We start from the raw sequence: 71,543 nt of genomic DNA on the forward strand, positions 1-71,543 counted from the left end.
GGCACGGACTCCCAAGGCCCGCCCATGGCGACGGGTCCGAATATACCAACACAGTGTGGAGCAGCTTAAACCTTGGTTGACATGCAGAGACCTCAAAGTGGGCAAAAAGAAAGCCGTTTTCGTAGGAAGGTAAGATTTATTGCTTGTAATCCAGTGCTGGCTCATGTAGTCCACATGTCATATTTCTTACTCTGTTAGCGGTCATTGAACGCAACATTCTCGAGCCACTACACTCTCATAGATACCGACTGGCTGTATTGCTGAACGTTTATTAGTGTGTAGATGCAAACGGTGAGTTAAATCACCCATAATGTCCGTCCAAAGTTTGTTGTGCAGTATAGCATACATGTATGCCCGTGCGTGATGTCACATCAGCCAGTGTTAGTTAGTGGTTTGGGCTACCTTGCTTCACATGAATGTGGATTGTTTAATTTGTGTTTGGTTGTTTAATTTCTGAATGCGGCATGAATTGCTGGAATATATTGAAGTTGGAATGATGTGAATCGGATGAATAATGTGGTAGTAAATGGAAAATGTAGAATATGGGAAATAATCGGGTACGAAATCGGGAATTGTGGGTAAGGTGTGAATTTTGAACCTGAAAAGCTGGAATAGCTCATGGCACCAATTGCTGGAATATATTGAAGCTGGAATGATGTGAATCGGGTGAAAAATGTGGAAGTAAATGTGAAATGTAGAATCTCCCATTAAGAATAATGGGGAAAAATCGGGTATGAAATCGGGAATTGTGGGTAAGGCGTGAATCGTAGGAATAATAAAAATACAAGCATGCGTCGCGTGAATTTTTGGAATAGTTTGAAACTGGAATGGAGTGAATCGGGTGTAAAATGTGGAAGTAGATGCGGGACAAAAAAGTGGGAGGAATAAGTTTAAGTAAAAATAATAATAAAAGGTTGAATGACATATGTGTGAAGGCCTCCAGCCTTCACACAACAAGAGGCAATAATTTCCTGTTGAGGAGTTTCAAAACTTGAGAAACTTTCGTATGAAGGGACGTTCGTAAGTAGAGGTACCACTGTATCGTCAAAAATATCGTCACCGCAAATTTCTTTGAAATATCGTGATATAAATTTAAAGCCATATCGCCCACCCCTACTGGACATGCAGCTGAAACAGGGAGCCTTCAAGACAATGTTTGATTTTAAGATTACATAGCATATCCTATGAATTAAGAGCTGCTGCTTTTACACCAACAAGTCCAGTTTCTTTGAGTTCTGGGTAAAGGGACTTCTTGGTTTAAAAGTTCAGCAGGGAATTTAGAATTGTGTTTCCGCAGCGTCTGTAACGCGTGGAGGCTGATTTGCCATGGACGGCGCAGCGGGCCAGCAAAACAAAAAGGGAGAGCAACTTCAGTCCACAAAGTCAACATTTATTCTAAACAAACAACATAAAGAGAGAGTGGGCTCGACACCACCGCGCATAAAAAAAAACAAAACTATTGCTCGCCAAAAGGGAAAAAAACCTAGTTCTCCACAAAAACAAAGAAGATGCCAGGTGGCGCGGTGCCACACTGCCTGGTGAGAAAAAGGCTGACCACAGCCGTAAACAGCTTAAGAAGCAACTGACCATACCAAATAGCATCTCTACATAGAACACAATTATGGATGGTACGCACAAAAGGCAAGCACCGTATACAACAAAAATCGACATATAATCAATTGTAAAAATGAAAATGTACAGTGGATTTTTTTATTTTTTTTTAGCCAGGTCGGGGTCAGACCCGGGCGGGAGACCCCGGGGAACAGTGTCCGCCTCACAATCAGAGTCAATGTCCGTTGAACCAAAGGGAAATGGCTCAAGTTCAGCATCAGCATCTCCTAATGGCGCCTGAGGGGCGGAAAAGTCCGTGTCCGAGATCCCAGAGGTCCCACTCTCAGCAGGAGAGGAAACCAATTGTCTCTTGGCAGTGAGAGAATCCCAAGTATGGAACGGCTGCATATTCACAATATGATAAACACCAGCATCAGCACCAGAGTCCACCCAAGCGAGTCTGTAGTTCACATCACTGAGTCGTTCGGACACACACAGTGGTCCCTCAAATAGGGGAGCAAGTTGAGCTGTAAAATTAGAGTGAGCATCTGACCTGGGCTGTGTTTTCACTCGAACAAGGTCACCGACACGGAAGGAGTCATGTCGACGTCTCAAGTCATAATAGCGGTTATCTTTGAAAATGTTCAACTTGGCAAACTGGGCAATAAAAGGGAGAATTTGAGAGGAGGGCAAATACTTTTTCACAACACTGTACACGGCAAGAGATATCCGACATGATTTGAGGTTATTGTCCCAGCCGCTGACACTTGGAACTGGAGCAAAATTGATTAATCTGAATGCCGTGTTTCGACGAGTGGAGGCACATACAACATATTAAGAACATTTTGGGGTTGACTTCCCCTTTAAATTTTGTTGCTGTTAAATTTTGGGTTCTGGGGGGCTCCATGCAAAATATCACCTTGTTGGGTCTCAATGTGCATGAGAAAGTTTCGAGATCAGCGAAGGACTACAACGGGAGGAGTTGATTCATGATGTCCCTCAACAAAATGCAAATTCATTTTGATTTTGTATTTCATGTTTCTTTGCATTTTTTTTTCTAATATTCCTCTTTATCATTTTCAAAATCAGCGTCGATCACCTTTTTCTTCCCTATTTTATTCCAAATCATTGACACTTTTACATCATAGCACAGCCTCACTCCCTTTATTTTTATTTTTAAGCTTTAAAGATCGCTGCTATTGCCACCAGCACACTCGTGTCTCTCAGCAAGCTTTTTACAAGAGAATCTTTGAGCACAAATACTGCAACTGAACGGTTCCTTCCCAGCGTGTCTTCTTGTGTGTCTTGTTAACTCTGACTGTCGAGAAAAGCTTTTGCCACAGTCTGGGCAGGCAAAGGGTTTTTCTCCAGTATGTGTTTTTTTTTTATTTCCCTTGTCGGAGAAGCTTTTGCCACAGTCTGGGCAAGAAAAAGGTTTTTCTCCAGTGTGTGTTCTTGTGTGGCTTGTTAAAATTGACTGCTGAGAGAAACTTTTCCCACAGTCTGGGCAGGCAAAAGGTTTTTCTCCAGTATGTGTTCTTGTGTGTTTTTTTAAATTTCCCTTGTCGGAGAAGCTTTTGCCACAGTCTGGGCAAGAAAAAGGTTTTTCTCCACTGTGTGTTCTTGTGTGGCTTGTTAAATGTGACTGCTGAGAGAAACTTTGGCCACAGTCTGGGCAGGCAAAAGGTTTTTCTCCAGTGTGTGTTCTTGTGTGGCTTGTTAAAATTGACTGCTGAGAGAAACTTTGGCCACAGTCTGGGCAGGCAAAAGGTTTTTCTCCAGTGTGTGTTCTTGTGTGGCTTGTTAAAATTGACTGCCGAGAGAAACTTTTGCCACAGTCTGGGCAGGCAAAAGGTTTTTCTCCAGTATGTGTTCTTGTGTGTTTTTTTAAATTTCCCTTGTCGGAGAAGCTTTTGCCACAGTCTGGGCAAGAAAAAGGTTTTTCTCCACTGTGTGTTCTTGTGTGGCTTGTTAAATGTGACTTCTGAGAGAAACTTTTGCCACAGTCTGAGCAGGAAAAAGGTTTTTCTCCACTGTGTGTTCTTGTGTGACTTGTTAAATTTGACTGCCGAGAAAAACTTTTGCCACAGTCTGGGCAAGCAAAAGCTTTTTCTTCAGTATGTGTTCTTTTGTGTATTTTTAAACTTCCCTGAACAGAGAAGCTTTTGCCACAGTCTGGGCAGGTAAAAGGTTTTTCTCCAGTATGTGTTCTTTTGTGTATTTTTAAACTTCCCTGAACAGAGAAGCTTTTGCCACAGTCTTGGCAGGAAAAAGGTTTTTCTCCAGTATGTGTTCTTTTGTGTATTTTTAAACTTCTCTTATCAGAGAAGCTTTTGCCGCAGTCCGAGCAGTAAAAGGGTTTCTCTCCAGTGTGTGTTCTTTTATGTATTTTTAAATTTCCCTTCTCATAGAAGCTTTTGCCACAGTCTGGGCAGGCAAAAGGTTTTTCTTCAGTATGTGTTCTTTTGTGTATTTTTAAACTTCCCTTCTCATAGAAGCTTTTGCCACAGTCTGGGCAGGCAAAAGGTTTTTCTCCAGTATGTGTTCTTTTGTGTATTTTTAAACTTCCCTTAACATAGAAGCTTTTTCCACAGTCTGGGCAGGCAAAAGGTTTTTCTCCAGTATGTGTTCTTGTGTGTTTTTTTAAATTTCCCTTGTCGGAGAAGCTTTTGCCACATTCTGGGCAGGCAAAAGGTTTCTCTCCAGTGTGTGTTCTTGCGTGGATTGTTAAAACTGACTGCCGAGAGAAACTTTTGCCACAGTCTGGGCAGGCAAAAGGTTTTTCTCCAGTGTGTTTTCTCAAGTGAACTTTCAAACACCCTTTTGAACTAAATGTTTTCCCACACTGAGAACATTTGCAGCGGTTGTTGTCAGCATGGTTACGTTTAGCGTATTCATCGTCGTCGTCAGTGTCAGCAGACTGTGACCTTGTGTCATCACTTTGTGCTTGTGGTGGTCCCCACTGGTCTGCATCATCTCCTGTCTTCATGTGTTGAGTTGAGCTGCTGCTTTGAGGCTCCGCCCCTCTGTCCTCCTCATGCTCACCGTTATCGTCACTCTTTAAAGCAACAAAGGTCAGTGGTGACTTGGTGACATCATCCTCAACCTCCTCTTCTTTGACAAGAAGGGGCTCTTCCTCCTCTTTAATGTAAGCATGCTCTTCCTCCTCCTTTTTAACATGACAAGACTTCAGTTCCTGCTTCTCAGGACCAAGATATTTTTCACCAACATCTGCAAGACACAAGAAGACAAATACACATTTGGTTCAGTTAAGTCAAATCTAAAGCGCGACTTGACGTGTATTGTTTCTACAGTGGCACCTTGACTTGGGCACAGCTGCTGAGGAATGTGTAGCAATTGTGCAGTCTGTTTGTTAGCAGCTAGCAAGCTAAGATAGCTTAAGCAAGACGAGTATATGCCGACACAAACGATTTAATAAATGACAATTTACACCACGAAAGTAGTGATCGACGTACTGTTTCAGCCAAAAACAAAATACCTTAAGCTTCCACTTTCACTTTGCCCTCCATTTTTTTGTAGCTAGCGGCTCCAAACGAGGGGGTAATATTGTTGTGGGGTAATATTGAGCAATAACATTGATATGTACAATATTAAGTTAATTTAAAATGAAGGAAAGGTTGAAATAGAGAAAAAAAGAAATGTGTGCCATCGAGCAGACATGCGACTTTGAGCCAATACTCATTTGGGGTCAATAGGTCACATGATCTAAAAACCATTAAGCAAAAATGCTAATATTTATAGGAAAACAATGTTAAAAATACGTAGAGGCCTAAAATAAAAAAATAAGAAGTGTGTGTTTTCTATCAGACATGCCACGATGATGCAGCACTGATTTGAGGTCAATAGGTCACATGACCCGGAAGATATTGAGCTCAAAAGCTAATATTTACAGAAATAATTAATTAAAAAGAAGTGCAGGCCTAAAATGAAAAAATAAAAGGTGTGCATCTTCTATCAAAAATGCCACTATGATGCAGCATTGATTTGGGGTCAATAGGTCGCTTGCACATCGTAATGCATCATGGGAGTTTTTCCTTCGGGCTCCATATTGGGTGTCCGCCGGTTCACAAGGTACACTCGCGAGTTACACGGTAAGCTTATCAACCTGATGTAATTTTCGCAGTATTTTCACGATTTACCGGAAGATCAAAAACAACGATACAGGCAGAAGGTGTCTCTGTGTGGCGGGATTGATCCTAATTACGTCCTGACCAAGGGTGATTTTTTTTTTTTGACGGAGAAAGCTTGCTGGCCAAATGTGACATCTCTGGACATCTTTCCCTACCTCGTGTTGACAACATGCTCCATAACACGCCAACAAATCCCCGGAGCCTTACAATTATTTTGTAAGCGGGTGGATACAGAGTGTAAACTTTAACATCGCATCAGAAGAAACTGTTGCTGTTGCACGTAAGTAAACCACATGGTGTTGGTAATTCTGCACACAAAAATGTTGATTTGTTCTCAGGCTTCCTGTTATCATTGTGTTTACATGCACAGCTAGGTTTACCTGATGTGGTTTTTCTAACAATTTTATAACAGGCAAATATGGCAGAGCGTATAAGAATAAAAAGTAACTATGCACAGCCTCCCCGTGGCTTAATTAAATTTAATGCTACCCTTTCACTAGTTACATGTTACTTAACTTATTCGAAATGGTTAAGGTTAACCACTCTCAGAGGACGTATTTTTAGTTTCAGTTTCCAGTACAATAAAACGTGTTCATGGTAACTACTGAGCATACTGACAGCTTTTCTTATGATCTCACGGTTAAGGAGGCTGTCACAACACCCAATTTCTGTCTGGTGCCAGATGGCAACAATTCCCATCACTTGTCACGACAACACCAATATTATTACCAGGTATGTATGGCTTTACTTTTTGTAGTTTCTTATTTAATTCTATGTTTCATATTTTCATTACAATGTTTGTAATATTTTCAGATTCAGGCACAGATGAGTTTAACTGGACGGACTTCTGCGACTTTGTGGTGTGGACAAAGTGTGATTGAGCGAGTCCACCCAGATCGCTCGTTTTGGCCAGTTGGAAAAGCCAGAGTTTTTTTTTCCCCAAAATCCCCTCCTTACCTGAACTGCTCGGGAGAGCATTTACTAGATCAGCAGTGGACTTCCAGTGTTCCTGCTCAGCCGCTGTCACCTACCACTTGCTCATGTACTTCAAAGATGCGGAATAAAGTAGTTTTTTGTGCTGCAGCAGATTGTAAAATCAAATGATATCACTTGAAGTGTGCCAATCTAGACTGCCAAAAGGACAGTGGTTTTGTGACAAGTGTGAAACAAGGATTATTGGGAAAACTGTAACACAGTACTGGTACTTGTCTTACATTAAACAAATTTAAAAGAGAGCAACTTTTTCCTCTGTACATAGCATAATGAAAGTCATTGCGTACCCCATCAACATTACATCATACCGTCATCTCAGGATGGTAGGCACCTGTGCTAAAATAAACTACATTAATTAACAGTTCAATTTTATCCCTGAAATTACTACATCCAATCATTATTCACTTCATTTTTTGTGCTTTTAGAAATAATAGAGATTTATGCCATTACTTTAAGAGGGACCATATTGCACATTGAGTCAAATCCTGTCATTTGTATTATGTATAGCTTTGTAAACAAACCCAACAATAGAATTTGTATAAACGCTGCCTTTATTAGCGCCAAACAAACAGTCGCATGTTGTCCTCCTCCAATGCTTTGATGCTCGCCTTCGTTTCCATCATGTCATTGGCAATCAAGTCGGTGTGGCATGAGATCCCTAAAGAAAAAAATAAAGAAAAAAATCACAAAAAAATACGGTACCAGTAATAGGTTTAATATAGTAAAGTAGTATAGTTTTTTTGTCAGTGTAAAAGAAATGTACACATTTTGTTGCATTTTTTAATGTATGAACATTGCTACAGGCAAATACTTATTTCTATAAACACTTCCAAATGTCTCTAAAATATAAGGTGCGTGTACACAAACAAACACATACATTCACTCATGCATACAATATATCATGTAATGAATTCTGAGTGGCATACCAGAGTCAATGATGTCAGCAGTACTTGAGGGTACAGGTTACTGGAGCCATCTGGCTGCATAACTGCAACAATCTCTGCCACTTCGAGTCGTCTTTTCTTTGCTTGTCTCTCCTGTGCACGTTCATATCTTGGCACCGACTGGGCTGAGACATAGATGTTGTAACTTGGGACCCAACTTTAATGTTGGAGCCCAGTCGGGATGATTGGACAGAAAAACGGGCGCAGGGCGACCTGTTAAAATAAACAAATATATAAACAAATAAAAGATGGAAAGACTGGTTATTTTACCGCAGTAGGGTGGCCGTGAATAAGTTCTTTAGCATGATGTGTAGGCTACCGCGGGTCTGTTTTCTTGCATCACCCCCGGGGGTCTGTTTTCTTGCATCAGCCCCTTCTGTCTCTTTTTTTCCCAAGTTTACATTTTGCCACCAAAAAACATGTTATCGGCATTAAAAGCCCAAGACTAATCAATCCAATTTCAGCAGTAAACACTTTGCACTGGCACTACTTGGGTGAAAATGTTCGATGTTAGCTTTCGGCTAACGTCCGCTAGCCAGCTTGTACTACCGAACTTGCTTGCTCATGAATCCAAAACATAAGCAACTTGCCCATATATGGGCGGTCGAAACGTTATTAATCCTCATGCATTAAATAAAGGTAAACAAGCTTACCGCTCACAAAGTGATCGCTGCACACACGAGCCCAAAGTAACGACTTCCCTCCGGAGTCCGCACTCCTCTGTCTCCAGGCCCTGGTTCCTAATTATTTTCGGAATTCGGAAAAAAGACCGACCATTTTCCCCCTTGGCTTTGTTCGAACAGCCAACGATGCAGCAACAATGTACAATTTTAAACGCAGAAAACAAACGTGATAGATACGTGTTAGACCGAATCGCTACGTAAATGGAGGCCACCCAGCATGGCGACTACGAGAAATCCGAGGCGGAAGTGACGACATGTGCAAGCGACCTATAGGTCACATGACCTGGAAGCTATTGAGCTAAACTGATATTTATAGAAAACAGTTAAATATAAGGGGAGGTCTCAACTGAAAAAAATAAAAGGTGTGCATCATCTATCAGACATGCCACTATGATGCAGCACTGATTTGGGGTCAATAGATCACATGACCTGGAAGCTATTGCGCTCAAGCGCTAAATTTTACAGAAAAAAAAAACAATCATTCAAAATGAGTGAAGATTTCAACTGAAAAATTAAGAGGTGTGCATCATCTATATTTAGATCATATTTTGAGTGCATAGTACTTCCTGACCAATTGATAGAATAATTGTTGAATTAAGAATAATTATCTAACAAGTGTGATTTGCAGAAGATGATTTGATTGATTTAACTATATTGTTTTATCATACATTTGCTAAGTTTTCATAATCATTCATATTAAATATAGTGTTTTTAGCAAGAGCAAAACTGCTCTTGAAGATCTGGAAATTATGCATCCGTTGGCAATCGAAAGTGCCCTTGCATGAAACGTGATGTTTATTGAGTTTCTGCAAGGTCATGATCGAACGTCAAAGAAGAACCTGGATGGAGAAGATAATCAGTATCTCTTTCGCTTCCCCTCCCTATTTTCATTTTGTGTGCCAGATGATTCAAATAAAAAGAGAGGGGGCAGAGGGACTGTTTTAGAAGCATAGGTTTGAACTGTATGGCACAGTTCTCCTCTGCTGTCCTTTCTAGCGTGTTAAAAGGTATTACGGTGTCTTTCTCTCCTTTTTGTGTCTGTGTAAAATTATTATATAAGTGTCAGTATTGATGAACCTGACATTTCTTTGGTGCCGAAACCCGGGACCCAATATGCCTGACGTTTCCGGGAGCTGAGTCGACGTCCAGGTAAAGACCTCGGCCGTGGCATTATACCCCTTATTTTGGGAACCCTGGGCTTCGTCTCTGCGCCTGGGAGCCAAGGGTTGACGGGTAACCCAGGGAGAGAAGACATCTTTGGTAAGTACTTCACCCGTACTTCGGTGGAGTATGAGTGAGACGAAGTCAGAGTAGACTTTAAAACTGGTAGTCAGAGTAGACTTTAAAACTGGTGGTCAGAGTAGACTTTAAAACTGGTAGTCAGAGTAGACTTTAAAACTGGTGGTCAGAGTAGACTTTAAAACTGTGAGTCAGAGTAGACTTTAAAACTGGTGGTGGTCAGAGAAGACCCTAAAACCCATAAAAAGAGCAGACTCTAAAACTGAAAGTCAGAGTAGACTTTAAAACTGGGAAGGGCGGCGGTGTCCTGTTGCGCATAGAAGCTCCGCAGTGTGAATGTGTACAGTGTGACTGGAGGTTCGCTACCTCATGTGAACAGGAAATTGAGTGACAAGCTGTCTGAGGAAGCAAAGGCAAGAATTCTCCGCCACTTGTGGTAGAAGCTTGAGAATTACCTCAGACGGGAAGTAATTGTCGCCCTGTTCAAGGTTGAAAAAGTCAACATAGTCACCCTCGGTGAACCGTTGACTCCAAAATGGAGAAATCAAACAGTAAACAGGCAAAGATAAAGGATCCGAAGCAAAAACTAACAAGGCAGGCAGGTGGGAGTTCCAATGACAATAATCGGACTGAGAAAAAAACGATAGTTTGTTGGCAGTGTGGCAACACTGGTCATATCCGGAGAAAATGCCCGAAGGCAAGGGGGAAGGCTACTGCATGACTAGAACATCCCTCTCCTTCTCAAACAAAAATTAGCATGTAAGGATTGGAAATTCGTGGAAAGTCAATGTCCTGTTAAAATAAAATATCTTAATAAATGGATAAACATGTATAATTTTGCTGGCCAGCTTAATATAATAAAAATACTCGAGTTATAAAAAGAAATTAAAAACATGTGAAAATTAAATAAGAAGAAAATGTAAAATGATGGGTATGACGATACCGAATTTTGGATGTTTATGATAGAAAAGTGAAGTGGCGATAAAGCTAGACAAGTGGAGTTGAAGGGAAAGTGGGAGGGCGGAAAGGAAGAGGCAGTTATGTAACTCGTCGTCATCTCCAGAAATTTCTCGCGACCAATATCCTCCCCTTCCTCCGTCTCCCTTTACTGCATCACCCTCCTCATCGGCTGGCGATGGGGAGGAGGGGCCTTCGAGGGCCACCAGGGCGAGAGGCCCATTACCATTTGAATTTTCCAAAACAATGGGAAAAGTTGCAATTATGCAAGGAATCAGTGAGATATCTAGGGCACAATTTGAGCAAAAGGGGATGAACAATTTTCGAAGACAGAAAAGCTGCTGTCCTGCAAGCTCCAAAGCCATTGGAAAAAAAAAAAAAAAAAAAAATTCTGTGACATAAAACAGGCCTTGGTGTTAGTGCTGTTTTAGCACTGCCTGATTATTCAAAATTATTCGTTCAAATGGTAGATTGTAAGAGGTATTATATGACCTCTGTATTGGCAAAATAAAATAAAATAAAAAATATGGAGATAAATTAAGGCCAATAGCCTATTTCTCCTCTAAAATGGACAATGTGGCTTGCGCACTTCCTCATTGCGTCAGAGCAGTTGTGGCTGCAATTGTGCTTTTTCACCCTCTGACACACGCTGTGTCAGCCTTGTTGCTGCAATCTAATATGACTTTCTTATTACCCACAAACACTTATCTTGTATGGCCATCCTGCTTTCGCAACCGCATCTGACGTTGGAAAGATGCACCGTTTTGAATCCAGCCACATTGATGCCACTCCCTTGTGATTGTCCCTTGCATGATTGTCAGGAGCTTGCGGAACAAACTACTAAATGTCGACCGGATTTAAAGGATCAGCCTTTAAAAGGTGGAGCAATTTTTATGTGGACGGCTCGTCAAAGAAAAATGATTTGGGGAAAACACAAACAGGATATGCTGTTGTAACACAAGACACCGTGTTAAAAGCAGAGCCTCTGCCCTCGTATTATTCAGCGCAAGCAGCTGAATTAGTTGCGTTGACAATGGCGTGTAAATTGATGGCTGGAAAAGATGTTACCATTTACACTGACAGCCAGTATGCATTCTCTACATGCCCCATTTTTGCTCAGTATTGGAAAAATAGGGGAATGATAACATCTGCAGGCAAACCGGTGACACACGCGGGGCTTCTGACTGAGTTGCTGAATGCAGTTCAGCTGCCAAGAAGGGTGGCAATATGTAAGTGTGCAGCACACACCACTGGCACAGATAGTGTCACCCTGGGGAATGCATTTGCTGATAAGCTGCTGTGAGGCATTTTTAGGGGTAGCAGACAACACAGTACAAGATGATATTTTGCAAAACAGCGTCTTACTTGAAATGCAACAGCAAAGTCCGGCGCAAGAAAAAAAATGTGGGAAAATAAAGGGGAGACACTGATAAATGGGATTTATATCAGTAATGAAAATAAACCAGTTTTTCACAAAAAAAAATCTTTTTAGATGGGCTGCCACCTTAACGCATGGTAAAGTCCATCTGTCCACGGCCGGGATGACAAAAATGATTGAGAGACATCATGCGGCATATGGGTTTAATTTGTATTCAAAATATTTTTGAAGAGCTCATCTGACTTGTTCAAAACATAATCCATAAGGGAATTCTAGGGCTAAGAGTGGCCAGTTTCCCCAGGCTACGTATCCATTTCAAAAGAATACATATAGATTTTATTGTGCTAAGCAAATGTGAAGGGGAAAAAAATATTGCTTGGTCATAATTGATGCCTTTTTAAAGTGGGTTGAAATTTTTCCAGCATCACACCCTGATGCACTAACGGTAGCCAAGGCATTATGTAAAGATATAATACCGTGATATGGTATTCCTGAAGCTCTTTATAGTGATAATGGAACACATTTTGTGAACACAATTATTGACAAGATTGGCAAAATGTTCCATGTTACTTTAGAAACACCATTGCGCTTACCCACAGAGCGTGGACTCAATGTATAGACCTAGTAAAACTGTATGTTAATATAACTAGCGCGGCAGGTCTAACTCCATTTTAAACTCTTTTTGGGAGACCGTATAAACTGTAAATATTTACTACACAGTGGTAGTTAAGACGATGAGGCTACTTTGGTAGAGTATATGCGATAAAGATTTGGAAATGCCAGGGGGAGTTTTTGCTTCCCCCTCACAGGAAGAGCTGACTACGCCTGGAGATTGGGTCCTGGTGCGAGCCATAAAGAGGAAGCATTGGCATCAAGTGCTGATGACTACACCAACAGCTGTCAAAGATCGCAGAAAGAAAGTCTTGGATACATTTCACACATTGTAAAAAGGTCATCTCATCTGAGAAACTCAGGGGGGACGGTGAGCCAAGTCTGGCATAAAGGTGGGTGCAGATTTTTAGTGTCTGAAAATACCTGAGGGCCAGTGAAGAATTTACAAGACGCCTGAACCATTGTAGGAGTTTCTCAGCTGACAATGACGTGTCGTAAGTGTCTGAAATGTGCCGCTGCGTGTTATGTCATTACAATGGTAACGATTTCTGCAGTGTTGTGTCTGCTTGATATCGGGCTGATTCTTATGTCACAGTTGATGGTTTACATTTCCGAGGGGGGGGGGCCGAATGAAGAAACTAGTACACCACTGCTATGCAGGCATATAGCGGAGCTAGTCGATCTAATAGAGAACTTCCGAAAAAGCTAAGGTTAAAAAATAAATAAATAAATAAATAAAAAATTACCATTACCATAAAAAGGTGACACTCGCTAAACCCGGACCAATGCGGACAGATAAATTGCCCAGTAACAAAAAATTTTTCCTCTTCCTGCATCCTTGATCAATTACGGGCTCCCACCGCGGACTAAAATGTACTGTCTTCCGGCTGTGCTACTATTATTCTTATATTTCTATGGTCTGATATCTTGCTAACCGAGACCAGATCTGTTAGGGTTGAAGAAGAGCATGGGTATAGTGCTTATAGTCATGGCAAGGGGTATGTTTGGTATATATTGGCGAGATTTAAATTGTCAACACTGCTTGCTGAGACCAGTAGAGACCGATCAAGTTATACGACTGATTATTTTGCTAAAACTTTGCACCCTCTTATCAGACTGGTCCATGTGGCTGCGCTTATGTCACTCCTCTTAACCGTGTCTGTTTTTCCAGCTACAGACCGAGACATCCAATTGGCTGTGTCGAATCTGGAGTCTGGCCTTCAACCTGGTGGGGGAGACTTGCTCTTCCAAACCGCTGGAGGGCTGGGGTCACGTTTCCAACGTTCCAGGAGGCGCTTGCTTGCCTGGGAGGACGGGAATCTGACCTACATTGATTCCATTGGCGTGCCACGGGGAGTACCGGATGAGTATAAGTTGGTTGACTAGATTGCAGCAGGGTGGGAGTCCATTCTTAATTGGATAACACCCAACAAGAATGGCGGTCGGATCAACTACATCCACTACAATGTTCAAAAACTGGGAAATTACACTGAGACTGGCTTTATTGCAATTTGAGAACAATTGGCTGCTACCTCACTCATGGCGTTCCAGAACCGCACTGCGGTCGATATGCTCCTTGCTGAAAAAGGTGGTGTCTGTGCTATGTTTGGCAGCCATTGCTGCACTTACGTGCCAAAAATACCGCCACGGAGGGCGCTCTTTCGAAGGCCATAGATGGCCTGCGCACCTTGAACCACAAGATGAAGGAGCACTCAGGTGTGGACACCTCTGCCTGTGCTGAGTGATGGGATAGCATGTTTGGCGAGTACAAAAATCTGGGTTTCACTATTCTGGATTCCATTGCCGCCTCAGTTGCTGTTCTTGCCATTTAGTGGTTGTTGAATGATCCCCTGCATTCGCCTTCTCCTCAACCGCCTTATCTCCGCCGCTATAACCCCTACAAATTCTAAATTCAATGACTTATTCCCTTTGTTGGTGAGACAGGATGAATCTCGGGTTAACACAGGCTTGCTGGATGACCTGGCCAACACTGGTGACGACCCTCTATCCTCTTACTGACCTGTTTCCTGCGCCACTTCTTATTTGCATTAATATTCCTGTCTATATGAATGTGTGTTAGGCAGGTGTTGATTTTCCTCTTTGCTGAAGAATTTATGATTTATTGGGGTAAAGCCATTGGGAGGTCTTTTTAATGATATTCTTTTTGGTAGCAAATGTAGGATAAAAAGGGGGGAATGATAGAATAATTGTTGAATTAAGAATAATTATCTAACAAGTGTGATTTGCAGAAGATGATTTGATTGATTTAACTATATTGTTTTATCATACATTTGCTAAGTTTTCATAATCATTCATATTAAATATAGTGTTTTTAGCGAGAGCAAAACTGCTCTTGAAGATCTGGAAATTATGCATCCGTTGGCAATCGAAAGTGCCCTTGCATGTAACGTGATGTTTATTGAGTTTCTGCAAAGTCATGATCGAACGTCAAAGAAGAACCTGGATGGAGAAGATAATCAGTATCTCTTTCGCTTCCCCTCCCTATTTTCATTTTGTGTGCCAGATGATTCAAATAAAAAGAGAGGGGGCAGAGGGACTGTTTTAGAAGCATAGGTTTGAACTGTATGGCACAGTTCTCCTCTGCTCTCCTCGCTAGCGTGTTAAAAGGTATTACGGTGTCTTTCTCTCCTTTTTGTGTCTGTGTAAAATTATTATATAAGTGTCAGTATTGATGAACCTGACACCAATAGTAACAGAAATGTTCTTATAATAAATAATTATAATACATTTTAATGGCACAGATTATGTTATCTACAACGGGCGATGATTCCCTATTCTTTACGACTGACATAACTGCACACAAGATGGCAAAAATGTGGCCTTGGTCTCTTTCTTTTTACAGATGCAATGTGGCACATGTGACAGGTTTGGATGTAGACGAAAACCAATTAAAAAGAGCAAGGGCAGCAAAACTGTGGCAGTGTTCCCTTTGTAAATAATTATTGGTTCATTGTGCACCAATAGGTCGCTTGCACATGTCGTCACTTCCGCCTCGGATTTGTCGTAGTCGCCATGCTGGGTGGCCTCCATTTACGTAGCGATTCGGTCTAACACGTATCTATCACGTTTGTTGTGTGCGTTTAAAATGGTACATTGTTGCTGCATCGTTGGCTGTTCGAACAAAGTCAAGGGGGAAAATGGTCGGCCTTTCTTCCGAATTCCGAAAATAACTAGGAACCAGGGCCTGGAGACAGAGGAGTGCGGACTCCGGAGGGAAGTCGTTACTTTGGGGTCGTGTGTGCAGCGATCACTTTGTGAGCGGTAAGCTTGTTTCCCTTTATTTAATGCATGAGGATTAATAAAGTTTCTACCGCCCATATATGGGCAAGTTGCTTATGTTTTGGATTCATGAGCAAGCAAGTTCGGTAGTACAAGCTGGTTAGCGGACGTTAGCCGAAAGCTAACATCGAACATTTTCACCCAAGTAGTGCCAGTGCAAAGTGTTTACTGCTGAAATTGGATTGATTAGTCTTGGGCTCTTAATGCCGCTAACATGTTTTTTGGTGGCAAAATGTAAACTTGGAAAAAAAAAAAAAAAAGAGACTGAAGGGGCTGATGCAAGAAAACAGACCCCCGGTAGCCTACACATCATGCTAAAGAACTTATTCACGGCCACCCTACTGCGGCAAAATAACCAGTCTTTCCATATTTTATTTGTTTATATATTTGTTTATTTTAACAGGTCGCCCTGCGCCCGTTTTTCTGTCCAATCATCCCGACTGGGCTCCAACATTAAAGTTGGGTCCCAAGTTACAACATCTATGTCTCAGATATGAACGTGCACAGGAGAGACAAGCAAAGAAAAGACGACTCGAAGTGGCAGAGATTGTTGCAGTTATGCAGCCAGATGGCTCCAGTAACCTGTACCCTCAAGTACTGCTGACATCATTGACTCTGGTATGCCACTCAGAATTCATTACATGATATATTGTATGCATGAGTGAATGTATGTGTTTGTTTGTGTGTGTACACGCACCTTATATTTTAGAGACATTTGGAAGTGTTTATAGAAATAAGTATTTGCCTGTAGCAATGTTCATACATTAAAAAATGCAACAAAATGTGTACATTTCTTTTACACTGACAAAAAAACTATACTACTTTACTATATTATGTTGTTTTTGTTCTCCTTGATTTGTCTGCTGCGTTTGATACCGTAGATCATGACATTTTAATTTCTCGTCTTGAGCATTATGTGGGCATTCAAGGGGTCGCCCTCGAATGGTTTAGGTCATACTTAAAAGATAGGAGCTTTTGTGTAAAAATTGACGATTTTGTGTCCTCTCAAGCTCCTCTTCCACATGGGGTTCCACAGGGGTCAATTCTTGGCCCTATTTTATTTGCTCTCTATTTATTACCTCTTGGTTCTGTTTTTAGAAAACATGGTATTTTATTTCATTTTTATGCTGATGACTGTCAGATCTATTTTCCCCTGGCCCAGAACAGTACAATACAACAACTCACTGACTGTCTAAATGATATTAAATCCTGGCTTTCTTTTAATTTTTTGAGTCTGAATGACGAAAAGACTGAAGTGATGTTGTTTGGACCAAGTAGCTCTTCCTCTGCTAGTGTGGACCTTGGTCCACTAGCACCTTATCTCAGGGACTGTGTCATGAATTTGGGTGTTAAGTTTGACCCTGATTTTAAATTTGAGAAGCAGATTAGTTCTGTTGTACAGAAAAGTTTTTATCAGCTTCGCCAGATAGCTAAGGTGAAACCAATTTTATCAAGTCTGGACTTGGAAAGATTGATTCATGCTTTTATTACAACTCGTCTTGATTATTGTAATTCTTTGTATGTAGGCATTAGCAAGACTGCTCTTGCCCGTCTGCAACTTATACAAAACTCTGCTGCTCGTCTGCTTACTCAGACACGTAGACGTGAGCATATTACTCCTATCTTAGCATCACTGCATTGGCTCCCTGTGCACTATCGAATTAATTTTAAGCTTCTGTTGTTTGTTTTTAAATGTTTGAATAATCTTGCACCTCCCTATTTATCTGAGTTGCTTCACCCTTATAGCCCACCCCGATTACTAAGATCAGCTGACCAGTTGCTTCTGGTAGTTCCGAAAACAAGGCGGAAGCTTAGGGGTGACAGAGCGTTCGCGACTGCTGCTCCCAGGTTGTGGAATCAATTACCACTGTATGTTAGACAGGCCACTTCACTCCTGGTTTTTAAATCACGTTTAAAAGCATATTATTTTTCCCTGGCCTTCAGCACATAGTATTACTGATATTTACAAGCAGTAGACTGGCATGAATTTGTTTATATTATTTGATGTGTTTTGTGATTTCTAAGTATGTTTTTATATTTTATCTGATTTTATTATCTTATTTTATGTGCAGCACTTTGGTTCCATTGTGGATTTTTAAATGTGCTATACAAATAAAGTTGATTGATTGATTGATTGATATTAAACCTATTACTGGTACCGTATTTTTTTGTGATTTTTTCTTTATTTTTTTCTTTAGGGATCTCATGCCACACCGACTTGATTGCCAATGACATGATGGAAACGAAGGCGAGCATCAAAGCATTGGAGGAGGACAACATGCGACTGTTTGTTTGGCGCTAATAAAGGCAGCGATTATACAAATTCTATTGTTGGGTTTGTTTACAAAGCTATACATAATACAAATGACAGGATTTGACTCAATGTGCAATATCGTCCCTCTTAAAGTAATGGCATAAATCTATTATTTCTAAAAGCACAAAAAATGAAGTGAATAATGATTAGATGTAGTAATTTCAGGGTTAAAAATTGAACTGTTAATTAATGTAGTTTATTTTAGCACAGGTGCCTACCATCCTGAGATGACGGTATGATGTAATGTTGATGGGGTACGCAATGACTTTCATTATACTATGTACAGAGGAAAAAGTTGCTCTCTTTTAAATTTGTTTAATGTAAGACAAGTACCAGTACTGTGTTACAGTTTTCCCAATAATCCTTGTTTCACACTTGTCACAAAACCACTGTCCTTTTGGCAGTCTAGATTGGCACACTTCAAGTGATATCATTTGATTTTACAATCTGCTGCAGCACAAAAAACTACTTTATTCCGCATCTTTGAAGTACATGAGCAAGTGGTAGGTGACAGCGGCTGAGCAGGAACACTGGAAGTCCACTGCTGATCTAGTAAATGCTCTCCCGAGCAGTTCAGGTAAGGAGGGGATTTTGGGGAAAAAAAACTCTGGCTTTTCCAACTGGCCAAAACGAGCGATCTGGGTGGACTCGCTCAATCACACTTTGTCCACACCACAAAGTCGCAGAAGTCCCGTCCAGTTAAACTCATCTGTGCCTGAATCTGAAAATATTACAAACATTGTAATGAAAATATGAAACAGAATTAAATAAGAAACTACAAAAAGTAAAGCCATACATACCTGGTAATACTATTGGTGTTGTCGTGACAAGTGATGGGAATTGTTGCCATCCGGCACCAGAGAGAAATTGGGTGTTGTGACAGCCTCCTTAACCGTGAGATCATAAGAAAAGCTGTCAGTATGCTCAGTAGTTACCATGAACACGTTTTATTGTACTGGAAACTGAAACTAAAAATACGTCCTCTGAGAGTGGTTAACCTTAACCATTTAGAATAAGTTGATTAAGTAACATGTAACTAGTGAAAGGGTAGCATTAAATTTAATTAAGCCACGGGGAGGCTGTGCAGTTACTTTTTATTCTTATACGCTCTGCCATATTTGCCTGTTATAAAATTATTAGAAAAACCACATCAGGTAAAGCCAGCTGTGCATGTAAACACAATGATAACAGGAAGCCTGAGAACAAATCAACATTTTTGTGTGCAGAATTACCAACACCATGTGGTTTACTTACGTGCAACAGCAACCGTTTCTTCTGATGCGATGTTAAAGTTTACACTCTGTATCCACCCGCTTACAAAATAATTGTAAGCCTCCAGGGATTTGTTGCCGTGTTATGGAGCATGTTGTCAACACGAGGTAGGGAAAGATGTCCAGAGATGTCACATTTGGCCAGCAAGCTTTCTCCGTCAAAAAAAAAATCACCCTTGGTCAGGACGTAATTCGGATCAATCCCGCCACACAGAGACACCTTCTGCCTGTATCGTTGTTTTTGATCTTCCGGTAAATCGTGAAAATACTGCGAAAATGACATCAGGTTGATAAGCTCTACCATGTAACTCGCGAGTGTACCTTGTGAACCGGCGGACACCCAATATGGCGCCCGAAGGAAAAACTCCCATGATGCATTACAATGTGCAAGCGACCTATATATGCATTTCTGGCTTGTGACAAAACTGGGGCAGGAAAACATTGGGTGAACTTTTAACCCAAAGTTCAGAAGGGTATTATCTATCAAAAAATGCATTGAACAAGTCGTGCCCAGACAGTGGAGCGAAACTCATTTTCGAAAGAAAAGGCGGCTAACTTTACCTCAGTTGTAGCTCTGCTAAATCCAATTCTCATCGACTGAGAAATGTACCAAACCGACTGAAGAAAAAAACTGTGTATCGTAACAAAGTGACCCGGTGAAGAGTCCTTACAGAAATAAAAACGTACATATGGTTGAAAAGTGTCGATGAAACAAGTGACAAACCTGCTCTGTTCAACACAACTCGAGGCTGCTTGTAAACGGCGTCCAGCAGTTGACGTTGTCGCTCGTTGTCCTCCTGTGCTCCACAAAGCTCCTCTTCGTACTTGACTTTCGCCATTGTGAACATCTTCACACGATATTCACGACACTTTACGCTCACAAATGATGTCTGCTGAGCCAATTTGTCGATAGCAAACGCGTCTCGTTTTTTGGCGCCTAGCAAACTAAGCTAAACTAAGCTAAGCTAAGCTAAGCCAAGCTAAGCTAAGCTAAGCTAAGCTAAACCAAGACAAAATAAAGAGGGCCGAGAGATACGACTGAACCAGACACGAAACGGAGCAATTATGTTTGACTTCAATAAAGTAGTGACGGGGCAAAGTGTCGATGTGTCAGTTCGTTCCGTACGAATTCGTGTTGAATTATTTGTATAGTGAAGCCGAGCGTAAACGCGTCGTGCCTGGAATGGAGTCGCTCTTCTGCTACCACGTGAAATCTACGGCAATCACAGTTGGACAAATCTCATGTCACGAAAATGTTAATAATTAATTTTACTTCATTTAAAAAAAAAAAAAAAAAGCTCATAAAATGATACGTTTAATTCTAGATTCATTTGGACAATAAAAATAAATAGACCTTTAAACTGCACTCGGACGAATAAGAAGAAACATGTTTACTTCCTGTACATACGAGTAGCCCAGTTTAGTTTTTATTTTTTTTAAATCTCTATTCACTCAATCAGTATACAAACTATTGGGGGGGGGGGAATAATAAAATCATTGTATACACTATAAACAATTAGAACATAGAACACGCCAGGGAAGTTAATCATACAAAAGCTAAACCAAATAAAATCAATAGTATAACTGAAAGAAAAGAAAATAGTTTGATACAAAATCATATAAGTAAATGATAAGTTTGCAATAGTTATACGTTTTTACAGCTTTTGGACACAGACAACCAGACAGTGACAAAAAAATAATTTCTCATGGATACAAAAATAAAAACTAAAAAATAAAGGATGGTTTCTTATGTGTAAATTTAGACTTATAAATGTAAAACTTCGCTAGAATAATCATAAGATTTATCAAATGAAACTGTGAATAGACATTATCAAATTCAAACATACCAAAATAATACATAATTCCAAAGTAAGGAGAAATCTGGATAAATGTGGATTATAATGAATTGTGATTAATGTACCCCAGAATTATGAGTAGCACAGTTTTTTTTTTTGTGTGTTTTTTTTTTTAAAACATCCTTGCTGTTTTACCTCAGACTGTAAATCTGTAAATCCACCCAAGAGTCTCTGGTCTTTTTTTTTTTTTTTTTTTTTAAAGGTACACTCAGTATTATACAGTGGCATCTAGTGGTGAAACAATAAATCATTCGGAAAAAAAAACCATTTGTTTGTGTTAGTAGTATGTAAAAAGATATGTTGTATCGCATAAACGTACTTTTTTTAAATATAACGGTTAGTCTAGAAATCGCAAATTATCTTACATGTCCGAGCCGCGGCTTCTAGTGTCCGCCATGTTTCGCCGCCATCTTTCTGCTACGGGTGCCGTCAAACACAAATTTCAGCGCTCCATTTCTTAACGCGTTTTTGGAACGCACTTCCGGTTTGTATGGCGACCGCATTTCCACGAAGAAGAAGAGTTTCCGGTCCCCGAAGAGAGCATTATCAAGCATCACACTTACTTTGGGAATTTATTTTATTTCAGCGCGACAAAACAAGAGTTTATATTGTAGCCGCATTTGCCAGATGGAGAGAAATGAGGAACAGACTTGGTTTGGGACGTGCCGGTGCCTTCGACTGCTTTCTACTTGACCGGTAAGTAAGAGTACATTTGTGTTTACGTTTTGAGAGCGAGAGAAAAAGTATACTCCGTACTAATTAATACGATGTTCGTACCTTTGTTTTACGATCACTGTAGCTGTTGATTAGCAACTCCGCACCACTCGAACGATTTCGTTATGTAGCTACTTGCTTCGAAAAAAAAAAAGATTCCCGCTGGCACGTTATATTTAGAGTAAATGCGCAAGTTATTGTGTAATGTAATGTAACTGTGATTTCGGAGGTATATTTGCCCATAACTTCAATGGAGAATCTAAAGCATACTGTATTAGTGGAGGAGTTGAAAATTATTTTCGTTGTGGTTGGTGAAAATAGTGTTCTCGAAATTAATTTTCGGCAGGGAATAACTTTCTGGACTTAAATGCTGGCTGTACCGTAAGCACTGCTAGAGTCTGAACTCTCTCACTCAAGTGTGTACTGGTCCATTGTGTAATTGGGTGCACAAGAATTTACAGGCTGCCCCGTTTTCCACGGAAACTCGACAAGCAAGCAGCCTTTGCATATTCTATGCAGTATGCAGTCAAGTTACTTTTATCTAGCTAATACAATGTTTTGGGCCCAAAAACTAAAGATCTTACCTCTATTTTGGGGGCTTTGTTGGAAAGTTGGTGACATATAGTAGTATCATCAATTATTTTATTTTATTTTATAATTGTGTTTTTGTTTGTGTCACACTAGATCAACAGCCAAACTTGAGGGGTTCCAGAACCATATTCTGATGTATACAAGCATTCATGCACCGTTTAAATACATCACCGACCTGCAAGAAAAAAAAATATCAAGGGGAGAGTCAGCAGCCAAATTGGAATGCCCCGAATGAGGACACTTGAATGGAGGACCCCAGAAGGCTTCGGTGTTGTACCACCAGTATCTCCACCTACCATATCTGAGCTGCAACAAACTGAAGTCAGCCGGCGTCTTGGTATGTCATTTACATATGGACGGCATTGCACACTACATGAACTTTTTGTGTGAAGCAATACGGAATGGTCACATGTACAAGCACCACTTGTTTTACACAGGACCTGCTGACCAGGTGTCTGAAGCCATGGAGTGACTCCTCCCTCACTTTCCTCAGCAGCCAAATTGGAATGCCCCGAATGAGGACACTTGAATGGAGGACCCCAGAAGGCTTCGGTGTTGTACCACCAGTATCTCCACCTACCATATCTGAGCTGCAACAAACTGAAGTCAGCCGACGTCTTGGTATGTCATTTACATATGGACGGCATTGCACACTACATGAACTTTTTGTGTGAAGCAATACGTAATGGTCACATGTACAAGCACCACTTATTTTACACAGGACCTGCTGACCAGGTGTCTGAAGCCATGGAGTGACTCCTCCCTCACTTTCCTCAGCAAGCCTTTGAAGAATATGATATCATCGTTGGTGGGAACATGCCCTCACTCCATAACATGTACTTGTGCAGTCAAGGAGCATGTCAAACTTAATAAAACCAGCAAACATTGAAGTGACTTCATTTTTACTGCAGTCTGTTCACACAATCAATAGACAAGCCTTCCTTGATTTTGCCCCAATAACATCATAGAGTAGGCGAAAAGTAGTGTTACAGATCATACTATGTGTTCGGGAGAGTTTGAGGAATGTTGCAATGTTAATGGGGGACAATGTCAGCACACACACACACACACAAAAAAAAAAAAAACATCATGGTATTGAGTTAATCAGATATTTTAGCTGTGTACAACACATACCTGCTCTGTAACACTACCTTTGGCCCAAACCTGTATGTCTATTTTCCATATTTTGAAATGCACAGCGTATTGGTAAATTTCTGGATCAACTGCAATTCATGTCGCTCATTATATTATAACAGCATTTTTTTTTTTTTTTAGTTAATATGTTCATTTCATGTAGACTTTTATTTTACTTTATTTTATTTATTCATTTTCATGTACTGTACCTTACATTCATTGGCCAATGAAGAATTCCTTGTCATTGCAAGCATTTATAATAATTCTCCAAGCTTTTGATGTTTTACATTTCTAGTCATGTAAAATAGTGTTAGGTTAGGTGTCGAATGAACACTGCATGTTGACGCCAAAGGAAATAGTATTTTTTAGTTATTCAAAATGTACAAATTAACACACAACAACAATATACAAGTTATACAAACTACAGCAAGTGTCAGACATGGACTAATTATATGCCAGGTAAAAAACCTTTGTATTGTCCTCGAGGATCTGGGAAAGTGTCACTTATTTGCCACAAGTCACCAAGGTGCTGCAGTCTGGGATCCAGGTACAGGAAATCATGGTGGTGCTGATGTGTCAGCAATGTGTCAAAAAGTTTTTCTTGGTGTCAGTCTATCAGCTGGACTTGGATATCTTCATGTTCCTCCATGGTCATTTCCTGTACGAGTCTCTGCAAGAAGGTAACAATTGTATGTCAGATGAGGTGCCAAACAATGAACTGAAAGTCACTGAGCCAATGAAGTACATTATTATATGAGCAAGACTATTTGTGAAAGCCATGTAAATTCCTGCACATCGAAGTACAAGGAAGCTGTTGTATCTTCAATCAAAACTAATTAAGTTGCTTAGTGATATTTATTAGGTAAAATTGTTCAACATGGTGACAAATCGATATCTGAGTAAAGGGTTTCAAATGTTTTTGTAAGCAGCACTTTTCTGAGTGGTTAGTAGCAACAAGACACGGGGGGGTTTACGAGTCTGAGTTGCATCTGTGTAGTTCAGTTAACACCATTATTTTTGTACGATATACTAAACATATCAGCAAACGATGTAATCTAAATACCACATATTCCAAGCAAAGGTATGTTTTGAGCCATTCACATGCATGCTCAATGGAATTATTTTTCCATGATGACATAATTGTACGTTACGAGACACCGCGTTCACTTCCGCGTTCTCTTCCTCGTCTCCCTCGCCCTCTTTGAGATGGTCCACATGTCTATAAAACATATAACATAACTGTGTGTTCTCTGTTGCATAGTTTAGTTGCACTAACAAATATGAACATAGATAGCCATTATCATTAGCTGACGTACAGTATTTCCTAACAATGCCGACAAAAATATTAATTCTGAAATTAAATGACTAAATCACAAATATTAGGGGTCTGTACAGTGTGTCTAACAAATGCAATTCACTTACGTCATCACTCGAGGGATACCAGAAGTTGTTTGCGTTCTGTTCCGGTGAAATTGGTGGTAGGCTGTTGAAGTAGGGTCTCTCTGAGACGCCGTAGTTCGTGTGCTTAAAATCATTGCATTATCTTGTTTGACCGATAGATGGCGGTCGTGAGCTACACACTGGGGCTTTAAGCTTTGAGCCAGGAAAAGTTCTAGTCGAGTGCCGGCAAATTCTATGCACTATTGACTACACTTTTTCTTTTCTTGCTCGGCCAAATATCGCTGCCAAAAGTCAGGTGAGTTGTATCCGTAATTGACCTTTTGCAAACTCCGCCCCCCCAAACGAGCATTGACCAATCACACATTTAGCAACCGTTGCTATGTAAGCATAGTCCGTCAAGCTTTACTCAGCTCTCGATGACGTCCATAGTCTGATTGATTTTATTTGATGGCTTACGAGACTGCTAACCACCATAAAACTTTACGGAAGAAGAGTGACAACCATTAACAAGCTCCGGACCTCCAAAATGATGAAGCGGTGTGCCTACGGAGTATGTAAATCGGACTGTGCTAAGGTAAGACTATGCTAACTCTATCGGGCTAACTAGCTAGCTGTAGTGTAGTTTGCTTTCGGGGCAATAACAAAACGATATCAAAGTTATTGTCGTTACTATTAATGAATAATATATATTACTAGGATATCATTGCCATCTAAGTTAAGCTTGTTCAGTCAGTGGTTAATGTTAGTTTAATGTCTTCTGTTAGCTTTTGCATTCGTCTAAATGTTGCGAGCTAACGTTAACACAAAGCTTCGTCAAGTTTGGCAAACTTAAGCGTCCTAATAAGTGCCCCGAGCTTATCTTGTTTTCATTTTTCATGCAGCATTTTGTGAACGGACACCCGTCTCCGGAGTATCCCAACCAGCCATATAACCTTAACTACATCCATGGCTAGGGTGACATAAATATTTTTTTTATGATGGACAAAGAATAACAATGACTGATATGATGCTTTCAAAGACAAAAAAAACAAAACACTAATGTTTAGCCAGCTATAAACACCGAGGTTTAGCTAACTTGCTGACCTAACAGTAATCCTCATATTTTAACAATAGACTAATATAAGTAAGAAAACTTACCCGGCAGTACAAGAGCACGACTGGTCCATAATGCTGTGCTGGTTGCATCTGAAGTATAGGTCATGGGGTTTTCTCAGATTTAGCGTGCGTCCTGTATGTTTCCCCTTCGCTGGCTAATTTAATATTATGACTATAACCCTCAACTGCATATTGTAAACCTTTTTGCCTCGATCTGGAGGATATTGCACTGGTATTGCTCCAAAAGAAATCACTAATACACGCCGGTGTAAGTCTTCCCGTCACGGCTTGTGCTGTCGGAGTCACCAAGCTTGACGGACTAGCAACAGTAACTAAGGGGGGCGGAGCTTATGCGAAAGGTCAATTGCAGTTTCAAAACAACATTGAAAACATTTTCAGTCTTTCAACCAATGCCTCGGGAAAACAATGCCAAAATGCCATTTTTGAAACTTGGCTGGTGACCGTTTTGAACCTCTGAAAATTTGTGGGTGAAACACTGTAAAATCATACTTTAAAAAAATGTCTGTCTTTTCTAAGCATTTTTTTTTTACAGCTTTTTCTGTGATTTTTTAGTCATTCAAAAATATTTTTGGAGATTCGAAACATTTTTTCAGTCATTCAAAAATGTTTTCGGAGATTCAAACCGAAGTTACGAGGTATTGGCAGGATTCTGATTCCATACTTTTATGGAGAGAAATTTGTGTCTTTATTTTCAATCAAACAAAAAAGGGATTTGCAATAAAAAAAAAATTCAATCAAACAAAAAGGGGATTTGCAACCTCAAATAAATTTTAATCAAACAAAAAAGGGATTTCAAATTAAAAAAAAAATTGCTAACAAAAAAAAACCATTTCAAACATGGATTTGTATTTTAATAAAATCTTTTGCAAGCATTTTTTTCGTTTTGTTTGCGAATCTGTTTTTTGGTTGCGAATCTGTTTTTTGGTTGCGGATCTGTTTTTTGATTGAAACCTGTTTTTTGGTTGCGAATCTTTTTCTGTGTTGTGTGGGCGGGGTCCTCCGTTCAACCGATGATAGAAGCCTTGTCATTGGTCAGCTTGGAAGCCGCTGCGACAACTTTCATTGGTCAGATAGGAATGGGGGTGTGACAATGTTCGTCTGATTATTTCCTGGTTCATTTTGTCCAGTCGCCGCCAGCATCGAGGTAAATATGACCCCCCCCCCCCCCCCCCCCCACTTCTAGTTTTCCGTTTTGTTCATCTGACATTTATCTAAAAGCAACCCTTGATCTATCGTTTATCGACATTTATCTAAAAGCAACCCTTGATCTATCGTTTATCCGGTGATTTGTTCTAACCATTACAATTAACGTAATCACTCACTCAGCATTGCTTAGCCATGTTAGCTAGCTAGGTAACTGATGGTCCGATACATGAGTCAGTCATGAAGCTATGTTGTTGGCAGTCAAAACACAAATATACGGCTCATTGGGATAGCGGTTAGTATGAAGGTTTTTTTTGTTTTGTTTTATTAACTCCTAAAGAAACCTTTGCATTCGCTTTACATACAAGCAGGGCTGGGAATCGAATTTATTTACACTAGCTGCTTCCCCTAAATCTTGGATGTTTGAAGTAAGAGATTAAATTCGTGATAATTCTGTGATTATTATTTATTGGTCCTGGTTGTTTACTGTACGAGTCAGGTTGAAAAAGAGGGGGAATCTGAGTTGTAGGTGTACTTTTGCAATTACACTGACTCGATTTTTTCTTTTAGAGTGCGAGCAGACCAAGGGGTAGAAAATGTAGACATAGCGAGATGCATGTTTACTGTAAGAGGAGCAGGCCAGGGCAGTTTTATTGCTGGTAAAAGCGTACATAACCAGAGGAAAAAACTTTATATGAGTAAAAGTTCTTGGAGTTACTGTAGCTTTCATAAATGTATTTGATATTACAGATCCAGCAAGCTGAAGAGACACTACCCTTGGACCATCACGGTGAACACGGGATCGTTATACCTGACATCCACTGTCGTTTACCTGAGGAAAGACTTGTTGCTTTACGGCAAATCATTCCAAACAAGGAGTCCTTGAGTTTTGGTCGCGTCATTTATTTGCAGACTCTCAATGTTGCTTCTAGTGCTAGTGTCTCGCGGCCCAAAGGGTCATTTAAATTGATGTAAAAAATGAAAATAAATTCCTGTGTAAAACAGTTTGACTTTTATTTCATAAAAAAAAGCATGCATATGAACTAACAACCAGTCAATTATTCAGCATTTTATAGATTTTATACAGACATTTTTCTCAAGAAATGATTGGCCTGCCAACAAGAAATCAAGAAAGCTCAGAAAATGAACTGTTAAACTTAAAACAAACATTTTGGTAGCAACAGCCTGTAATTACTCAAAAAAATTAAATGGATGTGATTTTTTTTTTGCCCTTTCAATTACACTGTGTCAAATCTGGCATCAAAGGTGATAGCAGTCAGTAGATGTGATTTAAAGGAATGGTAATCACTCATATGAGCAGTTGGAAATGTAATGGTGTTTGTGCAGGGGGTAACATAATGTGTGACCTGGCATTTGTACCTCACAATTGTGGTCAAAGTTTATTAATATTTTAAATTGCTCTCTGTCTGACATAAGCAGGTGCTTGTGGCCCTGCTCAGTTATCCACAACATCACCTCATGAAGAGAGGTGACCAACCACCAACTTCATCTTCTGCATCTAAAAAGTAAAGAAAAGTGTGCTTGAATGAACTACCAAACATGTAAAAAAAAAAAATTCTGACAAAGTTATGTTTGACACATGTTTTGAACATTATTGAAACAGGAAAACTACAATGAAACAATCACAGGAACTAAATGTATTTATATTACGTAATCTCAGTCATTTCCTCTGTATTTCAAACACCCAAGACATAATAAATGTAGCAGAGGCTACTTATTTCAATGACCAGAACTTCTCATAAGTGATTAATAATTAGCATTTTATTAATGTAATGTAATAAAATAATCAGGAATAAGCATAATAACATAATAACTGGTTATTGGCTATCCAGTCATATATACAGGTCAGTGCGTATAGTTTATACAGTAGTGTGCTCGCAAGGTCGGAGAAGCAAGATGGCCGCCCTGTGACTTCAACAGCTTGCCTGAGCATGTATGAGTTATCGGCTATGGTCAGTGAGTTATACAGAGCAATTTTTTTTTTTAAAGAAATATTCCTGGGAGTAATATGTTGCTAACAAACCGCTAACAAGCTGTTCATATGGTACAATATAAAGCGCAGTTTGTTTTATGAATTTGATCTCTCATTCGGTCAGGATAATGTTCATTGTTTTCACGGATGAAATAATGCTAACATGCTAACAAAAATGGCCTAAGAGTTGTTGTTTTTTGCGCACATCTTTCTGAGCATAGTGACCTTTTGGGCATGTTGCAGTTCAGAGACGACATCACTTCCTGTTTACCTAAAGTCGGGGAAAGTGCTTGCCAGCGAGGCCACCTGGAACTGGATGGCAGGGAGATCCTGGAGCTTCAGGACTTCGGCCATCATGCTCAGAGGCTCCTGAAGCCACGCCTCCTTGGAGCCCTGCATGCCAAGACAACCATGACAACATTAAAAAAATAAAAATAAATCTTGGAGTTCACACAAATTCCCCAAGATTCCAGTCAGTGTTGTGCTTTCTGCTGTTGAGCAATAAGACGTGCTCATTCTCATTCAGACTGTAGATAACGTAACAAAAAAAAAAAGTTGATGTGTCTGCAAAAATAGTCTCCGCTTTTTCATGTGGTCATCTAAAACAAGGTTATATAGCTGTATTAGAAAAAAACAAAACAAAACAGTCAATAAAATGTATCACAAAAATTGAATAAAAGTATATCCCAATGATGTTAAAAAAAAGCAGTTTTTATGGGTTAAATACGAAAAAGTTCAATACATTCTTTCACATAACTGCAAGAGAGAAAAGTAACGGACACTGTGAAAAACATATCTCTTCTAATAATCAATACACTAATATATAATAAATAAATAATACATCACAGAATTATCACGAATTTAATCTCTACTTCAAACATCCAAGATTTAGGGGAAGCAGCTAGTGTAAATAAATTCGATTCCCAGCCCTGCCTGTATGTGAAACAAATGCATGTATGTATGTATGTATCATGTATCGTATCGGACCATCAGTTACCTAGCTAGCTAACATGGCTAAGCAATGCTGAGTGAGTGATTACGTTAATTGTAATGATTAGAACAAATCACCGGATAAACGATAGATCAAGGGTTGCTTTTAGATAAATGTCAGATAAACAAAACGGAAAACTAGAAGTGAGGGGGGGGTTCATATTTACCTCGATGCTGGCGGCGACTGGACAAAATGAACCAGGAAATAATCAGACGAACATTGTCACACCCCCATTCCTATCTGACCAATGAAAGTTGTCGCAGCGGCTTCCAAGCTGACCAATGACAAGGCTTCTATCATCGGTTGAACGGAGGACCCCGCCCACACAACACAGAAAAAGATTCGCAACCAAAAAACAGGTTTCAATCAAAAAACAGATTCGCAACCAAAAAACAGATTCGCAAACAAAACGAAAAAAATGTTTGCAAAAGATTTTGTTAAAATACAAATCCATGTTTGAAATGTTTTTTTTTTGTTTGCAAATTTTTATTTTATATGAAAACCCTTTTTTGTTTGATTGAAATTTTTTTTTGATTGCAAATCCCCTTTTTGTTTGATTGAAATTTTTTTTTGATTGCAAATTCCTTTTTTGTTTGATTGAAATTTTTTTTTGATTGCAAATTCCTTTTTTGTTTGATTGAAAATAAAGACACAAATTTCTCTCCATAGAAAGGCGTGAATTTTGTCAGCAAGTTGAAATTTGAACGGTGTAAATCGGAAGTATAATGTAGGAGTAGTTTGATTGCAAAAAGTGCTGAGAATAAAATGCTATAATAAGTATAATAATAATAATAATAATAATAATAAAGGTTAGAAACAACATATGTGGGATGCTTTCAGCATCCCACAATAAGTATAATAATAATAATAATAAAGGTTAGAAACAACATATGTGGGATGCTTTCAGCATCCCACAATAATAAGAAGAATTCCTACAAAAACAATAGGGCCTCGCAGCGGCACCGCCGCCGCTCGGGCTCTAATAAATAAAAGAAAGAAGGAAAGAAAGAAAGAAAGAAAGAAAGAAAGAGAGAGAGAGAGAGAGAGAGAGACGTTAACTCTGTCAAAACTAAATATTATCTACAAGTCATGGAAAGTCAGCATAGCAAGAAAGGCCGTACTCCTGAAGAAACTAAAAGAGAAAAAAAAAAGAAAAGAAAAACAAAACAAAATACAATATCAATAATAAAATTAAATATTTAGGGATCATATAATTGTAGCTTCACATATGGTGTACTCACAAATTGACATAAAAAAAAAAAAAAAAAATGCCACACCCACAATGTAAGATGTAAAAAGAAAAGAATATACATTTCAACAAATAAAATAAAAATTATGAAATTAGTGCGTGAAACTTCAAACGATAATACCGTCCTTTCAATCAGTTATTCGTGTTTCAACACAGTCAGTAGCTTCACCTCAATCACCATCAGCAGCTTGTAAAGTGGAGCTCAAAGTCACGTTTTCATTGACGTAAGTCAGCGCCGCCACATGATCGGTGAACCTCATTCGTCTTCCGTTGTGTGTAAATTGCAGAGTTGCTGGGAAGTAGAGGGCAAACTGGATCTTTGCGGCATGGAGCTTCCTTTTAGATTCGGAGAAGGCTGCGCGCCGTTTGTTGACATCCGGGCTGTAGTCAGGAAAAATGTGAATTCTTGATCCGTTGTAGAAGAGAGGGCCCGCTTGTCTGGCGAGGCGAAGGATCAACTCTTTACTTTGAAAATGATGAAGTCGAACGATGAACGGTCGTGGTCTGCTATCGCCATCCTTCGGTTTGGGTGCCAGGCTTCTGTGGGCGCGATCCACCGAAAGTGGTTTCTCGAAGTTATCTTCCCCAAGCACATCACTGATAAGCTTGGAAATAAATTCCGATGGTCGCGGGCCCTCCACATTTTCCGGTATTCCCACAATGCGTATGTTTTGCCGCCTGGTGTCATTTTCCAGGTACGCCATCTTCTCCTTCAGCGCGTCATTTTCTTTCGCCAGTAAAGCATGAGAAGTTTCCACGTTGCCAAGCTTCATGTCGAACTCCTTCATACCGTCCTCCACATCCGTAATTCGCTGGCCATAGACATTCAAAATCGAATGCAAAGAGGCAATCGAAGCCCGGTTCTCCTCCCGAAACGAATCGATAGATGATTGCACGGCAGAAACTGCGTTAGCTAGTGCTTCCATATTGTTGGCATTTGTATTAGCTTCCTTGCTAACACTACCTAGGGAGTCCGAGTTGTGTCTCCCACTTTGCTGTTTAGACGATTTAGGGGGAATTTGTCAACTCGTGAGGCAATTAGTTCACAAAAACTGTCTTTCCAAAAAAAGTTCCATCGATTACAAGGTCCAAAATGTATTAATCCAAAAATTTTCTGCGGGAGCCGTAGGAAACACGTCTACTCACGAGCCATGCTCACGCGCCTCAGTTGCGTTATTTTTTTGACACACTAATTTGTGCATAATTAATTAACCTAAAATAATGTGTTTAACAACAACCTTTTAATATGTAAATAAGACAAACAACATATGAACAGACATTTACATGTCAACATGACAGATTATAGCCGTCAGTTATAATCTGCAGCCACTTGTCAGGTTGATGTTACGTTTTCAAAACTAATTCATTTTCAAAATAGGCTAAGACACATACAACACACAATACAAGTACACAGATCAATCATTCATTAAAGCGGTAGAAATTTCTGCACCATTTTAAATGTCAATTCCGAAATGAGATCATATCAAGCTTCATTCATCAACCGCTTTTCTCACCAGCACACTTGTGCCTCTCAGCGTTGCCCTTTGTTGGGAATCTTTGACCACAAACTGAGCAAGCAAAAGGCTTCTCTCCAGTGTGGGTTCTCATGTGGACTTTTAAATATATATTCCAAGCAAATTTTCGACCACAAACTGAGCAAGCAAAAGGCTTCTCTCCAGTGTGGGTTCTTGTGTGTATTTTTAACTGTACCCTATGAGCAAAATTTTGACCACAAACCAAGCAAGCAAAGGGCTTCTCTCCCGTGTGGATTCGCATGTGCATTGTTAAACTTCCCTTCTCAGAGAAACTTCGACCACAAACTGAGCAAGCAAAGGGCTTCTCTCCAGTGTGGGTTCTTGTGTGTGTTTTTAAGTATCCCTTCGAAGAAAAATTTTGACCACAAACTGAGCAAGCAAAGGGCTTCTCTCCAGTGTGGGTCTTTGTGTGTCTTTTTAACGTTACATTAGCAGTAAATTTTTTACCACAAACTGAGCAAGCAAAAGGCTTCTCTCCAGTGTGGGTTCTTGTGTGCGTTTTTAAGTGTCCCCTGTGAGCAAAATTTTGACCACAAACTGAGCAAGCAAAGGGCTTCTCTCCAGTGTGGTTTCTTGTGTGTGTTTTTAAGTGTCCCCTGTGAGCAAAATTTTGACCACAAACTGAGCAAGCAAAGGGCTTCTCTCCAGTGTGGGTTCTTGTGTGTATTTTTAAGTTTTCCTTGTGAGCAAATTTTCGACCACAAACCGAGCAAGCAAAGGGCTTCTCTCCAGTGTGGGTTCTTGTGTGTGATTTTAAGTGTACCCTCTGAGCAAAACTTTGACCACAAACTGAGCAAGCAAAAGGCTTCTCTCCAGTGTGTGTTCTTGTGTGGATTTTTAAGTTTCCCTTGAGAGCAAAATTTTGACCACAAACTGAGCAAGCAAAAGGCTTCTCTCCAGTGTGGGTTCTTGTGTGTATTTTTAAGTATCCCTTGGAAGAAAAATTTTGACCACAAACCAAGCAAGCAAAGGGCTTCTCTCCCGTGTGGGTTCTTGTGTGGATTTTTAAGTTTCCCTTGAGAGCAAAATTTTGACCACAAACTGAGCAAGCAAAAGGCTTCTCTCCAGTGTGGGTTCTTGTGTGTATTTTTAAGGATCCCTTGGAAGAAAAATTTTGACCACAAACCGAGCAAGCAAAGGGCTTCTCTCCAGTGTGGGTTCTTGTGTGTGATTTTAAGTGTACCCTCTGAGCAAAATTTTGACCACAAACTGAGCAAGCAAAAGGCTTCTCTCCAGTGTGGGTTCTTGTGTGGATTTTTAAGTTTCCCTTGAGAGCAAAATTTTGACCACAAACTGAGCAAGCAAAAGGCTTCTCTCCAGTGTGGGTTCTTGTGTGTATTTTTAAGTATCCCTTGGAAGAAAAATTTTGACCACAAACTGAGCAAGCAAAGGGCTTCTCTCCAGTGTGGGTTCTTGTGTGTATTTTTAAGTATCGATTGGAAGAAACATTTTGACCACAAACCAAACAAGCAAAGGGCTTCTCTCCAGTGTGGTTTCTTGTGTGAATAATTAAATTTCCCTTCTGAGAGAAACTTTGACCACAAACCAAGCAAGCAAAGGGCTTCTCTCCAGTGTGGGTTTGTGTGTGTATTTTTAAGTCTCCCTTGGAAGAAAAATTTTGACCACAAACCAAGCAAGCAAAGGGCTTCTCTCCAGTGTGGATTCGCGTGTGCGTTGTTAAACTTCCCTTCTGAGAGAAACTTTGACCACAAACCGAGCAAGCAAAGGGCTTCTCTCCAGTGTGGGTTCTTGTGTGTGTTTTTAAGTAGTCATTCCGAGTAAATTTTCGACCACAAACAGAGCAAGCAAAGGGTTTATCACCAGTGTGGCCCATCGCATGATTTCTCAATTTAGACTTGAAACCAAAGGTTTTTCCACACTGAGAACATTTCCACCGTTTGCCATCAGTGTGACATGTCACATCATCGTCACACTGTTCATCGTCAGCAGTGTGAGGAGCGTGTGACGCGTCTTCACCATCTGACATGAGAGCTAACCGGCTGTCATCATTTGTCATTTGTTGTCTTGAGCTGCTGCTTGGAGACTCCGCCCCTTTGTTCTCTTCATATTGACGTTCATCTTCAGTCTTCAAATGGACACCAGTCACGGGACACTCTGTGAAGTCCTCCTCCTCTTTAATGTATGGTGGCAGCTGCTCCTCTTTTTTGATGTTGGGAGGCTGTTGCTGCTGCTCTTCTTTAACTTGCAGAGGCTCCAAGTCCTCCTCCTGTTTCACGCCAGGGAACTCTGGCTCCTGCCGCTCAGGACAAATATATTTTTCACTGACATCTGCGAGACACAAGATACACATGGTTTGGTAAAGTTAATTTATTGTGATGTTATGTATTTTATATTGAGTTTATCACATGGGCCACATGAGTGAATGAATAACAAATCTATACACAAGTATTTATTTATTTTTTTTACTTTTAAACATTTTTTTTTAAACTCAACAAGTGAGTCACATCTTTTCAGGGCAATTCCCGAATGATTCCACAGATTAAGACATTTAACAGATACAGACCTTTGCTTAATATTTGTTCTTGTTTTTTTTGGGGTTTTTTTTATAGACATGTGCACCCCTTATATCATAAGGACTGTGTCTAATTTGGTGCTAATTTAAACTCAACCAAGTCATAAAATTTCATTGTATTTAATTTAATAAATAATGGATGTGTTGATTCTGTATATTTTGATTAATTAATCACTCTTATAGCTCTCTTTTGCAATTTGAATACAGAGTTGGTGTTTGTTTTATTTGCATTTGCCCAGATTTCCACACAATAGGTCAGATATTGTAATAATAATGAACTATATAATGTATATAATGAGTTCATGTTCAGGACATCCTTAGTTTTATAGAGTATCCCTTTGATTTTTGACATTTTCCTTTTAACATTTTCTATGTGTGGCTTCCAAAATAATTTATCATCAATAACTACTACAAGGAATTTGTTTTCATACACCCTTTCTATTTCAATTGAATTAACTAGGGCTGAGTTCAAAATATTGATACATCGATATCGTATAGATACGCCTTTTCATATCCCAATATCGATACATAAAGCCATGTATAGATATATCGACCCCGCCCCCAACACACACACACACACACACACACACCCACACACACACACACAACACATTCAACACACACAAATAAATGCTTCCGATTAAGGCTGCACAGTATATCGAAAAAATATCGATATCGCGATATTGGCCCTTGCAATATGCATATCGCAAAGGCATGCAATAAGTTTTATATGGAATTTTATGCTTTTCATATGAATTTGACCAGTCAGATGCTAACTAAAATGTGCATCGCCAACCTATAGTTGAAAATTATTAAGACATAATTACAATTAATTCACTAAGATTACATTAAAAATGTTTTTTTCTTTAGGGGTTGGGGTACTGGCACATTGGGGTACTGGCACATTAGGAGCAAAATTTCTTTGAACATGGCATGGTAATCCTTTACATGTACATTTTTTTTTTTGCCAGGTGTGATGTGTGTGTCAAGCTCAATGGGTTTTGGTGATTGTTAAGATCTGCAAAAATCAGCGTCTTTTTTTTTATTTTTTGGGAATGAGTTGACCTGATTGGTATTTTTTCCAAAAGTATATATACCCATCATCGCTCGTACTCATTGCACGATGTTGCTTTTATTGTCCATAGAGGCTATCAAAAATAAATAAAACAAAGTAAAAAAGTACATATGTTTGGATCGGTCTGATACCAGTGAACATCTTTAGTGGAAAGTAAAAGAATATTCATAAATGACTTAGTTATAATACTTACAATGAGTTCACAAATTTTGTACAAAATACCCTAAGTGGGTTTTTTTTTATGCCTCAAGGACTAGGTGGCGCTGTATTTATAACTGAATTTTGTCATAGAGATACCTTCAGGCCTTGACTATAAATATACATGTCAAGTTTGGGATTTTTTTTAAGCATGTACCGGGGAGTTATTAAGCATATCCTTCATTCACGATACTGCTTTTAACGTCAATAGAGGCTATCAAAAATAAATAAAACTAAATAAAAAATACATATGTTTGGATCGGTCTGATGCCAGTGAACATTTTGAGTGGTGGAAAGTAAAAAAAATTCATAAATGACTTAGTTATCACACTGAGAATGAGTTTACAATTTTTGTAAAAATACCGTAAGTGAGGTATTTGTTTTTCATGCCTCAAGGGCTAGGTGGCGCTGCATATAAAACTGAATGTTGTCATAGAGATACCTTCAGGCCTTGATGATAAACATACATGTCAAGTTTGGGATTTTTTGGAGCATGTATCGGGGAGTTATTAAGCATATCCTTTTTCAGTGCGAAACACAAATTTTGATGCCCCGCCCTCATCATATAGTATTTCCAAAAGTCAAGATTTTTCTGTCTGTTGTTGGCTCAGGTCTTGACATGATCCAAGTCAAGTCTTAAGTCAGTCGGAAAAAACGTGTAGGAGAAGTGGGCAAAAGTATGCCCCCTGAAAATGTGCAAAAATCATCAAAAATGGGACATTCAAAAATTCGTAGCTCACTTCCTGTTCATTTTAGCATATGGGTCCAAGAGACTTTTTTTGTAGGTCTTTGGCTCCCTCATACTCCTAAAAATTTTCGTAGATCTTGCTTGAACATACAACCGGGGCTGCTTCGTTAAAAATTTCTAGGGGGCGCTATTGAGTCATTTTTGTAAAAATAGCACAATCAACAATAAAATATTGTTCATTTTACCAGGCCAGATGTGTGTGCCAATTTTCATGAGTTTCTGCGCATCTTTAGACCCTCAAAACTCGCGTTTTCTTGGCGAACAGTGCTTAGCCACGCTCACAGCGATTCGCGAAAACTCACAAACTTCGTGTTGTGACATTGTGACATCATGAAGGCCGAAACCCTCATCTGAGCAAATATGAGGTAGGTCCAGTTAACGTGTTTGGAGAAAAACGTAGAAGAAAATTGTTAAGAAAAAAAATTGCCACTAGGTGGCGCTATCAGTAAGATGAAATATAAGTTCATAGATGTCTTTAGGGCTGGACTCTCATCAAATGTGTGAAATTTTGAGAAGATAGGATCATCTCGGTCAAGTTAATGCAGCTTTTATTGTCACGAAAAATCTTCAGACTTTGCGGCACCGTCGCGGCCACGCCCTTTGGCGAAAGGATACAATATTCGGTGTGGGGCATGATCAACATCTTAAGGCTTTTCTGTAGAGATAGACCGATATGCTTTTTTCAGGGCCGGTACCGATACCGATTATCGGTAGTCAAGGAGGCAGATAACCGATATTTGAAGCCGATATTCATTTGCAGTAAAAGTTAAAATGTTGGCACCAAATTTTTGAATAATGCAAACCCTAACCGTTCTTTACAATGGATTCTCACACTGCACTTTTCGTTTTACATCCTTCCATCTGCAATAAGACGTTGGTGGCGGGGGGAGTTAAATGTGGGGGCCAACCTGACATTGTAGTGATGAGAACATAATTCACCCACGGAACGTTGGGACGAAGGGGGAGTTTGTTGGGATGAAAGGATAAAAGAACAAATGTTGGTAGGTCTGTGAGCCTCGCGCAGAGTTGTTGTTGCTGTTAAACGCTGAGAAGCTGATATCAATAAACCGCCGGTCTTTGGCTCCGGACTTCAACACTCTGCCTCCGACTCCCGTTACTGCTCGCTGTGACATTGGTGACCCCGACATCCGCCTCGTTGACATTTCCGAGGCTGAGAATTTGATCGAATTGAGCGACATGGCGAACTCCGCTGATCTCAAGTTACCGGAGTTTTGGGAGTCGGCCGCGGCGACGTGGTTTGTACAAGCTGAAGCTCAGTTTGCCATCCGGGGAATTACGGACGATTCCACGCGCTACTACCACATCGTGGCCGCGCTCGGGAGCTCCACAGCGGCCAGAGCTACGGCGCTAGCGAACACTACCATCTCCGAACCACGTGCTCTGGCGGAGGAAGCAGACCGCTTTTTCCTGGCCACCCAGCGTCACAACCACGAGGTCTTGGCCTCTCTGCACGCGCCTTCCCAGTCCCGGCGGCCGCAACGGCACCTCATAAGGTACGCGCTGCCGTGGATGGCCGATCGGCCCCTGGCTTATGCTATTTTCACGCACGTTTTGGAACCAAGGCGAAGAGGTGCCGCGCCCCTTGCTCCTTTGTTGCGTCGGGAAACGGCGACGCCTCCACTCAGTTGCAGCTGTGAGTGGGGGCCAGAGTGCCGGCTGCTGTTTATCATGGACACCCTCTCCAGTCTCAAATTCCTCGGCCACCTCATCAATGAGGACGGCGCCACCCCGCTCCCGGCAAAAGTGGAAGCTGTTGCCGCTTTTCCTCGACCCCAGACGGCCCAGGGTCTCCGCGAGTTCCTCGGGATGGTGACTTTTTACCACAGGTTCATCCGCCACGCTGCCCATGTGATGCACCCGCTTTACGACGCACTTAAGGGTGTGGCTCCTAACCGTGCGGTCGACGGGACCGATGTGAGAGTCGAGGCTTTTGAAGAGACGAAAGCTGCGCTGTCCCGAGCGGCCTTGTTGGCCCACCCGCGCCCGGATGCCCCGATCGCCCTCACTACTGACGCATCCGATTTTGCCGTCGGGGCCGTTTTGGAACAGCGCGTCGAAGGTGCGTGGCAGCCGCTCGCCTTTTCAGCCGCCGGTTAGTCCCTCGGGAGCGCAAGTACAGCACGTTCGACAGGGAGCTCCTTGCTGTCTGGCTGGCGATCCGCCACTTCCGCTTCATCCTGGAGGGCCGTGAGTTCACGGTCTTCGTCGATCACATGCCGCTCGCCTTCTCCATGTCGAAGTTGTCCAAGCCGTGGTCCGTGCGGCAACAGCGACAGTTGTCGTTCATATCTGAATACACCACGGACATCCGACATATCGCTGGCAAGGACGACGTGGTCGCGGATTGTCTGTCCAGGGCAGCCGTCAACACGGTACAGCTGGGCCTCGACTTTTCCCGGATGGCGGCCGACCAGGCTTCCGACCGTGACACCCAGTCGCTTCGGGGCTCCGACACCGGGTTGCAAGTTAACCCGGCTCATGTTGACCTGGCCGGACCCTTGGACGTGCCCCGCGCCCCCCGCCGCGGCCGCCCCCCTGGGCTGCGCCTTGTGGACCGTGTGGGGTCCCTTCCAGTTGTTCCTGCATCCCCGCCAGTTGGTGCGCGGGACTGTTCTGGTGTTTCTGCTGTGTCCCTCCCGCCCTCGCTCCCTGGGTCCTGTACCCGCAGGGGTCGGGCAGTTTTGCCGCCCCGTCATCCGGAGTTTGATTGTGGGTGAATTCTGGGGGGGCTTGTGTAGTGATGAGAACATAATTCACCCACGGAACGTTGGGACGAAGGGGGAGTTTGTTGGGATGAAAGGATGAAAGGATAAAAGAACAAAATGTTGGTAGGTCTGTGAGCCTCGCGCAGAGTGAGTTGTTGTTGCTGTTAAACGCTGAGAAGCTGATGTCATAAAACGCCGGTTTTTGGCTCCGGACTTCAACACTCTGCCTCCGACTCCCGTCACTGCTCGCTACAACATTACCTTTTATAGCATTTGGGATACTTGTGGTTTTATTCTATAAATGTTATATTTTTATATTTTGAAGTAATAGGAGGAACCCTGTCATTCAAAATGTGCATCAGCTGTGGCATTACTTATTACTACAGCAAAAAAGAAATAAAAAAATCCATAAGAAAAACTATTCATCCCTGAACACCATACAGTTCTTGTAGACCTTATTATGATTATTAGGGCCCGAGCAGCGATCGCTGCGAGGTCCCTCTTGTTTTTGTAAGAATTCTTCTTCTTCTTCTTCTTCTCCGTAAACGATCGCATTCTTGAGGACCTAAACATTTACGAAAACTCACCAAACTTTGCAGTCTCTTCGGGCCCGGCGAAATATTTGATATTATGTAGTTGTCATAACAATGCGACTCTATAGCACCCCCTAGCATAGAAAAATAAAACCCAATCCCGGCCCGTTTGACCTAGAGCTACGAAAATTGCCAGGCACGTGTAGCACCCCGAGACGCACAAAAAGGTCAGTGGAAGACATTTCCTAAAATGTACAGGAAGTGAGCTATGAATTTTTGAATGTCCAATTTTGGCCCATTTTGGCACATTCACTGTTGACTTCAAACTTGGCATTTATCATCTCAAGGCCCAAGAAAACAACTGGGCAAAATATCTTAACTTTTTGGAATACTACATGACGGGGGCGGGTCATCAAATATTGCCTTTAAAATTTAATTTGTCCAGAAAGACAAAATGCTGAATAACTCCCATGAACAAGCTCCAAAAAATCTCAAATTTCTCATGCAACTTAATAGTCACGGCCTGAAAACATCTATATGATACAATTCTGTTATATATATAGCGCCACCTAGTGGTGACAATAAATGTCATACTTTACGTTTTTAGCTACTGTGCCTAGCTCGTTGAAGGGATCCAGTTGAAAATTGGTCAGAAAAGCCTTAAGATGTTGATCATGCCCCACTCCGAATATTGTAACTTTTCGCCAAAGGGTATGGCTGCTACGGTGCCGCAAAGTCTGGTAATTTTTCGTGGCAATAAAAGCTGCTTTTACTTGACCCAGGTAATCCTATCTTCTCAAAATTTCACACATTTGATGAGAGTCCAGCCCTTAAGACATCTACGAACTTATATTTCATCTTACTGATAGCACCACCTTCTGGCAATTTTTTTTCTTATGATTTTTCTTCAATGTTTTTCTCCAACCACATTAACTGCACCTACCTGATATTTGCTCAGATGAGGGTTTCGGTCTTCATGATGTCACAACACGAAGTTTGTGAGTTTTCGCGAATTGCTGTGGGCGTGGCTAAGCGCTGTTCACCAAGAAAACAACGCCAGTTTGAGGGTCTAAACATGCACAGAAACTCATGAAACTTGGCACACACATCTGGCCTGGCAAAATGAGCGATATTTTATCCCGGATTGTGCTATTTTTACAAAAATGACACAATAGCGCCCCCTAGAAATTTTTTACGAAGCAGCCCCGGTTGTACGTTTAAGCAAGAACGACGAATATTTTTAAGGTGTATGAGGGAGCCCAAGACCTACAAAAAAAAGTCTCTTGGACCCATGTGCTAAAATGAACAGGAAGTGAGCTACGAATTTTTGAATGTCCCATTTTTGACGATTTTTGCACATTTTCAGGGGGCAGACTTTTGCCCACTTCTCCTACACGTTTCATCCGACTGACTTCAGACTTGACCTGGTCCATGTCAAGACCTGAGCCAACGAAAGGTGGAAAAATCTTGACTTTTCGGAATACTATATGATGAGGGCGGCACATCAAATTTTGTGTTTCGCACTGAAAAAGGATATGCTTAATAACTCCCCGGTACATGCTCCAAAAAATCCCAAACTTGACATGTATGTTTATAGTCAAGGCCTGAAGGTATCTCTATGACAAAATTCAGTTATATATGCAGCGCCACCTAGCCCTTGAGGTGTGAAAAAAAAATACCCCACATACGGTATTTTGTACAAAAAATGTAAACTCATTCTAAGTGTGATAACTAAGTCATTTATGAATATTCTTTTAGTTTCCACCACTCAAATTGTTCACTGGCTTCACACCGATCCAAACGTATGTACGTTTCCATTTTGTTTTATTCATTTTTGATTGCACCTATGGACAATAAAAGCAACATTGTGCAATGAGTACGAGCGATGATGGGTACATATATTTTTCCAAAAAATACCAATCAGGGCAACTTATTGCCTAAAAATAAAAATGGGTGCTAATTTTTGCAGATCTTAACGTTCACCAAAACCCATTGAGTTTGAAACATTCATCACACCTGGCAAAGAAAATCCACATGTAAAGGTTGATCATGCCATTTTAAAAGAAATTCTGCTTCCAATGTGACAGTACCCCAACGTGCGAGTACCCCAACGTGCAAGTACCCCAACGTGGCACGGGCTGCGAGGGCCCTTTATAGCTGCTCGCAGCTCTCGTTTTAATTGTTCTTTGACCAAGAAAGTATATAGGCCTATAGGTATATTTTTATTTCTATCCAAATATACGATTATTCACTCGAATTTTCAGTAGGATATCCGGATACCAAAATATTCGATAGTTGCAGTATTAATAATACTAATTTTGAGTTGTTTTTGCGGCACGCCCACACGAGTTCTTTTACCATACACCCGTGTCAAAACTAGCTTACTGCACACGCTGCACCCCAACTTAAAATTTTTGCTAACATAATAATAATAAATTAGAAATTTTGTTGGGTCCAAAAGCAACTTACATAATTATAGTGTTTCATATGATTGTATTTGTCTTATTTTCAAATGTTTAAACATTTTCTTGATTTGAACAAAATATAATTGTTTTGAATAATCTTGATTTCAATTATTACCAAAATAATCGTGATGATTATGTTTTCCATAATAGAGCAGCCCTAGTGTGATGTGAATATGTGTATCTTGTGCTCATCTTTCCCTTTAATTTTCTATTTCAGGCAGGATATACTGAAACGAAGATTGAGGCGTGATTTCCCCCAGCTGATTTTTCACACCCCTTTCCAGCGCAACACCTCTGAAATGTTTTTTGTAGACACATTATCAACAACTGACAAACTTTTAGACAGGGTACCTCAGTCATCAGATACATCAACTACTGAGTCTACTGACGTAAGCCAAGAAAGTGACACTAACACATCTGGTACAACATCAGGTTGGAAAATCACATGGCATACGAGGACACTTTACAGTGCAGGGCTGTAAAATCTGCCATTTTGTTTGTGTCATTATCAAGATATTAACTCTCCATTGGAACACTTTTCAAGCAAAAAAAAAAGAAAAAGTCTGTATTAAATTTTTCCACAACATAGACCTTTAAATTGGTCTGCGAAAAAAAAAAAAAAAGAGCCGTTCCAATGAAGTTCCATGGTTTTATTGTGAATGTACATTTGATTTTTATTTGATTCTTTTTTTATTAATATTTTTTGTGTGTGGGGCAGGGGTGGGGGGTATAAATGACATGCTGTGACATAACCTGATACTTTAAAAAATATTCTATATGTTACAATAATCTGGGCTCTGAATGTATCTATTTTCATCTAGTCCATTTTGCCTTGTTCGAAGTTTGTGGTGCATGGTAGTATTTTCAGCCATTTTTGGCCGATGTATGTTGCTTCTTGTGCACCTTTCATTACATAGTAGGTTGTGAATTGTTTTTATATATGAAACATAAACATAGCTAAATGTAACATTCGTGTGCTGGTCTCACTTCTAGTTGAAGCTTTTTTTTTGTTTTGTTTTTTTTGGCACAAATTTGATATATTTAATGATCTAAATTCACATGAGTACACCAAACCACCAATACTTGTTTCTGATGTTAGGTATATGTATTTATAACATCTGGGAATGATTTTATGTTGCCAAATTTAATGAAAGACGTTTTATGACCAAAAACTGCAGCACAAGATTTTCGTTTTTTGTTATTTACCTATATATGCATTTCTGGCTTGTGACAAAACTGGGGCAGGAAAACATTGGGTGAACTTTTAACCCAAAGTTCAGAAGGGTATTATCTATCAAAAATTGCATTGAACAAGTCGTGCCCAGACAGTGGAGCGAAACTCATTTTCTAGGCACTTTTGTGGGGTTCACCCCAAGGCCGAAGCGTCTCTTCGAGCACACTACCGTAAATCCTAGAAAAGGGCGAACAGAAAAAATAAAGTGCGGCTGACTTGACCGCGTAAAAAGAAAAGGCGGCTAGCTTTACCTCAGTTGTAGCTCTGCTAAATCCAATTCTCATCGACTGAGAAATTTACCAAACCGACTGAAGAAAAAAAACTGTATCGTAACAAAGTGACCCGGTGAAGAGTCATTACAGAAATAAAAACGTACATATGGTTGAAAAGTGTCGATGAAACAAGTGACAAACCTGCTCTGTTCAACACAACTCGAGGCTGCTTGTAAACGGCGTCCAGCAGTTGACGTTGTCGCTCGTTGTCCTCCTGTGCTCCACAAAGCTCCTCTTCGTACTTGACTTTCGCCATTGTGAACATCTTCACACGATATTCACGACACTTTACGCTCACGATTGACGTCTGCTGAGCCAATTTGTCGATAGCAAACGCGTCTCGTTTTTTGGCGCCTAGCAAGCTAAGCTAAACTAAGCTAAGCTAAGCCAAGCTAAGCTAAGCTAAGACAAGACAAAATAAAGAGGGCCGAGAGATACGATTGAACCAGACACGAAACGGAGCAATTATGTTTGACTTCAATAACGTAGTGACGGGGCAAAGTGTCGATGTGTCAGTTCGTTCCGTACAAATTCGTGTTGAATTATTTTTATAGCGAAGCCGAGCGTAAACGCGTCGTGCCTGGAATGGAGTCGCTCTTCTGCTACCACGTGAAATCTACGGCAATCACAGTTGGACAAATCTCATGTCACGAAAATGGTCATATTTAATTTTACTTAAAAAAAAATTGAAAAAAAAAAAAAGCTCATAAAATTATACGTTTAATTCTAGATTCATTTGGATAATAAAAATAAATAGACCTTTAAACTGCACTCGGACAAGTAAGAAGAAACATGTTTACTTCCTGTACATACGAGTAGCCCAGTTTAGTTTTTATTTTTTAAATCTCTATTCACTCAATCAGCATACAAACTATAGGTCGCTTGCACATCGTAATGCATCATGGGAGTTTTTCCTTCGGGCGCCATATTGGGTGTCCGCCGGTTCACAAGGTACACTCGCGAGTTACACGGTAGAGCTTATCAACCTGATGTAATTTTCGCAGTATTTTCACGATTTACCGGAAGATCAAAAACAACGATACAGGCAGAAGGTGTCTCTGTGTGGCGGGATTGATCCTAATTACGTCCTGACCAAGGGTGATTTTTTTTTTTGACGGAGAAAGCTTGCTGGCCAAATGTGACATCTCTGGACATCTTTCCCTACCTCGTGTTGACAACATGCTCCATAACACGCCAACAAATCCCCGGAGGCTTACAATTATTTTGTAAGCGGGTGGATACAGAGTGTAAACTTTAACATCGCATCAGAAGAAACGGTTGCTGTTGCACGTAAGTAAACCACATGGTGTTGGTAATTCTGCACACAAAAATGTTGATTTGTTCTCAGGCTTCCTGTTATCATTGTGTTTACATGCACAGCTAGGTTTACCTGATGTGGTTTTTCTAACAATTTTATAACAGGCAAATATGGCAGAGCGTATAAGAATAAAAAGTAACTATGCACAGCCTCCCCGTGGCTTAATTAAATTTAATGCTACCCTTTCACTAGTTACATGTTACTTAATCAACTTATTCTAAATGGTTAAGGTTAACCACTCTCAGAGGACGTATTTTTCGTTTCAGTTTCCAGTACAATAAAACGTGTTCATGGTAACTACTGAGCATACTGACAGCTTTTCTTATGATCTCACGGTTAAGGAGGCTGTCACAACACCCAATTTCTGTCTGGTGCCAGATGGCAACAATTCCCATCACTTGTCACGACAACACCAATATTATTACCAGGTATGTATGGCTTTACTTTTTGTAGTTTCTTATTTAATTCTATGTTTCATATTTTCATTACAATGTTTGTAATATTTTCAGATTCAGGCACAGATGAGTTTAACTGGACGGACTTCTGCGACTTTGTGGTGTGGACAAAGTGTGATTGAGCGAGTCCACCCAGATTGCTCGTTTTGGCCAGTTGGAAAAGCCAGAGTTTTTTTCCCCAAAGTCCCCTCCTTACCTGAACTGCTCGGGAGAGCATTTACTAGATCAGCAGTGGACTTCCAGTGTTCCTGCTCAGCCGCTGTCACCTACCACTTGCTCATGTACTTCAAAGATGCGGAATAAAGTAGTTTTTTTTGCTGCAGCAGATTGTAAAATCAAATGATATCACTTGAAGTGTGCCAATCTAGACTGCCAAAAGGACAGTGGTTTTGTGACAAGTGTGAAACAAGGATTATTGGGAAAACTGTAACACAGTACTGGTACTTGTCTTACATTAAACAAATTTAAAAGAGAGCAACTTTTTCCTCTGTACATAGCATAATGAAAGTCATTGCGTACCCCATCAACATTACATCATACCGTCATCAGGATGGTAGGCACCTGTGCTAAAATAAACTACATTAATTAACAGTTCAATTTTTAACCCTGAAATTACTACATCTAATCATTATTCACTTCATTTTTTGTGCTTTTAGAAATAATAGAGATTTATGCCATTACTTTAAGAGGGACCATATTGCACATTGAGTCAAATCCTGTCATTTGTATTATGTATAGCTTTGTAAACAAACCCAACAATAGAATTTGTATAAACGCTGCCTTTATTAGCGCCAAACAAACAGTCGCATGTTGTCCTCCTCCAATGCTTTGATGCTCGCCTTCGTTTCCATCATGTCATTGGCAATCAAGTCGGTGTGGCATGAGATCCCTAAAGAAAAAAATAAATAAAAAATCACAAAAAAATACGGTACCAGTAATAGGTTTAATATAGTAAAGTAGTATATTTTTTTTGTCAGTGTAAAAGAAATGTACACATTTTGTTGCATTTTTTAATGTATGAACATTGCTACAGGCAAATACCTATTTCTATAAACACTTCCAAATGTCTCTAAAATATAAGGTGCGTGTACACACACAAACAAACACATACATTCACTCATGCATACAATATATCATGTAATGAATTCTGAGTGGCATACCAGAGTCAATGATGTCAGCAGTACTTGAGGGTACAGGTTACTGGAGCCATCTGGCTGCATAACTGCAACAATCTCTGCCACTTCGAGTCGTCTTTTCTTTGCTTGTCTCTCCTGTGCACGTTCATATCTTGGCACCGACTGGGCTGAGACATAGATGTTGTAACTTGGGACCCAACTTTAATGTTGGAGCCCAGTCGGGATGATTGGACAGAAAAACGGGCGCAGGGCGACCTGTTAAAATAAACAAATATATAAACAAATAAAATATGGAAAGACTGGTTATTTTGCCGCAGTAGGGTGGCCGTGAATAAGTTCTTTAGCATGATGTGTAGGCTACCGGGGGTCTGTTTTCTTGCATCACCCCCTTCTGTCTCTTTTTTCCAAGTTTACATTTTGCCACCAAAAAACATGTTATCGGCATTAAGAGCCCAAGACTAATCAATCCAATTTCAGCAGTAAACACTTTGCACTGGCACTACTTGGGTGAAAATGTTCGATGTTAGCTTTCGGCTAACGTCCGCTAGCCAGCTTGTACTACCGAACGTGCTTGCTCATGAATCCAAAACATAAGCAACTTGCCCATATATGGGCGGTCGAAACGTTATTAATCCTCATGCATTAAATAAAGGTAAACAAGCTTACCGCTCACAAAGTGATCGCTGCACACACGAGCCCAAAGTAACGACTTCCCTCCGGAGTCCGCACTCCTCTGTCTCCAGGCCCTGGTTCCTAATTATTTTCGGAATTCGGAAAAAAGACCGACCATTTTCCCCCTTGGCTTTGTTCGAACAGCCAACGATGCAGCAACAATGTACCATTTTAAACGCAGAAAACAAACGTGATAGATACGTGTTAGACCGAATCACTACGTAAATGGAGGCCACCCAGCATGGCGACTACGAGAAATCCGAGGCGGAAGTGACGACATGTGCAAGCGACCTATTGGGGGGGGGAATAATAAAATCATTGTATACACTATAAACAATTAGAACATAGAACACGCCAGGGAAGTTAAAACATACAAAAGCTAAACCAAATAAAATCAATAGTATAACTGAAAGAAAAGAAAATAGTTTGATACAAAATCATAAAAAATAATGATAAGTTTGCAATAGTTATACGTTTTTACAGCTTTTGGACACAGACAACCAGACAATGACAAAAAATAATTTCTCATGGATACAAAAAAAAATCAATAAAGGACGGTTTCTTATGTGTAAATTTAGACTTATAAATGTAAAACTTCGCTAGAATAATCATAAGATTTATCAAATGAAACTGTGTATAGACATTATCAAATTCAAACAAACCAAAATAATACATGCTTCCAAAGCAAGGAGAAATCTGGATAAATGTGGATTATAATGAATTGTGATAATGTACCCCAGAATTATTAGTAGCACAGGTTTTTTTTTTTTTTTTTTTAACATCCTTGCTGTTTTACCTCAGACTGTAAATCTGTAAATCCACCCAAGAGTCTCTGGTCTTTTTTTCTTTCTTTTTTTTTTTTAAGCTTTGAGCCAGGAAAAGTTCTAGTCGAGTGCCGGCAAATTCTATGCACTATTGACTACACTTTTTCTTTTCTTGCTCGGCCGAATATCGCTGCCAAAAGTCAGGTGAGTTGTATCCGTAATTGACCTTTCGCAAACTCCGCCCCCCCCAAACGAGCATTGACCAATCACACATTTAGCAACCGTTGCTATGTAAGCATAGTCCGTCAAGCTTTACTCAGCTCTCGATGACGTCCATGTTATGATCAGTGTTACCACTAGGAGTCGCTGCTGTCAATGAGTGTTGAAAGGAGTGATGAGGAAGAGTGCATTAACACAGATGGCGTGTGCATGTGTCGACCTGATATAAATAAATGTTCACTTGAAGCAACAGCAAACATCCTCAGCATTTATTATCAACACGAACACAACATGGTACCAGGAGTGAACTGAGTGAGTTGGACGACCGCCGTAGAAGCCGACATGGATTTGAAGCCGCCAGAAAGTCTGAAACTGACGGGGAACGTCGACGAAAATTGGCGTGCTTTCAAGCAACAGTTCAACTTGTATGTAACGGCCATGGGATTGGACACCAAGCCGGATTCGAGAAAGGTAGCACTGCTGCTAACTCTTGCTGGGCCACAGGCCATTGAAGTATATAACACGTTCGTGTTTGATGCGGCTGAGGATGGTGAAAAGTTGGACGTCGTGCTTGCTAAGTTTGATGCGCATTGCACTCCGAGGAAGAACGAGACATATGAACGGTACATGTTTAGGTCTCGTGTGCAGTTACAAGATGAGCCGTTTGACAGTTTTGTGACGGCCCTGCGTTTGAAAGCGCAGTCATGTAATTTTGGGACATTAAAGGCCTCGATGGTGAGAGACCAAATTGTTTTTGGCGTGGAAGACAAGAAGTTGAGGGAGAGACTTCTTCGTGAGTCCGAGTTGACTCTGGACATGGCTATTAAAATATGCCAGGCAAGTGAGCTGTCCCAGAAGCACATGAAAACGTTCAGCGAGATGTCAAGTGCCACACCACCAACGAGCGAAGGAGCACCGGTTGGAGCTGTGTCATATCAGAGCGGGAGACGTCGCCAAAAGACCCGGACTGCACAGCGGACGGAGGACGCCACGTTTTTATGCAAGCGCTGCGGATCACAACACAAGCCGAGGGAATGCCCAGCGTTTGGTAAAGTATGCTCCAGCTGCCACGGGAAGAATCACTTTGCCAGACAATGTTTCACGAAAAAGAAGGAGGTAAAGAAAGGGAAACATGTAAATGTAGTGGATGACACAGATTTAAGTGACACCTTCTTTGTTGGAATGGTGAACATGGAAAATGAAGAAGTAAAAGTAAACGGCATCACAAATGAGGACAAATGGATCACGTCTCTGCTGATCAATGGAACTATAGTGACAATGAGACTGGACACTGGTGCAAAAGCAAACCTCATTAGCATATCTGATGTGAAAGAAATGCAGGTAAAAACCCAAAATACACAGGAAGAGTTTGGGGTTGAAAGATTACAATGGCCAACCTATAGAGTGTTTTGGTACCTGTAAACTAAATGTCAGTGTTAAAGGTAAAGAGCACACTGTACACTTTTCTGTGGTGAGTGACAAATGTGAGTCACTGTTGGGTGACCAGAGCTGTGAAGAGCTAGGGCTAGTGAAAAGAGTGTACTGTATTGAGACAGATTTGAAATGTGACACCAATGCAATTGTACATAACTTTGCTGATGTGTTCAAAGGTTTTGGTACACTGCCCTTTATATACAAAATTCAGCTGAAGGAAGGCGCCCAGCCAGTGGTGCACGCACCACGTAGGGTCCCAGCTCCATTGCGTGAAGCCCTCAAACGGGAACTCGACAGGATGACGAGCCTTGGCGTGATCGAAAAGGTGGAGGAGCCTAGAGATTGGGTCAACTCCATGGTCGTCACAAAGAAAAAGAATGGTGAATTGAGGACATGCATGGACCCAAAAGATCTGAATGAGAACATCAAACGTGAGTACTATCAAATACCCACGAGAGAGGAAATCATCAGTGAAATGGCAGGAGCAAACTATTTCACGAAACTAGATGCTTCACAAGGTTTCTGGCAGTTAAGACTGGATGAGAGCAGCACTAAGTACTGTACCTTTAACACACCTTTTGGAAGGTATTGTTTTCTTAGACTGCCATTTGGGATAAAATCCGCACCAGAAATATTCCACAGAGCAATGGAACAGATCATTGAAGGCCTAGAGGGAGTCAGGGTTTATGTTGATGACATTATTGTGTGGGGCTCGACTCTCCAAGAGCATAACCAGAGACTTTATAAAGTGATGGAGCGCATACAAAAGTATGGACTGAAACTCAACAGAGCTAAGTGTGAGTTTGCAGTGCAAGAAATTCTCTTCCTGGGTGACAAACTCACAGCCCAAGGAATAAAACCAGATCAAGACAAAATAAAAGCAATACTGAACATGCCAAAACCAACAGACAAAGCTGGCGTTTTGCGCATAATGGGAATGGTAAATTTTATAGGCAAATTTATTCCCAACCTCACAATGAAAACAACTTGCATCCGTGAGCTGTTACACAATGATTGTGACTTTAAATGGGCTGCAAAACATGAGCAAGAGTGGCAAAGACTAAAGGAAACTCTTACTGGAGTACCTGTTTTAGCCTACTACGACCATAGAAAAAATCTCAAAGTGTCTACTGACGCATCCAAAGATGGTATTGGAGCAGTACTTCTGCAAGCAGAGGGACAGTACTGGAAGCCAGTAGCTTACGCGTCAAGGGCTATGACAAAAACAGAATGCAAGTATGCCCAGATTGGAAAGGAGTGTTTAGGCGTGGCATACGGGTTGGAACGGTTTCACAGTTACATCTATGGACTGCCGTCTTTCACTGTGGAAACTGACCACCGCCCGCTAGTCTCCATTATCAGGAAGAATCTCAATGAGATGTCACCGCGCATCCAGCGCTTAATGATGAAAATACAAAGGTATGACTTTGAGCTGGTCTATACACCTGGAAAACACTTGGTACTTGCAGATGCCTTGTCCAGAGCACCTGCTGAGAGCTGCGTGAGTACAACTGGTGAGGAGATTGAAAGTCACATAAACATGGTGTTGAGTGCTTTGCCAGTATCTGATATAAAAACCAGACAAATTGCTGATGCAACAACACATGACACTGAGCTACAGAGTGTTATTCAGAACATGGACAATGGATGGCCAGCTGGTTCATGCCCTCGCTATTACCATGTTCGAGGAGATCTCAGTTTTGTTGAGGGACTATTGCTGAAGAAAGGAAGAATAGTCATCCCAGAATCTCTGAGGCCAGATCTACTAAATAGAATACACGAAGGACACCTCGGAATAGAAAAATGCAAAAGGAGAGCGAGAGAGTCAGTGTACTGGCCTGGACTAAACAAGGACATTGAGACTCTTGTGAGTCAGTGTGAAACGTGTCAAAAACACAGAAGCAAACAAAGCAAAGAACCAATGGTGATACCGGAAATGCCCATATCCCCTTGGCACAAGGTAGGGATGGACTTGTTTCACCTTAAAGGAAAAGACTATCTTGTAATCATTGATTACTTTTCTAACTTTCCAGAAATGGCATTGCTTGCAAACACATCATCGACATGCGTGATCACACACACCAAATCCATATTTGCCAGGCATGGTATTCCACACATTGTGGTGAGTGATAATGGACCATGTTTCAGTAGCAGGGAATGGCAAAAGTTTGCAGAGCAGTACGAGTTTTGTCATGTGACATCAAGTCCCCACTATGCACAATCAAACGGTCAAGCAGAAAAAGGTGTCCACATCTTAAAGCAACTGCTGAAGAAGGCTGCGGATAGCGATTCTGATCCGTACATGGCACTTCTAAGTTACCGTGCATCTCCACTTCAGTGCGGACTGTCACCTGCAGAACTACTGATGAGCAGAAAGCTACGCACAAAGCTTCCTGCATATTCAAATGCTACTACACAAAAGAAACTTGAGAACAAGCTAAAAAAGCAGAAGATGACACAAAAGCGATTTTATGATGTTTCAACCAGGCCACTGTCTCCACTGGCAAACAACGACCCAGTTAGGATTGAGGATGCGGATGGTTGGAATACAAAAGGAACAGTATTACAGGAAGTTGCACCAAGATCATTTACAGTCATGACGGAGGATGGACAAGTTCTCAGGCGAAATCGTCGTAGTCTCTTGAAGACTCCACAGGCATCGAGGGAATCCCACAACGATCACCCTGGACCGCTTGGAATAACAACTCCAAAACCTCCAATGAGCTGTAATGCAAACATTCCACCGGACAAAAATGCGTTGAGAAGGTCAAAACGAGAAATAAGGAAACCGGATCGACTGGATGTATAAAGTTGATGTTAAAATAAAAAAAGAAAAAAAAATGTTAAATCAAATGTTCGTTTTGATATGTCATTCAAGCATGTTGGAGTTTGCAAAAATTTGAATGAAAAAAAAAAATCAAACTTACGTTGATATTAATGTTTATCGTTGATTTCATCACCTCAAAGAAAGGGGGATGTTATGATCAGTGTTACCACTAGGAGTCGCTGCTGTCAATGAGTGTTGAAAGGAGTGATGAGGAAGAGTGCATTAACACAGATGGCGTGTGCATGTGTCGACCTGATATAAATAAATGTTCACTTGAAGCAACAGCAAACATCCTCAGCATTTATTATCAACACGAACACAACAGTCCATAGTCTGATTGATTTTATTTGCTCCAAAATGATGAAGCGGTGTGCCTACGGAGTATGTAAATTGGACTGTGCTAAGGTAAGACTATGCTAACTCTATCGGGCTAACTAGCTAGCTGTAGTGTAGTTTGCTTTCGGGGCAATAACAAAACGATATCAAAGTTATTGTCGTTACTATTAATGAATAAAATATATTACTAGAATGTCATTGCCATCTAAGTTAAGCTTGTTAAGTCAGTGGTTAATGTTAGTTTAATGTCTCCCGTTGCATTTGTCTAAATGTTGCGAGCTAACGTTAACACAAAGCTTCGTCAAGTTTGGCAAACTTAAGCGTCCTAATAAGTGCCCCGAGCTTATCTTGTTTTCATTTTTCATGCAGCATTTTGTGAACGGACACCCGTCTCCGGAGTATCCCAACCAGCCATATAACCTTAACTACATCCATGGCTAGGGTGACATAAATATTTTTTTTATGATGGACAAAGAATAACAATGACTGATATGATGCTTTCAAAGACAAAAAACCCCCCACTAATGTTTAGCTAGCTATAAACACAGAGGTTTAGCTAACTTGCTGATCTAACAGTAATCCTCATATTTTAACAATACTAGACTAATATATGTCAACATGACAAGATTATAGCCGTCAGTTATAATCTGCAGCCACTTGTCAGGTTGATGTTACGTTTTCAAAACAAATTCATTTTCAAAATAGGCTAAGATACATACAGTGGTATGAAAAAGTATCTGAACCTTTTGGAATTTCTCACATTTCTGCATAAAATCAGCATCAAACGTGATCTGATCTTTGTCAAAAACACACAGATGAAACATCAGTGTCTGCTTTAACTAAAACCACCCAAACATTTACAGGTTTTCATAATTTAATGAGGATAGCATGCAAACAATGACAGAAGGGGGAGGAATAAGTAACTGAACCCTCTGCCTAAGGATACTTAAAGAGCAATTGAAACAAATTTTTACCAAACAATTTAAGTCAGGTGTGTGCCCAATCACTGATGAGTGACTTAAAGCTGCCCTGCCCACTATAAAACACACACCTGGTCAGAATTGTCTTGATGAGAAGCATTGTCTGATGTGCACCATGACTCACTCAAAAGAGCTGTCGGAAGACCTGCAATCAAGAATTGTTGGTTTGTATAAAACTGGCAAAGGATACAAAACCATCTCTAAAAGTCTGGATGTTCATCAATCAACAGTCAGCGAAGTTGTGTACAAATGGAGAGAGTTTGGCACTGTTGCTTCTCTCCCAAGGAGTGGCCGCCCACCAAAGATGACGCCAAGAGTTCAGCGCAGACCACTCAGAGAGGTAAAAAAGAACCCTAGAGTGTCTGCTAAAGACTTACAGAAATCACTGGCACAGTCCAATATCGCTGTGCATGCATCAACTATATGTAAAACATTGGCCAAGAATGGTTTTCATGGGAGGACTCCACGGAGGAAGCCACTGCTGTCTAAAAAAAACATTGTAGCTCGTTTAATGTTCGCAAAAAGGCACTTGGGCACTCTACAGAAGTTTTGGCAAAATATTTTGTGGACTGATGAAGCCAAAGTTGAATTGTTTGGGAGGAACACACAACGTCATGTGTGGAGGAAAAATGGAACAGCTCACCAACATCAACACCTCATCCCCACCGTGAAGCATGGTGGAGGGTGCATCATGGTTTGGAGCTGTTTTGCTTCCTCAGGGCCTGGACAACTTGCAATCATTCATGGAAAAATGAATTCAAAAGTTTATCAGGATGTTTTGCAGGAAAACCTGAGGCCGTCTGTCAGACAGTTGAAGCTAAAAAGAGGATGGATGCTGCAACAAGACAATGATCCAAAACACAGAAGCAAATCGACTTCAAAATGGTTTCTAAGAACAAAATACACGTTCTGGAGTGGCCAAGTCAAAGTCCAGACTTGAACCCCATTGAGATGCTGTCGCATGACCTCAAGACAGCGATTCATGCCAGACATCCCAGGAATCTGACTGAACTACAGCAGTTTTGTAAAGAAGAATGGGCCAAGATCAGTCCTGATCGATGTGCCAGACTGATCTGCAGCTACAGGAAGCGTCCGGTTGAAGTTATTGCTGCCAAAGGGGGGCCACAAAATATTAAATGTGATGGTTCAGTTACTTATTCTTCCCCCCTTCTGTCATTGTTTGCATGCTATCCTTGTTAAAATATGAAAACCTGTAAATGTTTGGGTGGTTTTAGTTAAAGCAGACACTGTTGTTTCATCTGTGTGATTTTGACAAAGATCAGATCACGTGTGATGGTGATTTTAGGCAGAAATGTGAGAAATTCCAAAAGGTTCAGATACTTTTTCATGCCACTGTACAACACACAATACAAGTGTAGTGTTGTCCACATTAATTATAAGAATTACGCTGATTTGAAGCGGGCAGAATGGACCATTGATTCCGGTCAGAGAATCAGGAGTCTGGAATGTCTTGAATGCTTTAATGGCAGCAGGTGGAATATTATTTGTCCAATATAAATTGGATTTATATGTGTGTGTGTGTGTGTGTGTGTGTGTGTGTGAAACAGAAAGAATAAGATGCAGGAATTAAAATACAAGCCCAAATGGGAAACGAAAAGAGCTACATTACAAACAATGTAGGATGGGTAAGAGCTAATACGAGCTTCCGTGTAGGCCGTGAGCGGCACCGTTCTAGTTTTAGCATCGAAGCTCCGCGGAGTTAACGAGGCAATTGAGCACCGTACAATGTAAACGAGCCAATTAAACACAGAAGTTACGTGAACTATAAACATAAATAACACACATTTAACTGCATATATAGCACATATGGATGTTATTTCTCACAACTATAATACTTATCGTCTGTAACGCACACTGAAATGGTGCTGCCGGAAGTAAGGAAATGAACTCGTGTGTTACATCAAAAGAAGACGTACGTGAAACCGAAACAAACTTTGTTCCCCCCAGTCTTTCTGACAACAAGTACACAGATCAATCATTCATTTAACGGTATAAATTTCTGCACCATTTTAAATGTCAATTCCTAAATGAGATCATATCAAGCTTCATTCATCAACTGCTTTTCTCATCAGCACACTTGTGCCTCTCAGCGTTGCCCTTTGTTGGGAATCTTTGACCACAAACTGAGCAAGCAAAAGGCTTCTCTCCAGTGTGGGTTCTTGTGTGTATTTTTAATTTTTCCTTTTCAGGAAATATCTTACCACAAACTGAGCAACCAAAAGGCTTCTCTCCAGTGTGGGTTCTTGTGTGTATTTTTAAGTGTCCCTTTTGAGCAAAATTTTGACCACAAACTGAGCAAGCAAAAGGCTTCTCTCCAGTGTGGGTTCTTGTGTGTATTTTTAAGTGTCCCTTCTGAGCAAAATTTTGACCACAAACTGAGCAAGCAAAAGGCGTCTCTCCAGTGTGGGTTCTTGTGTGTATTTTTAAGTGTCCCTTTTGAGCAAAATTTTGACCACAAACTGAGCAAGCAAAAGGCTTCTCTCCAGTGTGGGTTCTTGTGTGTATTTTTAAGTGTCCCTTCTGAGCAAAATTTTGACCACAAACTGAGCAAGCAAAAGGCGTCTCTCCAGTGTGGGTTCTTGTGTGTATTTTTAAGTGTCCCTTCTGAGCAAAATTTTGACCACAAACTGAGCAGGCAAAGGGCTTCTCTCCAGTGTGGGTTCGCGTGTGTATTTTTAAGTATCCCTTGGAAGAAAAATTTTGACCACAAACTGAGCAAGCAAAGGGCTTCTCTCCAGTGTGGATTCGCGTGTGCCTTGTTAAACTTCCCTTCTCAGAGAAACTTTGACCACAAACCAAGCAAGCAAAAGGCTTCTCTCCAGTGTGGGTTCTTGTGTGTATTTTTAATTTTTCCTTTTCAGGAAATTTCTTACCACAAACCACGCAAGCAAAGAGCTTCTCTCCCGTGTGGATTCGCATGTGCATTGTTAAACTTCCCTTCTCTGAGAAACTTTGACTACAAACTGAGCAAGCAAAAGGCTTCTCTCCAGTGTGGGTTCTTGTGTGTCTTTTTAAGTTTCCCCTCTGAGCAAAATTTTGACCACAAACTGAGCAAGCAAAGGGCTTCTCTCCAGTGTGGGTTCTTGTGTGTATTTCTTAGTGTCCCCTCTGAGCAAAATTTTGACCACAAACTGAGCAAGCAAAGGGCTTCTCTCCAGTGTGGATTCGCGTGTGCCTTGTTAAACTTCCCTTCTCAGAGAAACTTTGACCACAAACCAAGCAAGCAAAAGGCTTCTCTCCAGTGTGGGTTCTTGTGTGTGTTTTTAAGTATCCCTTGGAAGAAAAATTTTGACCACAAACTGAGCAAGCAAAAGGCTTCTCTCCAGTGTGGGTTCTTGTGTGTATTTTTAAGTTTACCCTCTGAGCAAAATTTTGACCACAAACTGTGCAAGCAAAGGGTTTATCACCAGTGTGGGTTCTTGTGTGTCTTTTTAAGTGTCCCCTCTGAGCAAAATTTTGACCGCAAACTGAGCAAGCAAAGGGTTTATCACCAGTGTGGCCCATCGCGTGTCTTCTCAATTGAGACTTGGAACCAAAGGTTTTTCCACACTGAGAACATTTCCACCGTTTGCCATCAGTGTGACATGTCACATCATCGTCACACTGTTCATCGTCAGCAGTGTGAGGAGCGTGTGACGCGTCTTCACCATCTGACATGAGAGCTAACCGGCTGTCATCATTTGTCATTTGTTGTCTGCTTGGAGACTCCGCCCCTTTGTTCTCTTCATATTGACGTTCATCTTCAGTCTTCAAATGGACACCAGTCACGGGCAACTCTGTGAAGTCCTCCTCCTCTTTAATGTATGGTGGCAGCTGCTCCTCTTTTTTGATGTTGGGAGGCTGTTGCCGCTTCTCTTCTTTAACTTGCAGAGGCTCCAAGTCCTCCTCCTGTTTCACGCCAGGGAACTCTGGCTCCTTCCGCTCAGGACAAATATATTTTTCACTGACATCTGCGAGACACAAGATACACATGGTTTGGTCAAGTTAATTTATTGTGATGTTATGTATTTTATATTGAAGTTTATCACATGGGCCACATGAGTGAATGAATAACAAATATATACACAAGTTTTTTTGTTTTTTTTTACTTTTAAACAATTTTTTTTAAACTCAACAAGTGAGTCACATCCTTTCAGGGCAATTCCCAAATGATTCCACAAATTAACACCTTTAACACATACACACCTTTGCTTAATATTTGTTTTTTTTTTTATTATAGACATGTGCACCCCTTATATCATAAGGACTGTGTCTAATTTGGTGCTAATTTAAACTCAACCAAGTCATAAAATTTCATTGTGTTTAATTTAATAAATAATGGATGTGTTGATTCTGTATATTTGGATTAATTAATAATTCTTATAGCTCTTTTGCAATTTGAATACAGAGTTGGTGTTTGTTTTATTTGCATTTGCCCAGATTTCCACACAATAGGTCAGATATTGTAATAATAATGAATAGGGGTGTTAAAAAAAAAATCGATTCGGCGATATATCGCGATACTACATCGCGTGATTCTCGAATCGATTCAATAATCGGCAGAATCGATTTTTTTTTTTTTTTAGGATTCACACCTTGAGCATGGAAGAATGTTATATGAACGGAACATTAAGCCTTAATATTTTATTTTAATGCTGTTCAAACATGATTACAACCTCTATAAGACTGAAATTTCAGATAAATAATAAATACATTTTCATATAAATCTTACACTCTACAAGCCATGTATAGATATATCGACCCCACCCCCAACACACACACACACACACACACACACACCCCCACACACCCACACACACATTCAACACACACAAACAAATGCTTCCGAGCCCGTGTCACTTACACGGAGGAAGCCAGTATCAATCATCTCCCCACCCACCCCATCCCCTCAACCACCATTGGAACATTTGCACAAAAAAACAATGAGTGTCAGTGGTTTTTTGTCACTTTTTTTTTTTTTTTTTTTACATAGTCTGTACTGTGGTTGTAATTGATTTAAATTATTATTTATTGTTATTATAAGGCCGTGTTAAATAAAACAGTATTAATGTAACTGCAATTGATTCAATTCTTAATGTAAATAATATTTTTACTAATGCATTAAATTAGCAAGAAGCTAATTAATAGCAAGAAGTTTCTACTATTTGCAGCACTTGTACTTTTGACTGTCTAAAATAGGTGCTGCATGAATTCCTCAAATGAATCGAAAATCGTTGTGAATCATTAATCGAATCGAATCGGACCCTTGCGAATCGAATCGATCCTGGAAATTTGAATCGATACCCAGCCCTAGAATTCACCATAAATTCATCCATCCATCCATCTTCCTCCGCTTATCCGAGGTCGGGTCGCGGGGGCGGCAGCTTTAGGAGGGAAACCCAGACCTCCCTCTCCCCAGCCACTTCAACCAGCTCCTCCGGCGGGATCCCAAGGCGTTCCCAGGCCAGCCGGGAGACATAGTCTCTCCAGCGTGTCCTGGGTCGTCCCCGGGGCCTCCCGCCGGTGGGACATGCCCGGAAGACCTCCTCAGGGAGGCGTCCAGGAGGCCTCCGAACCAGATGCCCGAGCCACCTCAGCTGGCTCCTCTCAACGCGGAGGAGCAGACTCCGAGTCCCTCCCGGATGACCGAGCTTCTCACCCTATCTCTAAGGGAGAGCCCGGACACCCTGCGGAGGAAACTCATTTCGGCCGCTTGTATCCGGGATCTCGTTCTTTTGGTCACGACCAGTGGCGCTCCTGCCATTAGGCAGATTAGGCAGATGCTAGGAGCGCTCGTGAGCAAAAGGACGACAGGGAAAGGAGAATTTATTTTATTTTTCTACTTTTAGCAGTCACGTAAACGTGCGCCTTCTGTTCAAGTAAAGCATGGCTTGCCAGCCAACCACATACATCCTTTCAAATTTGGCTTTGATTGACATCTACGGCTAGCCAATGGTAATCGGGATTGGGGGGGTGACGCGCGCTCCGGAGAGACGCGCATTAGCCAAATCTACTTCCGCGTTAGATAGTAGTGCACGTTCGCCGGCCGGCACTGACCCAATGACTGAGCAGTGAGAAAACGCCAAACCTGGATCCAGGATGACACAGTTGACATAGTTGGGAATCCTGCGTTCACTGGTCCACTAAACAACGTTCACAAGTGAGTGGCAAACTTTTGTTTTGATTAGTCAAGCCACACAGCACGGACAAATTGTAGCAATACACAGTATGCGGTTAACAGACCCACGCAATCACACATACACAACAAATACTTTGGAGCATAAAATTATTTATCACTAAAGCATAGTTGCAGTTCAATGTAAGTTGAATTCTCTTTTCTTTTTTTTTTTATTGCCAAGTTTGTCACGGTTGATGACTGTCACTAAGTTATAATAATAATAATAATAATAATAATAATAAACAGCACTTTACACATCCTTATGCATTGATATTTTCACTGAACCCATATGTCGTTTCTGTATATTATCGACATATCTCAACTCAATCTTTTTTATAAAGCACTTTAAAACATCCATTGCTGCATACAAAGTGCATGGAATAGAAATCAGTCTTGCAGTGGACACAAGTGAAAGAAAATAACACAAAATAAAATTAATTATAGTAAATATAAGTAGGTAAGTATAAAAGCAAAAAAATAAATAAAATAAGATGTAGGGAAGTGAATAAGTAAATATAACTATAAATAAAATAACACAAAATACAGAAGGCACCATAAAACACAAGAGGTGTGCAAAAGTTCCGATTCTTAGATTATTCACGATTCGGCCGTGGAACAATCGAGAACGATTCACAAACGTCCAAATTCCGATTATATAAATATGCCAAGGGAACCGAAACTAAAAGTTAACCGGAGCGAAAAGTACGCGGAACTGAAACGCAGTAGCGCGCGCGGTCTTCGGGACGCTTAATGCGACGGACCGAGAGTACACATCCACAACTCACGCCTCGAGATTCCAAACAACAACAAGCATGGCTGAGCTGACCAACCCACCTCTTCGTGAGATCAGACCTGCTCCGAAAAGGCAAACAACTTCAGGCGGAAGTATCAGCTAGCTGGCTGCAATGCGTCGGTTAGCGTTCTATAGGGCGCCGCGCAGTGATTCGAACGAACGAACAGAAAAGTAGGCTGGCGGTAATGGCGTCTGATTTTATTCATAAAAGAGTATTGTGGTGGAAATGTATCACGCTTTTGAAAACAAATAGTTTTTAGAAGAAAAACGCTTTATTTCCGAGACCCCAGCCAGCTTGCTGGACTATTTTCCTCTCGTCCAACGTCGAACCAGAACTGGTGTCACCGAACGCTGTCAGGGGTAAGTCAGTGCTGATCGCACACACAGGAGGTGAGGATCAAATTGAGATTCATGTTAAAAAAGCCGAACGTTCCCTTTAATGTTTACACGTTCATGTTTACACAAGTTAAAAAGCAGAAAAGCACTTGAGGGTTTTTTTTTTTTTTTGTACCTCTGAGAAACTTTAATGTTTACATCTTTACACAACTTAAAAAGCAGGTAAGCACTTTTTTTTTTTTTTTAGGCATTTGTATTGAAGTAGTAGTTCACATTGTCTTTCATTTATACCTCAGTGCACTTTTGAGTGGATAAAAATAATATATTTTTGCTCAGTGCTATGTTTTATTCTGTTGAAGACTGAATATACTTAAAAGCTGTTGTTACAGAATGAGGACTTGAGTATTTTATTTACTGTTTTGAACTGTTAACTTGATGCTGAAATAGTAGTTTATTTAGGCCTGAGAGGACTTTTGTACTATTTTTGTAACTAATGTACGAAACATTAAAAGCACCAAAATACATTGTTTTTTTCTGCTGCCTGGGGGGGAAATCAATAATCGTTTTATAATCGAATCGTAGCCTCTGAATCGTAATCGCAATCGAATCGTGAGGTGCCCCAAGATTCCCACCTCTATAAAACACTGAAATGATGCGAAGTTTCATGCTGAGTCAAAGACCAAAGAATAAAGATGTCTGGCAAAAATTATCCGAAATTTTATCCATATCGTACAGCCCTAAATCCAAAAAGCAAATGAAGGCAACTGCTAGCTAATCTCAGATAGAAGGGGCTGGGTCACAGTCATTCCGCCGCTTTTAAGTGATAGAAAATATTTTTGAGCACTTTTGCAGTTGTCACAATGCCACTGTTCAACCTGAACAACATTAGATTCAGGTTGATGAAGTGTGCTCCCCAAAAAAGGTAATGACCCCCCCCTGCACTTTCTTTCTGGTGACAGGTCTGGCTCTTTAGTTAAGAAAATGAAATGAAAATGCTAGTATGCTGTCCTGGCTCAAACCTTCAAAAAAAAAAAAAAAAAAAAAAAGGAAAAAAAAAACTGATCACGGTCAGATTCTCAGGTGGATGTGCAGGCTGATACAGCACGGACGTCATAAATTAACTGGGCTGCTCATGCTGTAGCGAAAAGTGAAGCTGGCGGCGGCCATCTTGTGTTGCCAAACCTACAGTAAGTTGACTTTTCAGCAGCATTTTTTCCACGTTATTTTCTTCCTCTACAGCGAAAATACCACTGTGACGTACGGTTCTACCATTAAGTATAAAATAACTGTGGGAAATGCTCTAAATGTAAATATTTTGTGGTTGGTCTAATAATTTGAGTGGGGGTCGTGTTTGTGCTTGGTCTAATAAGTTGTGCACGCTCTGGGAGGGGGGGCACTACCAGAAATCCTGCCGAGGGTGCCAAGCTGCTTAGGAACGCTACTGGTCACGAGCTAAGTGAGGGTCGGAACGTAGGTCGACTGGTAAATCGAGAGCTTCTCCTATTGGCTCAGCTCTTTCATCACCACAACGGACCAATACAGAGTCCGCATCACCCTCAGACACTGCACCGATCCACCTGTCGATCTCCCGTTCCATCCTACCCTCACTCGTAAACAAGACCCCAAGATACTTGAACTCCTCCACTTGGGGTAGGATCTCATCCCCGACCCGGAGAGGACACGCCACCCTTTTCCGATTGAGGACCATGGTCTCGGATTTGGAGGTGCGGATCCTCATCCCAACCGCTTCACACTCGGCTGCGAACCGCTCCAGTGAGAGTTGGAGATCCCGGCCTGAAGAAGCCAACAGCACCACATCATCTGCAAAGAGCAGAGATGCAATGCTGAGGCCACCAAACCGGAACCCCTCGACGCCTCGGCTGCGCCTAGAAATTCTGTCCATAAAAATTATGAACAGAATCAGTGACAAAGGGCAACCTTGGTGGAGTCCAACCCTCACTGGAAACGAATCCGACTTACTGCCGGCAATGCGGACCAAACTCTGGCAACGGTCATACAGGGACCGAACCGCCCGTATCAGGGGGCCCGGTACCCCGTACTCCCGAAGCACCGCCCACAGGACTCCCCGAGGGACACGGTCAAACGCCTTCTCCAAATCCACAAAACACATGTGGACTGGTTGAGCGAACTCCCACACACCCTCAAGGATCCTGCTGAGGGTGTAGAGCTGGTCCACTGTTCCACGGCCAGGACGAAAACCGCACTGCTCCTCCTCAATCCGAGATTCGACCTCCCGACGGACCCTCCACTCCAGCACCCCTGAATAGACCTTACCAGGGAGGCTGAGGAGTGTGATCCCTCTGTAGTTCGAACACACCCTCCAGTCCCCCTTCTTAAAAAGGGGGGACCACCACCCCGGTCTGCCAAACCAGAGGCACTGTTTTCACCATAATTTATATTAGAATATTAGAGATGAAAACACAAATTTCAGAAAACGGGTTGCTCATTGGTTGAATTGATTTTTGATTAGTAAAAGTTAACATTTGCCTCGAAAAAAAAAAAAAAAAAAAAACTGGGAATATATAGAAATATGGTTGACGTATTGTAACTTGTTCAACCATTTTTCATTGTGCAAAAAAATCAATATGCAAAAAAAATAATGCAAAAATGTTGCGGAGTCAAGGTGTGAGACTAGGGTCAACACAGCATACATTTTGATCAACATGACATCAGCAACTAATATTGTAGGAAACAAGAGAAAATTGTACATATTCATTTGCATACAGCCTTAAAAAAAAGAAAAAAAAAAAGACCTCCGCTTATTTTTAACAATTTTTTTTCTCATTATCTGTAAATTTCAGCTTCTTAGCTCAATAGCTTCCAGGCCATGTGACCTATTGACCCCAAATCAATGCTGCATCATAGTGCCATGTCTGAATGATGATGCACACTTTTTATCTTTTCATTTTAGACCTCCACTTATTTTTAATATTTTTTTTTCCTGTATATCTGTAAATTTTAGCTACGGAGCTCAATAGCTTACAGGCCATGTGACCTATTGACCCCAAACCAATGGTCCATCATTGTGCCATGTCTGAATGATGATGCACACCTTTTATCTTTTCATTTTAGACCTCCACTTATTTTTAACAATTTTTTTTCCCTGTACATCTGTAAATTTTAGCTTCGGAGCTCAATAGCTTCCAAGCCATGTGACCCATTGACCCCAAACCAATGCTGCATCATAGTGCCATGTCTGAATGATGATGCACACCTTTTTATTTTTTTCATTTTAGACTTCCACTTATTTTCTGCTTAATAGCTTCTAGGTCATATGACCTATTGACCCCAAATTAGTTCTGCCTCAAAGTGGCATGTCTGCTCGATGACACACACCTATTTTTTTTCTCAATTTCAACCTTTCCTTCATTTTAAATTACTGTTAACTTAATATTGTACATATCAATGTTATTGCTCAATATCACCCCACAAGAGTGCATTCCCAGTGAAATTTGAATTGGTACTGTTATTGTGAAACATCTTTTAAACGGGTAATAATAATAATAATACTAATAATAATAATAATAAAATCACGCATACTTTAAACTGCGTTTGAATTCAATTTTATTTTTGAAAACTGATCTTTTATTTTGAAACCCCTATGTTGTTCTCGGTAACATTCTCCGTGCCAGCTCGGCCGTCAGGTCACACACGTTTTCGTTCAGTTTCGCTTCACTACCAGGGGCACTAAATAATCTTTACTTCATAAAATAGATTTATTATTAGTAAGTAAGAATCCGTGGAGTTCACCCTATGAAAACTTGCCAATTTTTTGCAGTGATCTCTGGTGTGGGCGTAGCGCCATTAGGTCGGTAGTGGTGTGATTTAGGTCACATGAGCCAATCACGTAGCTGCTGCTTTCTCCTCACCATAGCAACCGCATATCAAAAATGGCGACCACAACGTCGGAGAGCGAAGAAGAGCGAAAGGAGAAAAAAAAAAGTTAAAAAAAAAGAAAGTGGGGCAAAAAACTTTGTTTCCGTTCAGGTTTGCCCATCGCTTCAGCTGACCCCGTCCTTCCAGCCATCTGCATCATTTGTAAAAAAAAAATTCAAAGTATACTCGTCTGGGATCGGAAGGCACACGGAAGAGGGATCATCTCGCAAAAGCAGAAACATTGTCGGCAGGTATGTGCTACACACAGGAGTGCTCGTTTCTGTTATTAATGTGACCGATATTTAGTATAGGGTTGAAAATAGTTTGTTGCTTGGTTAAGTTTTAAGGCTACGAGCTGCTGAATGATTTATCGAGTGAATCCAACAGTGGTTACCAAACTCGGGTTAGCTATGCCCATCAGAGTCATAATAGAGAGTCACAGCTACACCCTCCCTTTCCCCCAAACTCTCTCTCACCAACCTCAACAAACACTTTACTTGTAAATATGTGATGTGCATATACTGTAAAAAGAGGTGATGTGACAATAACACTTACAATGTCATTCTTTTTTGTCTAAAGATGGGTTGCTGCAGGCAGCTGAGATGAAGCAAGACTGTTCCATTCTTCTGCATATTCAAGACAAAGACTGTCACAAAGGATGTGCAGTCTTGTTTCAGAGATTACACAAGGTTCTTAAAGTCAACAGCAACAGAAACCAGGGACGAACAAATGTGAGTTGTTAAATTGCACTATTTCATTGCCACTTTACTAAAATTACACATTTCAAAAGTAAAGCATTGGTCAACAATGTGTCACTCGTATTCTGTTTACCTTTAGAGACAGCATTAATTAGAAAGCATGATTCAGTCTTTGCACATGTTAAGTGAGTGTGTGTGTGTGTGTTTCAGACCACCCTATGCTGAGAGCTACAAACTCTTTTGTGAACAAGTAATCCGTCAAAGGATTATAGTTGACAAAGATGTGATGAGAACGGACAAGCTAAGAGGGTTTGTGAACACTGTTAAAAAACACGAGGATCTTGATATTTCAGACTACAGGTAACTTATAAATCTTCACACTGAAAAACATTGACCGAAATTTATGGGGAGAGATTTGTCGAAAATCTCACTGTTTCAGAGAAAAATTGTTCGCTGAAATAAATAAAATTGATTATCTAAAAATGAAAACCATTTGGTTGTTAATTATTACATGCAAATTTGTTTTTTTGTTCTTTGACCAAGAAAGTATATAGGCCTATAGGTATATTTTTATTTCTATCCAAATATACGATTATTCACTCGAATTTTCAGTAGGATATCCGGATACCAAAATATTCGATAGCTGCAGTATTAATAATACTAATTTTGAGTTGTTTTTGTGGCACGCCCACACGAGTTCTTTTACCATACACCCGTGTCAAAACTAGCTTACTGCACACGCTGCACCCCAAGTTAAAATTTTTGCTAACATAATAATAATAATATATTAGAAATTTTGTTGGGTCCAAAAGCAACTTACATAATCATAGTGTTTCATATGATTGTATTTGTCTTATTTTCAAATGTTTAAACATTTTCTTGATTTGAACAAAATATAATTGTTTTGAATAATCTTGATTTCAATTATTACCAAAATAATCGTGATTATTAGTTTTCCATAATAGAGCAGCCCTAGTGTGATGTGAATATGTGTATCTTGTGCTCATCTTTCCCTTTAATTTTCTATTTCAGGCAGGATATACTGAAACGAAGATTGAGGCGTGATTTCCCCCAGCTGGTTTTTCACACCCCTTTCCAGCGCAACACCTCTGAAATGTTTTTTGTAGACACATTATCAACAACTGACAAACTTTTAGACAGGGTACCTCACTCATCAGATACATCAACTACTGAGTCTACTGACGTAAGCCAAGAAAGTGACACTAACACATCTGGTACAACATCAGGTTGGAAAATCACATGGCATACGAGGACACTTTACAGTACAGGGCTGTAAAATCTGCCATTTTGTTTGTTTCATTATCAAGATGTTAACTCTCCATTGGAACACTTTTCAAGCAAAAAAAAAAAAAAAAGTGTATTCAATTTTTCCACAACACAGACCTTTGTTAAATTGGTCTGCCCAAAAAAAAAAAAAAAAAAAAAGAGCCGTTCCAATGAAGTTCCATGGTTTTATTGTGAATGTACATTTGATTTTTATTTGATTCTTTTTTTATTAATATTTTTTGTGTGTGGGGCAGGGGTGGGGGGTATAAATGACATGCTGTGACATAATCTGATACTTTAAAAAATATTCTATATGTTACAATAATCTGGGCTCTGAATGTATCTATTTTCATCTAGTCCATTTTGCCTTGTTCCAAGTTTGTGGTGCATTGTAGTATTTTCAGCCATTTTTGGCCGATGTATGTTGCTTCTTGTGCACCTTTCATTACATAGTAGGTTGTGAATTGTTTTTATATATGAAACATAAACATAGCTAAATGTAACATTCGTGTGCTGGTGTCACTTCTAGTTGAAGCTTTTTTTTTTTTAGCACAAATGTGATATATTTAATTATCTAAATTCACATGAGTACACCAAACCACCAATACTTGTTTCTGATGTTAGGTATATGTATTTATAACATCTGGGAATGATTTTATGTTGCCAAATTTAATGAAAGACGTTTTATGACCAAAAACTGCAGCACAAGATTTTCGTTTTTTGTTATTTACCTATATATGCATTTCTGGCTTGTGACAAAACTGGGGCAGGAAAACATTGGGTGAACTTTTAACCCAAAGTTCAGAAGGGTATTATCTATCAAAAAATGCATTGAACAAGTCGTGCCCAGACAGTGGATAGAAACTCATTTTCTAGGCACTTTTGTGGGGTTCACCCCAAGGCCTAAGCGTCTCTTCGAGCACACTACCGTAAATCCTAGAAAAGGGCGAACAGAAAAAATGAAGTGCGGCTGACTTGACCGCGTAAAAAGAAAAGGCGGCTGACGAGACCGCGTAAAAAGAAAAGACGGCTGACTTGACCGCGTAAAAAGAAAAGGCGGCTGACTTGACCGCGTAAAAAGAAAAGGCGGCTGACTTGACCGCGTAAAAAGAAAAGGCGGCTAACTTTACCTCAGTTGTAGCTCTGCTAAATCCAATTCTCATCGACTGAGAAATGTACCAAACCGACTGAAGAAAAAAACTAAGTGTGTATCGTAACAAAGTGACCCGGTGAAGAGTCATTACAGAAATAAAAACGTACATATGGTTGAAAAGTGTCGATGAAACAAGTGACAAACCTGCTCTGTTCAACACAACTCGAGGCTGCTTGTAAACGGCGTCCAGCAGTTGACGTTGTCGCTCGTTGTCCTCCTGTGCTCCACAAAGCTCATCTTCGTACTTGACTTTCGCCATTGTGAACATCTTCACACGATATTCACGACACTTTACGCTCACGATTGACGTCTGCTGAGCCAATTTGTCGATAGCAAACGCGTCTCGGTTTTTGGCGCCTAGCAAGCTAAGCTAAACTAAACTAAGCTAAACTAAACTAAGCTAAACTAAGCTAAGCTAAGCTAAGCAAAGGTAAGCTAAGCTAAGCTAAGCTAAGCTAAGCTAAACCAAGACAAAATAAAGAGGGCCGAGAGATACGACTGAACCAGACACGAAACGGAGCAATTATGTTTGACTTCAATAAAGTAGTGACGGGGCAAAGTGTCGATGTGTCAGTTCGTTCCGTACGAATTCGTGTTGAATTATTTGTATAGTGAAGCCGAGCGTAAACGCGTCGTGCCTGGAATGGAGTCGCTCTTCTGCTACCACGTGAAATCTACGGCAATCACAGTTGGACAAATCTCATGTCACGAAAATGTTAATATTTAATTTTACTTAAAAAAAAAAAAAAAAAAGCTCATAAAATTATACGTTTAATTCTAGATTCATTTGGATAATAAAAATAAATAGACCTTTAAACTGCACTCGGACGAATAATAAGAAACATGTTTACTTCCTGTACATACGAGTAGCCCAGTTTAGTTTTTATTTTTTAAATCTCTATTCACTCAATCGGTATACAAACTATTGGGGGGGAAATAATAAAATCATTGTATACACTATAAACAATTAGAACATAGAACACGCCAGGGAAGTTAAAACATACAAAAGCTAAACCAAATAAAATCAATAGTATAACTGAAAGAAAAGAAAATAGTTTGATACAAAATCATATAAATAAATGATAAGTTTGCAATAGTTATACGTTTTTACAGCTTTTGGACACAGACAACCAGACAATGACAAAAAATAATTTCTCATGGATACAAAATAAAATCAATAAAGGATTGTTTCTTATGTGTAAATTTAGACTTATAAATGTAAAACTTCGCTAGAATAATCACAAGATTTATCAAATGAAACTGTGTATAGACATTATTATCAAATTCAAACATACCAAAATAATACATGCTTCCAAAGTAAGGAGAAATCTGGATAAATGTGGATTATAATGGATTGTGATAATGTACCCCAGAATTATAAGTAGCACAGTTTTTTTTTTTTTTTAAACATCCTTGCTGTTTTACCTCAGACTGTAAATCTGTAAATCCACCCAAGAGTCTCTGGTCTTTTTTTTTTTTTTTTTAAAGCTTTGAGCCAGGAAAAGTTCTAGTCGAGTGCCGGCAAATTCTATGCACTATTGACTACACTTTTTCTTTTCTTGCTCGGCCGAATATCGCTGCCAAAAGTCAGGTGAGTTGTATCCGTAATTGACCTTTCGCAAACTCCGCCCCCCCAAACGAGCATTGACCAATCACACATTTGGCAACCGTTGCTATGTAAACAAAGTCCGTCAAGCTTTACTCAGCTCTCGATGACGTCCATAGTCTGATTGATTTTATTTGATGGCTTACGAGACTGCTAACCAACATAAAACTTTACGGAAGAAGAGTGACAACCATTAACAAGCTCCGGACCTCCAAAATGATGAAGCGGTGTGCCTACGGAGTATGTAAATCGGACTGTGCTAAGGTAAGACTATGCTAACTCTATCGGGCTAACTAGCTAGCTGTAGTGTAGTTTGCTTTCGGGGCAATAACAAAACGATATCAAAGTTATTGTCGTTACTATTAATGAATAATATATATTACTAGAATATCATTGCCATCTAAGTTAAGCTTGTTCAGTCAGTGGTTAATGTTAGTTTAATGTCTTCTGTTAGCTTTTGCATTCGTCTAAATGTTGCGAGCTAACGTTAACACAAAGCTTCGTCAAGTTTGGCAAACTTAGCGTCCTAATAAGTGCCCCGAGCTTATCTTGTT

At 40.4% G+C, this 71,543-nt stretch overlaps 3 protein-coding genes and 6 long non-coding RNA genes across 9 annotated transcripts; 3 read left to right on the forward strand and 6 right to left on the reverse strand.

Annotated features, from left to right (window-relative positions):
* Window positions 1-1,369: 1,369 nt before the first annotated feature.
* On the reverse strand, window positions 1,370-20,597 carry LOC144006964 (uncharacterized). Its single transcript, XM_077506132.1, has 2 exons — window positions 20,118-20,597; window positions 1,370-4,782 (listed from the first exon to the last, which is right to left on the reverse strand). The coding sequence occupies exons 1-2, from the start codon at window positions 20,239-20,241 to the stop codon at window positions 2,735-2,737; spliced, it is 2,172 nt and encodes a 723-aa protein (XP_077362258.1). The 5' UTR covers window positions 20,242-20,597; the 3' UTR covers window positions 1,370-2,734.
* LOC144007715 (uncharacterized) lies at window positions 7,213-8,571 on the reverse strand. The gene is made up of 3 exons (XR_013280320.1): window positions 8,293-8,571; window positions 7,622-7,852; window positions 7,213-7,353 (listed from the first exon to the last, which is right to left on the reverse strand). It is a non-coding gene; the product is annotated as an uncharacterized LOC144007715 (long non-coding RNA).
* Window positions 8,904-18,829, forward strand: LOC144007828 (uncharacterized). Its single transcript, XR_013280391.1, has 3 exons — window positions 8,904-15,790; window positions 16,212-16,426; window positions 18,007-18,829. It is a non-coding gene; the product is annotated as an uncharacterized LOC144007828 (long non-coding RNA).
* An 854-nt stretch (window positions 20,598-21,451) lies between the features above and the next one.
* On the forward strand, window positions 21,452-23,444 carry LOC144007753 (uncharacterized). Its single transcript, XR_013280337.1, has 4 exons — window positions 21,452-21,945; window positions 22,648-22,891; window positions 22,992-23,175; window positions 23,276-23,444. It is a non-coding gene; the product is annotated as an uncharacterized LOC144007753 (long non-coding RNA).
* A 589-nt stretch (window positions 23,445-24,033) lies between these two features.
* On the reverse strand, window positions 24,034-25,269 carry LOC144007787 (uncharacterized). Its single transcript, XR_013280352.1, has 2 exons — window positions 25,111-25,269; window positions 24,034-24,907 (listed from the first exon to the last, which is right to left on the reverse strand). It is a non-coding gene; the product is annotated as an uncharacterized LOC144007787 (long non-coding RNA).
* A 3,074-nt stretch (window positions 25,270-28,343) lies between these two features.
* Window positions 28,344-45,540, reverse strand: LOC144006905 (uncharacterized). Its single transcript, XM_077506013.1, has 4 exons — window positions 45,042-45,540; window positions 30,499-35,405; window positions 29,613-29,734; window positions 28,344-28,867 (listed from the first exon to the last, which is right to left on the reverse strand). Exons 1-2 carry the CDS (start codon window positions 45,163-45,165, stop codon window positions 33,079-33,081), a joined length of 2,451 nt encoding a protein of 816 aa, XP_077362139.1. The 5' UTR covers window positions 45,166-45,540; the 3' UTR covers window positions 28,344-28,867; window positions 29,613-29,734; window positions 30,499-33,078.
* Window positions 45,541-47,418: 1,878 nt separating this feature from the next.
* LOC144007717 (uncharacterized) lies at window positions 47,419-48,706 on the reverse strand. The gene is made up of 3 exons (XR_013280323.1): window positions 48,476-48,706; window positions 47,834-48,064; window positions 47,419-47,562 (listed from the first exon to the last, which is right to left on the reverse strand). It is a non-coding gene; the product is annotated as an uncharacterized LOC144007717 (long non-coding RNA).
* Window positions 48,707-56,860: 8,154 nt separating this feature from the next.
* On the reverse strand, window positions 56,861-70,047 carry LOC144007519 (uncharacterized). The gene is made up of 2 exons (XM_077507252.1): window positions 69,528-70,047; window positions 56,861-59,012 (listed from the first exon to the last, which is right to left on the reverse strand). The coding sequence occupies exons 1-2, from the start codon at window positions 69,649-69,651 to the stop codon at window positions 58,159-58,161; spliced, it is 978 nt and encodes a 325-aa protein (XP_077363378.1). The 5' UTR covers window positions 69,652-70,047; the 3' UTR covers window positions 56,861-58,158.
* Window positions 66,379-68,322, forward strand: LOC144007810 (uncharacterized). Its single transcript, XR_013280379.1, has 4 exons — window positions 66,379-66,496; window positions 66,825-66,976; window positions 67,154-67,303; window positions 67,976-68,322. It is a non-coding gene; the product is annotated as an uncharacterized LOC144007810 (long non-coding RNA).
* Window positions 70,048-71,543: the final 1,496 nt, after the last annotated feature.

This window comes from Festucalex cinctus, chromosome 1, assembly GCF_051991245.1.
Source record: "Festucalex cinctus isolate MCC-2025b chromosome 1, RoL_Fcin_1.0, whole genome shotgun sequence".
In the NCBI taxonomy this organism is placed as follows: domain Eukaryota; kingdom Metazoa; phylum Chordata; class Actinopteri; order Syngnathiformes; family Syngnathidae; genus Festucalex; species Festucalex cinctus.

What these genes read in the sequence shown, in the direction of transcription:
- LOC144006964 (XM_077506132.1), bottom strand. Translation starts at nt 20,241, where the DNA reads ATGTTCACAATGGCGAAAGTCAAGTACGAAGAGGAGCTTTGTGGAGCA. An exon ending in AGTTGTGTTGAACAGAGCAG is followed by an intron (nt 4,783 to 20,117) that starts GTTTGTCACTTG and finishes TGTGTCTTGCAG; the next exon opens with ATGTTGGTGAAAAATATCTT.
- LOC144006905 (XM_077506013.1), bottom strand. Translation starts at nt 45,165, where the DNA reads ATGTTCACAATGGCGAAAGTCAAGTACGAAGAGGAGCTTTGTGGAGCA. An exon ending in AGTTGTGTTGAACAGAGCAG is followed by an intron (nt 35,406 to 45,041) that starts GTTTGTCACTTG and finishes TGTGTCTCGCAG; the next exon opens with ATGTCAGTGAAAAATATATT.
- LOC144007519 (XM_077507252.1), bottom strand. Translation starts at nt 69,651, where the DNA reads ATGTTCACAATGGCGAAAGTCAAGTACGAAGATGAGCTTTGTGGAGCA. An exon ending in AGTTGTGTTGAACAGAGCAG is followed by an intron (nt 59,013 to 69,527) that starts GTTTGTCACTTG and finishes TGTGTCTCGCAG; the next exon opens with ATGTCAGTGAAAAATATATT.